General features: G+C 33.8%; 4 protein-coding genes across 4 annotated transcripts; all 4 read left to right on the forward strand.

Annotated features, from left to right (window-relative positions):
- Positions 1–2,780: 2,780 nt before the first annotated feature.
- On the forward strand, positions 2,781–4,052 carry LOC129987660 (uncharacterized). Its single transcript, XM_056095616.1, has one exon. The coding sequence runs from the start codon at positions 2,781–2,783 to the stop codon at positions 4,050–4,052; it is 1,272 nt and encodes a 423-aa protein (XP_055951591.1).
- A 15,176-nt stretch (positions 4,053–19,228) lies between these two features.
- On the forward strand, positions 19,229–20,329 carry LOC129987661 (uncharacterized). Its single transcript, XM_056095617.1, has one exon. It carries the CDS (start codon positions 19,229–19,231, stop codon positions 20,327–20,329), a length of 1,101 nt encoding a protein of 366 aa, XP_055951592.1.
- Positions 20,330–21,837: 1,508 nt separating this feature from the next.
- On the forward strand, positions 21,838–22,956 carry LOC129987662 (uncharacterized). The gene has a single exon (XM_056095618.1). The coding sequence runs from the start codon at positions 21,838–21,840 to the stop codon at positions 22,954–22,956; it is 1,119 nt and encodes a 372-aa protein (XP_055951593.1).
- Positions 22,957–52,064: 29,108 nt separating this feature from the next.
- Positions 52,065–59,040, forward strand: LOC129989000 (DNA polymerase epsilon catalytic subunit A-like). Its single transcript, XM_056097302.1, has one exon. It carries the CDS (start codon positions 52,179–52,181, stop codon positions 58,908–58,910), a length of 6,732 nt encoding a protein of 2,243 aa, XP_055953277.1. The 5' UTR covers positions 52,065–52,178; the 3' UTR covers positions 58,911–59,040.
- The last annotated feature ends 9,601 nt before the right edge of the window (positions 59,041–68,641 follow it).

Raw genomic sequence — 68,641 nt, forward strand, 5'->3', positions numbered from 1 at the left:
GATTCGGGACTCCATGAGACTACAATTCAAACGATTAATTACTTTTCTTTCCCACCATGGGATACTCCAAATTTCTCATTCTTGAACCCGTTTACGGGATTTGACAAATCCACAACAGCACCTATTATCTTTCAGAAGCACTTTCAAGATCATCGCAGCCAGTATTATTCGTACACAGAAGTATTCACTGATGGGTCAAAATCTAATAGTCATGTCGGTAGTGGTGTTGTTTTACCTACTCAGACATATAGCTACAGTTTGCCCACATCATTCTCTGTTTTGACCCCCTCAGGGGCTCACCTACTATAGGTGAGTACGGGTGTCCCAATCCCGAGGTACCCAGGGATCTATACTCCCTTTAGGTTTACTCTCCTCTGCGCCTTCTGCTGTCACCTTTCTTTTTTCTTTCCCTCGACGGCAAGCGAGGGAGCTCTCCATGAGAAGCTGTTGCCGCTCTGTTTGCTTCTAGCTTCTCATGGACAGCCAAAACCCCACGTGTTTGCCGTGCGTGGCGACCCATTTGAAAGACGGGTGGTGCACTGTGGTCCCCTGTGCATCAATCGGCTGGTAGCTAGCCACCTGAGTGGTTGGTTTGCTAGGGATCAAGTGAAGGGGTCACTCCTTGGGCTTGGCGTTAAGGGTGGTCACTGTCCCCGGGGGTGACTCCCAACGTATAGGTTCCGGCTAGCATTATGGCAAGTGCCGAGGTTGGGAATTCCCAGAGCCGGTAACTGCCATCCCTTTTGGGCTCCGTGGTGGGCGATGCCGTCGGGCCCGAATCATCTTCAATATCATATGGGGAAATCTAAACTTACGCATCACATTGAAAATACTATAAAAATTCAACCATTTGATAAATTTTTTGTTATACAGAGAGTTTCAAATGAAAAAGAAACATTTAATTCGGTATCGCCGTTTCTTGTTCAAAAGGCCATTGTTAGCACTATTGGCGAAGTTACTTCCATACGAAAGCTGCGTTCTGGAGATTTACTTGTTGAGGTAAATTCTCGCAAACAAGCTCAACAAATTTCAAAACTAAAGGCGTTAGCAACAATACAAATCAATGTTACTACTCATCGAACTTTGAATTCCTCTAAAGGTGTGATAACCTGCAGAGAATTACTAAATGATACCTTGGAAAAAATTACTGATGAGCTTAAACCTGAAGGAGTGACTCATGTGCGTCGCATCAATATTCGACGAGATGGACAGCTCCTTCCAACCAAGCATTTAATTTTGACGTTTAATTCTCCCAAGTTACCTGAGACTATAAAGGAAGGCTATATGAAATTGCCAGTAAAGCCTTTTATACCGAATCCTTTGAGGTGCTTTAATTGCCAGCGTTTTGGCCACTCAAAAGCTAATTGCCGCGGGACACTTACCTGCGCCCGTTGTGCAGTAGCCGGCCACGAGAGCTCTGAATGCACATCTAATGAAAAATGTGTGAATTTCAGGGGTGAGCATACTTCTTATTCTCGCTCTTGTCCTAAATGGAAACTTGAAAAAGAAATTGTCACTACTAAAGTGAAAAACAATATAACATTTCCTGAAGCTAAACGCCTGGTGCAAGCTCAAACACCCACAGAAGGGAAAAGCTATGCATCTGTGATTAAAAAATCTGTTTCGGTATCAGGAACACAAACTAAACGTGTTGTTATTGTAACAACTGATACTGATTCAGATCGAATCCCTGATACTCCAATAGCAGAACAACGGCCAAACAAGGTAAACAAGAAAAAAATGTCTAAATCTCAAAGATCCCTTGCATTAAAACATTCGAAACAGGGATCTTCTCTTAAAGATTTGAAATCAAAAAGATCAATTGCTCTTGAACTGGGAAAAGCTGGTCTCGCTACCAAGGATTTACCATCTTTGTTTGGTAATCCATCGACAAGTACAGAGCTATTAAAAATCCATCCTTCAGAGGATGAAGAAGATATCCAAATGAGTTGCGATCAGCAAGCAACTCCACATACTGTCATTAATAAAGTTCCCCCCTAAAGCCCCCCTCAGGGGCTCACCTACTATAGGTGAGTACGGGTGTCCCAATCCCGAGGTTCCCAGGGATCTTTACTCCCTTTCAGTTCTCTCTCCACTACGCCTTCTGCTGTCTGCTTTGTCCTTCTATCCCTCGACGGCAAGCGAGGGAGCTCTCCATGAGAAGCTGTCGCCGCTCTGTTTGCTTCCTGCTTCTCATGGACAGCAAATACCCCCACGTGTTGGCCGTGCGTGGCGACCCATTAGACGGGTGGTACATTTCGGTCTCCGGCCCCTCAGGGGCTCACCTACTATAGGTGAGTACGGGTGTCCCAATCCCGAGGTACCCAGGGATCTTTACTCATTTTATGTTTACACTCCCCTACGCCTATTGCTTTCTGCTTGATCCTTCCATCCCTCGACGGCAAGCGAGGGGGCTCTCCATGAGAAGCTGTCGCCGCTCTGTTTGCTTCTTGCTTCTCATGGACAGTCAAAGTCCCACGTGTTGGCCGTGCGTGGCGACCCATTTGAAAGACGGGTGGTGTACTGTGGTCCCCTGTGCATCAATCGGCTGGTAGCTAGTCACCTGAGTGGCTAGTCTGCTAGGGATCAAGCGAAGGGGTTACTCCTTGGGCTTGGCGTTAAGGGTGGTCACTGTCCCCGGGGGTAGCTCCCAGCGTATAGGTACCGATTAGCACTAGGGTAAGTACCGAGGTTGGAAATATCCAGAGCCGCTGGCTGCCTTCCCTTGTTGGGCTCCGTGGTGGGCGGTGCCGTCGGACCCGAATCACTTATCATATCGTATGGGGCCTAAAAACTTAAATCAACAAACGACACGAAAAAATACAGAAAAATATTACGATCATTTTTTTGTTATCAAAAGACTTTCTGAAGATAAGGAGACATTTCACACGGTCTCTCCGTTCCTTGTAGAAAAAGCCGTTTCTGGAACACTTGGGGAAGTTTCTGCCATACGCAAACTTCGTTCGGGAGATTTGTTGGTGGAAGTTAATTCTCGAAAACAATCTAATCAAATTCTCAAACTGAAAGCATTGGCTACAATTCCCATTTCTGTAAGCGCGCATACATCTCTTAATTCTTCTAAAGGTGTTATTACATGTGGGGAGTTATTTCATACATCAATTGAAGAAATTACAAATGACCTAAAACCTGAAGGAGTGATACATGTACGCCGTATCTCAATTCGGCGGGATGGACAACTCCTCCCTACAAAGCACCTCGTTCTTACGTTCCAAATGCCTACTTTGCCAGAAGTAGTTAAAATAGGATATATGAGATTGAAAGTGCGTCCTTTTATACCTAACCCTCTGAGATGCTTTCAATGCCAACGTTTTGGGCACTCTAAGATCGCCTGCCGCGGGACACTTACTTGCGCCCGTTGTGCAGAGAAAGGACATGATAGCCAGCAGTGCACCTCATCTGAAAAGTGCGTCAACTGTGATGGCGAACATACTTCCTTTTCCAGATCATGTCCACGTTGGAGGTTGGAAAAAGAAATTATAACTTTGAAAACAAAAGAACAAATTTCTTATCCAGAAGCGAAAAGAAGAATCGAGGCACAGACACCTTCCCCTGGGGTCAGCTATGCATCAGCTGTTAAAAAATCATATTGTAAAAACTGTTCATGTAAAAATTGTGTGCAGATTGTTGCTGAAAAAGTTCCTCCCGCAAAAACATCCGAATCTGATACAGAACCTTCCACAAACAGTGCTCCTGAATCTCACGATCTACCGAAACGTAAACCAAAACCAAAGCCTCCACGTGCTCTTAAATTAAAGCTTTCGAAACACGGCCTTTCACAAGAAATGATTTCGGAAAAATTTAAATCAAAATTGAAAAAATCCAATATTCGAAATTCGGTTGCTCTGGGACTTGCAACTACGGGGACGGTCCAAAAGGATTTACCTACTATTTTTGGAGGATTGTCCAAAAGTCCCGATTCAATTGCTCTCCATCCATCCGACGAAGAGGAGGATGACCTTGAAATGAGTTGCGAAATAACGCCAACTCAAACTAACGCCCTTTATAATTCCCACGTTAAAAAACTTTCTTAATGGGTACCTTTCTCTCGTGGAATTGTCGTGGCATTCGGACAAAGCTAACTGACATCAAAGCTCTCATTAATAAATCAAATCCTGTTTGCGTAGCTCTTCAAGAGACATTTTTGAAACCAAATATTCACTTCAAATTAAGAGGTTATAATTGTGCAAGGAAGGATAACGAAACTGGTGCATCATTCTCTGGTGGAGTGTGCATTTTAACCTCCAACTTTTATCCCAGTACTATCCTTAATCTACGCACTAACTTGCAAGCTGTGGCTGTGCAGATTCATGTCAAATCCTTAGTCACGGTCTGTTGCCTTTACTTGCCTCCAAATGAGGTTATTTCGCAGGACGATTTGAATACTTTGGTTGATCAGCTTCCAACTCCTTTCATTTTGCTTGGTGATTTTAACGGGCATAGTACTTTGTGGGGTTCGGATAGCACTAACTCCCGTGGGCGACAGATAGAACAATTCATTTCTGATAACTGTCTCTGTCTGCTCAATAACAACGAAAAGACATACTTCCATGAACCCACTCGTACTTTCCATTCCCTTGACCTCGCTATTTCCTCTCCGGCAATTTTTCCATTATTGAATTTGGCAGTTGAAAGCGATTTACATAATAGTGATCATTTTCCTCTTGTCATCTCTCATGATGATAATAGTAATTTGGTGCAAAGCCCACCAACATACATTTTCCAAAAAGCAGATTGGGCTACATTTACTAAGCTTGCATTGATTACAGAAGAAATGATTTCATCTGCCGATATTAGTGAGGCTGTCCAAAATGTCACTGATTGCATTATTAAGGCCGCTGATGCTTCAATTCCAAAGCGTACCCCTCTTCCACGCAAATTTCGCAAACTATGGTGGAATGATGAATGTCGTATTGCTTATAAGGAACAAAGAAAATGTTGGGGTATTTTCCGCAGGTATCCTACCACGGAAAATCTTGTTGCATTTAAAAGAGCAAGAGCAAATGCTCGCCGAATTCGGCGCCGCAGTCAAAAAGAATCTTGGCAAAGTTTTATATCCACCATCACTTCCAATACATCTAGTGCACAGTTGTGGAAGAAAGTTAAAGCGGCAAACGGAATTTATAAAGAATTCGCTTTCCCCATCTTAAATACAGAAACGGCTTCATATTCCTCGCCACTTGATATTGTAAATGTTATTGGAGAAACTTTCGCTGATGTTTCAAGCTCTGTTCCTAATAATCCGACTTTTCGTGCGATTAAGAGACAAGCTGAACAAGTGCCTTTGAAGTTTAGAACCCGCAGGGTCCTCTCTTATAACTATAACTTTAAGATAGTGGAATTAAGGAACGCTCTTTCTCATTCTCGAGATACTAGCCCAGGTGTCGACGGGATTACCTACAGTATGCTTCAACATTTAGACGAAACCTCTCTTTTGCACCTCCTGCACTTGTTTAACAGAATCTGGAGTGAGCAAACTTTTCCTGAACAATGGTATGAAGCCATTGTGATACCTATCCTTAAACCTGGAAAGGTTCCTACCAATCCCTCAAACTATAGGCCAATTGCTTTAACTAGTTGTCTCTGTAAAACGCTCGAACGCATGGTAAATGCCCGTTTACTCTATGAACTGGAGAAAAATGGGTATATCTCACCTTTCCAAAGTGGTTTCCGTCGAGGACGTTCTACCAATGACAACTTGGTTATGCTTGAATCTCAAATTCGAAATGCATTCGTCCGGAGAAACCATCTAGTTTCTATATTCTTCGATATAGAAAAGGCGTACGATCGTACGTGGCGGTATGGCATCCTCCGTACTTTAGGAGATTTTGGTTTTAAAGGTAACTTGCCAGTTTTTATTCAAAATTTTTTAAAATTTCGGACATTTCGAGTCCGTATTGGTAATACATTTTCTCATCATTTTATTCAAAGTGAGGGTGTTCCTCAAGGAAGTGTTTTGAGTGTCACCCTTTTTATTCTCCATATAAGCCAAATTATTCATGTTTTACCATCATCCGTTTGTGGAACACTATATGTGGATGATCTACAAGTCTCCTGCCAGGGGTCTAATATGATTTTAATAGAGCGACAACTTCAGAGGGCTGTTAACAAACTCATTTCATGGTGTGATGAGAATGGACACACGCTTTCCCCTGAAAAGAGCCGCTGTGTACACTTTTGTCGGAAACGGAGTCTCCATCCTGATCCTGTAATACAAATTCGAGGTGTTGATATTCCAGTCGTTGAGGAAGTACGTTTCTTAGGGGTCATATTTGACCGGAAACTCACTTTCCTTTCGCATGTTCTTCATCTGCGAAAGAGGTGTGAAAAATCCCTCAACATCCTAAAAGTTCTCTCGACTACAAGATGGGGGGCAGATCGAACATCTTTACTTCGTATCTATCAGTCTGTTATTCTGTCGAGAATAGATTATGGATGCGAAATATATGGTACAGCTCGTTCTGGTGTTCTCCGAAATTTAGACACAGTACACAACAGTGCTTTACGTATCTGTTCTGGAGCTTTTCGTACATCACCAGTTCATAGTTTGAATGTGATCTGTCATCAACTTCCACTTTATCTGAGACGGAAAAAATTATCTGAACTATATTTTTTCCGTATTGAATCTTCTATAAATCACCCTATTCGTAGAATTAATTTACCCATTGGCCTGGGACGATTATATAATGCACGTCCTTCTAATATCCTACCCTTTCGTGAAAGGGTAAAAAGAGCTTTTGCTGATGTAAATATTTTAAATCTGCAGATTCCTGATACTACTGCTCTTGCTTTGCCACCCTGGGATGTCCCAGAAATATCATATCTTAACCCTTTTCTCACCTATGACAAGTCTACCACTTCATCTATTGTCTTTCAACAACTTTTTTTATATCACCGCAATGAATACTCTACGCACATTCCTGTTTTTACGGATGGCTCAAAGACAGCTTATCATGTGGGTTGTGCTGTCGTCATTGCTGAGGACACAAGCAGTTTTCAATTGAGTACTTTGTGTTCGGTTTTAACTGCTGAACTAATGGCAATTATGATTGCTCTTGAAAAAATTTCTAATCTTAGTGACTATAAATTCTGCATTTATTCTGATAGTATGAGTGCTCTGGAGGCCCTCAGCCATCCTCATACTAAAACACATCCAATAGCTATAGATATCCTACATCTTTGGAGAAATTTGCAAACTCGGAATTACCAAATTTTATTTTGTTGGTTGCCAGGCCACGCTGGCATTTTTGGCAATGAATCTGCCGATGCTGCAGCAAAGGCAGCATCCACTTCTCTACAACGAGCTATTCCATACAGAGATTTAAAAAAATATATTTCTCAACGTATTTTTTATTTATGGAAAGAATCATGGGATTTGCAGATTTCTAATAAGCTGCATTCTATTCAGCCTGACATCACTTTGTGGCCGGTAGTTCCAGTACGCGAGTTGGACGTCAAATTGACTCGGCTTCGCATTGGCCATACTCGCCTCACACATAAACATCTTCTATTTGGTGAGCGATGTCCAGTCTGTAATGCGTGTGATGTTATTTTAACTGTCACTCATATTTTATCAGAATGTACAATTTTTAATTCTCATCGATTACATTTATTCGGTACATCATCTTCAAACATTCGTGACTTGGTGGGAGAACATCCCCATCCAAATATTTTTACTTTCTTGAAAGAAATTGGTTTTTTCCATTTTATTTAACTAGGAAAATTTTATCTCCACATTTCTTGGTTTTGCAAATTTTAGTTTAACTTTTTATAACTCCACTGAATATTTTTTATATTTGACCATATGTTTGGCGCAGCTTAGCCAGATTTGGCTCTTGTGCCACAAAATCCAAAATAACAACAACAACAACATCCCCCCTAAAGCCGTTTAATGGTTTCTTTCCTCTCTTGGAATTGTCGCGGCATCAGGTCGAAACTTGCAGATCTTAAAGCTCTTATCAATGTGACACACCCTATTTGTATTGCACTTCAAGAAACTTTCTTGAAACCAAATGCTTATTTAAAATTGCGAGGATATAACTCAGTAAGGAAAGATAGTGATATTGGAGCTGCAAATTCAGGTGGAGTTTGTATACTGACATCTAATCTCTACCCTAGTTGCACCCTTCCTCTTCACACATCCTTGCAGGCTGTAGCAGTGCAGGTTCATGTTCGAACCTTGATGACTGTCTGCTGCATTTATCTACCACCAAATGATGTTATTCCTCAAAAGGATCTTGATATGTTGATAGAACAGTTACCGGCACCTTTCATATTATTAGGTGATTTCAATGGGCACAGTAATTTGTGGGGTTCTTAGAGTACAAACTCGCGTGGAAGACAGATTGAACAACTCATTTCTGATAACTGTCTCTGTCTACTAAACAATGACGAGAAGACGTACTTTCACGGGCCCACACTTACGTTTCATTCCCTTGATCTGGCTATTTGTTCTCCAGCACTCCTTCCCTTTTTGAATTTTGAAATTGCAAGTGATCTTTACAACAGTGATCATTTCCCCTTGATTGTATCCCATTCAGAAAGTAACAATTTGATGAATTCTCCACAAACGTACGCTTTTCAACGTGCTGACTGGGTTGAATTCACTAGGAATGCAGTGTTAACTGAATCTATGATCATTTCTAGCAGCATTACTGATGCTGTACAAAATGTAATTAACTGTATTATAGGAGCAGCTGATGCAACCATACCTAAACGATGTCCTATTCCACGAAAATTTTGCAAGCCATGGTGGAATGAGGCTTGTCGCGACGCTTATAAAAAACAAAGAAAGTTGTGGGGAATTTTCCGCAGGTACCCAACTACGGAAAATTTAATAGCATTTAAGAAAGCAAGGGCAAACGCTCGTCGTATCCGGCGTTACAGCCAGAGAGAATCCTGGATAAAATATGTATCTTCAATAACATCCACTATATCTAGTGCGCAGTTATGGAAAAAGGTCAAAGCCGCTAATGGTATTTATAAAGAATTCGATTTTCCTGTTTTGAATACAGAAATGTCTACATTCTCTTCGCCTTTTGACATAGCTAATGCCATTGGTGAAACTTTTGCAGGCGTTTCTAGCAACGGTTCTTATAATCCAGTCTTTCTTTCAAAAAAGAAACAAGCTGAGAAATTCATTTTGCAGTTCAGGACCCGAAAGAATCTGCCATATAACTGCGAATTCCGGATGAATGAATTAAAAAGTGCTCTTTCCAAAACTCGAGATACTAGTCCAGGTCCTGATGGAATTACGTACAGTATGCTTCGACATCTGGATGAAACATCTCTTACACACCTACTTTATCTATATAATAGAATTTGGAGTGGTAATTTATTTCCAACCCAGTGGCGAGAAGCTACTGTAGTTCCCATCTTCAAAGCAGGGAAAGATCCCAGAGACCCATTAAATTACAGACCAATCGCTTTGACAAGTTGAATTTGCAAAACCCTTGAGCGCATGATTAATGCGCGTCTTCTTCATGAATTGGAGAAAAATGGATGCATCCCGCCATTCCAAAGTGGGTTTCGTCGTGGACGATCTACTCTTGATAATATTGTGTATCTTGAGTCGCAAATACGTAACGCGTTTGTAAACAGAAACCACCTTGTTTCTGTATTTTTAGATATACAGAAAGCATATGATCGTACTTGGCGATACGGAATCCTTCGGGTTTTATTTGACTGCGGCTTTAGGGGTAACCTACCGAATTTTATACAGAATTTTTTAAACACTCGTGTTTTTCGTGTTCGTATTGGTAATACTTTTTCCGATGCTTTTATTCAAAATGAGGGTGTCCCACAGGGAAGTGTTTTAAGTGTCACCCTTTTTATTCTCCATTTGAGTCAAATCCTTCATGTTTTACCATCATCCGTTTATGGAACGTTATACGTGGATGATCTGTAGATCTCCTGTCAGGGATCTAATATGGCTTTAATAGAACGGCAACTTCAGAGAGCTATCAACAAACTTACTGCTTGGTGCGACAGAAATGGGCATACGATCTCCCCTGAAAAGAGCCATTGTGTACATTTTTGTCGAAAACGGGGACTCCATCCTGATCCTGTAATACATATACGGGATGTTAATATTCCAGTAGTTCAAGAGGTAAATTTTTTGGGGATTATTTTTGATCGAAAACTCACCTTCCTTCCTCATGTTCTTCATTTGAGAGAGAGGTGTGAGAAATCCCTCAATATTTTGAAAGTCCTCTCAACAACATCATGGGGAGCAGACAGGACATCTTTACTTCGCATTTATCAATCTGTTATACTCTCCCGTATTGATTATGGATGCGAAGTGTATGGAACTGCTCGCTCTAATGTTTTACGACATTTGAACACGATACATCATTCTGCCTTACGGATCTGTTCTGGTGCTTTCCGCACATCACCGGTGCATAGTTTGTATGTAGTTTGTAACCAAATGCCATTGAATTTGCGCCAAAAACAGTTAAGCGCTCAATATTTTTTTCGTCTTCAGAGTTATTCAAATCATCCTATAAGCCATATAACTATGCCTATTGGACTGTCAAGATTATATACGGCTCGTCCTTCTAACATCCTTCCTTTCTATGAAAGGACTAAAAGAATGCTTGCTGATTTTCAAATTTCGGATGTACAAATCTGTAAGTTAGATTCTATATCATTTCCACCATGGGATATCCCAGACATCTCCCTCCATAATCCTTTTTCACAATATGATAAAGCGAATACAGCTCCAGTTGTTTTCCAAAAGCTGTATTTAAATCATCGTGATAAATTTTCTGCATACATTCCCATCTTTACAGATGGTTCAAAAACAACTGGTCATGTTGGCTGCTCGGTTGTCCTTTTTCAAGAAACATTTAGTTGCCGTTTGCGAAACTCGTGTTCAGTTTTCACAGCTGAGCTGACGGCGATTTTACTCGCACTTGAGAAAGTTTCAAGTTTACATGATCGTAAATTTTGTTTTTACTCGGACAGTATGAGCGCTCTTATTTCTCTCAACCAACCTCAAAATTCTAAGCATCCTTTGGTTTGGGATATACTTCATCTTTTACGAGCACTGAATTCCAGGAATATTCAGATTTTATTTTGTTGGATTCCTGGTCACGTCGGTATAATTGGAAACGAAATTGCTGATAATGCGGCAAAAGCAGCATCCACTTTATTGCGGCGGCCAATTCCTTATTGTGATATAAAGAAGAGTTATATGTCGTACATACGCATGCAATGGCAAACATTTTGGGATTCTCAAATCTCAAATAAATTGCATAATATAAAACCCAACATTAAACCATGGCCAATTGTTCCGGTGCGTGATCTCGATGTCAAATTGACTCGACTCCGCATCGGCCACACCCGATTCACTCATAAACATCTTTTGTTGGGTGAAAGATGTCCTTTATGCACATCATGCAATGTTGATTATACGGTCATCCATATTTTAACCGAATGCTACTCTTTTAATCACCATCGATTACATTTTTTTGGTGCATCGTCACCACATATTTGTGACTTGGTGGGAGAACGTCCCCATTGTAACATTTTTAAATATTTGAAGACCATTGGTTTTTACCCTCACATTTGAAATTTTTTAGCTTTTATATTTGTTCCGATTCTTTTATACTGGACTTTATGCTTTTAAGAACATTTTTCAATTATGATATTTAAAATTTTACCTTTTATTCACAGCTCTAACCACATGTTTTGGCGCAGCATGGCCATATGTGGCCCTTGTGCCATAAAACTGGAATTAACAACAACAACAACAACAACATCTGCGGCCATGTTTCCTTGCTTCTACTGCCAAAATCCCCTCAGGGGCTCACCCACTATAGGTGAGCACGGGTGTCCCAATCCCGAGGTTCCCAGGGATCTATACTCCCTTTATGTTTACTCTCCACTGCCCCTTCTGCTGTCACCTTTTTTTTCTTCCCTCGAGGGTAGGCGAGGGAGCTCTCCATGAGAAGCTGTCGCCGCTCTGTTTGCTTCCTGCTTCTCATGGACAGCAAATACCCCCACGTGTTGGCCGTGCGTGGCGACCCATTAGACGGGTGGTACATTTCGGTCTCCGGCCCCTCAGGGGCTCACCTACTATAGGTGAGTACGGGTGTCCCAATCCCGAGGTACCCAGGGATCTTTACTCATTTTATGTTTACACTCCCCTACGCCTATTGCTTTCTGCTTGATCCTTCCATCCCTCGACGGCAAGCGAGGGGGCTCTCCATGAGAAGCTGTCGCCGCTCTGTTTGCTTCTTGCTTCTCATGGACAGTCAAAGTCCCACGTGTTGGCCGTGCGTGGCAACCCATTTGAAAGACGGGTGGTGTACTGTGGTCCCCTGTGCATCAATCGGCTGGTAGCTAGTCACCTGAGTGGCTAGTCTGCTAGGGATCAAGCGAAGGGGTTACTCCTTGGGCTTGGCGTTAAGGGTGGTCACTGTCCCCGGGGGTAACTCCGAGCGTATAGGTTCCGGCTAGCACCAAGGTAAGCGCCGAGGCTGGGAAGGGACAGAGCCGGTGGCTGCCTTCCCTTGTTGGGCTCCGTGGTGGGCGGTGCCGTCGGGCCCGAAACCTTCTCTATGTCGCATGGCTTCTACTATTTCTAACCATTGTAATGCTTTTTCTAAATTTTTTATTATAAGTGCTGAGAAAAGTTCATTGAAATTTGTTTCACCAATTGTTATTCACAAATGTATAACTAGTCTCATTGGAGAAGTTAGTAATATAAAAAAATTATTTAATGGTAACCTTCTTATAGAAGTGAAAAATAAACAGCAATCAGTAAACATTGAAAAGCTAAAAATGATAGGGGAATCCCAAGTCACTGTTGCAGCCCATCGATCTTTAAATCATTCTAGAGGCGTTATATCGGAACGAGAATTCCAGACAGACCTTGAGGAAGACATCCTAAATTGCCTCAAAGAACAAAATGTAATAGCTGTTCGTAGAATCACGATTAAAAAAAACAATCAAATCCAGCCTACAAAGCACCTTATCTTAACATTCAACACTCCTGTTTTACCAAAATCTGTGAAAATAGCCTATATAAACTGTTCTGTTAAACCATACATACCGAATCCCATCCGATGTTTCAAATGTCAGAAATTTGGACACACCATAACTGCATGCAGGGGAGACAAAGAAATTTGTGCTCGATGCTCCCTTCCTGATCATAATAGTAACAATTGCACTTCGACAACACCAAAATGTTTCAATTGTAGCGGTGACCATCCGGCATACTTCCGATCATGCCCACGTTACAAAGAAGAAAAAGAAATTCAAACAGTTAAAATCACAAAAAACATACCTTTTCCAGAAGCTCGAAAAATAGTAACAGACAGAACACCTAAACCAGGTCTCTCGTATTCTGCTGCATTAAACTCAACAACTGAACGAAATTCGCAGCCAATACCTAAACCGACTGTTAATAATCCTGTAACACCTTCAAATACCAACCCAGATACTGTAACAATAAAAAGAAGTGATTGGCTCGCACTTCTTGAGATAAAAAGATCATATGAAGAAAATTCCTCCCAGCCTCCTAAAAACGTTAAGTGAAAAAAGATTTTGAATAAAGTGAAAGCTCGTCAACATCTTGAAAAAGAAAATAAAAAACATCAAATCGAGGAAAAGGAAGAACAACTGACAATTCATCCATCAGACGATTCTATAAGTAGCATGGATGAGGACAAAGTTAATTCTGATTCTACTCACATGACATCCGAACATTTTAAATCAAAATTTTTTAAAAAACCCAAATAATGGCTATTCATTTAATCTCTTGGAACTGTAATGGATGCCGCACCCATTCTGATGACATCAAATCTATTTTGAATAAATATCAACCAGTTTGCTTAGGGATCCAAGAAACACACCTCAACTCTATGACTGACGTGAGAATAAAAAATTATAAAATAAATAGAAAAGATTATTTACAAAATACTCGTGCTTCTGGAGGTGTCGCCACTTTCATACCCAGCTGTTTTCCATCCAAGAATATCGATATTACCTCTCCACTGCAGGCTGTAGCTGTACAAATTCAGATCAAATCTGTAATTGCCGTCTGTTTTGTGTACCTTCCACCTAATGACACCATTCACCAGAAAGATCTTGATGATCTTATCAAACAGTTACCAGCTCCCTTTATTATTCTTGGAGATTTTAATGGGCATAATACGCTTTGGGGTAGCACAGATACAAATGCAAGAGGTCGACAGATCGAAAAACTCATTGATGATCATTCTCTTTGTCTTTTAAATGATTCAAATGTTACTTATTTTCATCAGGCAAATAAAACTTTTCACACCATTGATCTAGCCATTTGCTCACCTTTACTTGTTTCCCATTGGGATTTCTCAGTTTCAGACGATCTATTCAATAGTGACCATTTTCCCATTATTTTAAAATATTCAAAATCTGATGTTAGCCTTCCCAGGAGACCTGAGCGTTTTATCTTTGACAAAGCCAACTGGCAACTTTTTAGATCACATTCCGAAATTACAGAAGACATAGTAAAACAGCCAAATATTGATAATGCAGTAGATTCAATAACAAAATGCTTGATAAAAGCTGCTGAAATAGCAATTCCGAAATCCTCTGGAAATTTGCCAAGGTTTTACAAACACTGGTGGAATGAAAAATGCGCTGCTGCTAAAAAAGCACAAAGAAAGGCTTGGGATAAATTCAGAAGATATCCTACCACCCCAAATTTTATTGCCTTTAAAAAATCTAAATCCTTTTTTAGAAGAATTAGACGAGAAAGTCAGTTTAACTCCTTCCAAAAATATGTTAGCTCCATCCACGGACATTTGTCTTCCAAGCGCATGTGGGAAAAAGTTAGGAAAATTTTAGGGAACAATAAATCATATCAGAAACTTTCATTCTTACACAGCAATGGAAATTCCATCACTGATACAAAAGATATAGCGAATACATTGGGTACAGCTTTTGCTAATGTAGCCAGTGAAGAATCATATTCTCAAAGTTTTATTACCTATAAAAAACAACAAGAAAAAAGAAAAATTGATTTTAATACCTTAGCGTCATATGCTTATAATGCTGATTTTCAGCTTCATGAACTTAAGCGAGCATTGCAGAACTCACATCCTACAGCACCTGGACCTGACGGCATTCAGCATGACATGATAAAAAATTTGAGTTCCAATTCGTTAAATTCGCTTCTAATTTTATTCAATAGAATATGGAATGAGCATGTTTTCCCAACGTCCTGGAATCGAGCAACGATTATTCCCATTCTAAAACCTGGTAAAAATCCAGAGCTTCCATCAAGCTACAGGCCTATAGCCCTTACCAGTTGCCTCTGTAAGACTCTGGAAAGAATGATCAATGCTAGATTAATCTATGTTCTAGAAGAGAAGAAACTGCTCTCTAAATATCAGAGTGGATTCAGACATGGTCGCAGTACTTTAGATAACATACTAATCCTGGAAACGGCCATCAGGGAGGCGTTCATTACCAAAAAACATCTAGTATCTATTTTTTTCGACATGGAGAAAGCATATGATCGTACTTGGCGGCATGGCATTTTAAAAGATTTACATAATATGGGTTTTCGTGGAAAATTGCCAATATTTATTCAAAAATTTCTTCAGAAAAGAATTTTTAACGTTCGTATTAATGATGTTTTATCTGATGATTTTATTCAAAATGAAGGGGTACCGCAAGGGAGTATTTTAAGTGTTGTTTTATTTATTATTAAAATTAATGGAATTATGGAAAAACTTCCACCATATGTTCATGGGTCATTATTTGTCGACGATTTTCAAATCCATTGCTCAAGTACTCACATGCCCTTTATCGAACGACAATTGCAAGCTGCTGTCAAATCTATAACGGAATGGTCTGATAAAAATGGTTTCGTCCTTTCTACTCAAAAAACCGAATGCACTCATTTTTGTCGAGTTCGTGGATTGCACCCCGACCCAGAAATTCAGTTAAATGGCACAGCTATTCCCGTTGTGCCGGTCGTTAAATTTTTAGGCCTCTTATTTGATTCTAAACTAACATTCCGTTCTCATATTCTTCATCTAAAGAAAAAATGCGCTCAGTCTTTAAATATTCTCAAAGTTTTGTCAAATACAACGTGGGGATGCAATACTTCAACTCTATTAAAAATTTACAAAAGTGTCATTTTATCAAAATTAGACTATGGTAGCGTGATTTACAACTCAGCAGCAAAGTCTATTCTGCAACAGCTTGACGCAATACATCATCAGGGGCTCCGACTTGTATCAGGGGCTTTTAGAACTTCTCCTGTTCAAAGCTTATATGTAATAACTAAAGAACCAGGTTTACAATTACGACGCCAGAGATTTTCTCTCAAATACTTTTTTAAAATAAATCAGAATCCGTCACACCCTTTATATGACAGAATCGTGAATCCGATTTATGGACAATTATACGAGAAAAAGATTTCATTTATTCCATCATTTGGTTTTAGAATCCGCCCTCTTTTAGATAGTTTTAACCTAAAGAACATTGACATTTTAACTAAAGAAGACGAAATTCCTCCTTGGACATGCAAAAGCATTCTAACTGTCGATGATTTTAATAAGCTACCAAAATCTACAACTGCACCATCTGTTTACATACAAATTTTTTGTGATCATAGGCAGTCGTTTGAAAAATACGGCACTGTTTTTACAGATGGTTCCAAAATCGGTGACCACGTTGGCTCAGCTGTAATATTTGACCACATTGTACTTTCCAGAAAGCTAAACAAACATTGTTCTGTTTTTACCTCGGAGATTTTTGCCATCTACACTGCTTTAAGAGCGATAAGACTATTATCAAAGAAAGACTGGATCATATATACCGATTCAAAAAGTTCAATTGATGCAATTTTGAACTCATCCAGACAAAGCCATCCTTTGGTGCTCAGTACAGTAAAACTATATTTTAAATTGCTGGATCGTAATTTTAATATTCTATTTTGTTGGATTCCCGGACACGTTGGTATCCTTGGGAATGATCAAGCTGATGTTGCCGCAAAAACAGCTAATTCAAATGAAGAAACCTTTGTCCCATTTCAAGACTTAGATCAAATTCTAAAGCAATGTTCACTTCGTATATGGCAGAGTACTTGGGACTCGCAACTTGATAATAAATTGCATTCCATCCAACCATTTATTTCTGGGTTTAAGAATGACTCTCTCAGCCGTAGAATGAGTGTTGTGTTAACAAGGCTTCGCATAGGTCATACTCATTTTACTCACAAACATTTACTTTATTCAGTTACAGCTCCAATTTGTACAAAATGTAATGCTATAATTTCAGTTCGGCATATCATATGTGAATGCCCTAAATACCGCTTTCTAAGAGCAAAATATTTCGGCAGTGATTATCCAAATTTGAAAGATATAATTGGCGAACCTTTCCATATTAATGTATTTTCATTTCTACTTGACATTAATTTCATGCATAATATCTAAAATTCTATTTTCACCTTGTTATTTTAACTTTACATCCCCTTACTGAAATGAGTTTATTTTTTTGTATTTTAAGTTAATTCGAGTTTGGCACAGCTTGGCCAGTATTGGCCCTTGCGCCATAAAAAAACAATCAAATCAAATCGGTCTCCGGTGTATCAATTGGCCGGTATCCCAGGTATTTAACTGGGCTGCTCAAGGGGATCAAGCGAAGGGGTCACTCCTTGGGCTTGGCGTTAAGGGTGGTCACTGTCCCCGGGGGTGACTCCTAGCGTATAGGTTCCGGCTAGCATTATGGCAAGTGCCGAGGCTGGAGATGGCCAGAGCCGGTGGCTGCCATCCCTTGTTGGGCTCCGTGGTGGGCGATGCCGTCGGGCCCGAATTCTTATCTATATCGCATGGGTACTAATATTCTTCAACAAAGTAATGCTTTTATAAAATTTTTTGTTGTTAATTCGGAAAAAACATCTTTAAAATTTGTTTCACCAATTTTAATTCATAAATCTATACTTGGCGTTGTCGGAGAAGTTCAAAATATAAAAAAGTTAAATAATGGAAGCCTACTTATTGAAGTAAAAAACAACCAGCAGTCTCAAAATATTACAAAGTTAAAAAAGATAGGGGACATAGAAGTCACTGTTTCTGCCCACCGTTTCCTTAACTATTCCAGAGGTGTTGTATCTGAAAAAGAATTCCAGAGAGATCTTGAAGAGGACCTGTTAGAAAATCTAAAAGATCAAAAAGTAATAGCAGTTCGCAGGATTACAATTAAAAAAAATAATCAAAATCTGCCTACTAAACATTTAATTCTAACATTCAATACTCCAGTTCTACCTAAATCAGTAAAAATAGCTTATATCAATTGTCCAGTTAAACCATACATTCCAGAACCACTCCGCTGCCTTAAATGCCAAAAATTTGGTCATTCTATTACAGCTTGCAGGGGAGATAAAGAAATTTGCGCTCGATGCTCCCTCCCGGACCACAATAGTAAAAACTGTACATCCACCACACCAAAATGTTATAACTGTCAAGGCGATCACCCATCTTACTTCCGTTCTTGCCCACGCTACAACCCCTCAGGGGCTCACCTACTATAGGTGAGTACGGGTGTCCCAATCCCGAGGTTCCCAGGGATCTTTACTCCCTTTCAGTTCGCTCTCCTCTCCGCCTTCTGCTGTCTGCTATGTCTTTCCTTCCCTCGACGGCAAGCGAGGGAGCTCTCCATGAGAAGCTGTCGCCGCTCTGTTTGGCTGTCCATGAGAAGCAAGAAGCAATGTCCCACGTGTTGGCCGTGCGTGGCGACCCATTTGAAAGACGGGTGGTGCACTGTGGTCCCTGGTGTATCAATCGGCTGGTACCTAGTCACCTGAGTGGCTAGTCTGCTAGGGATCAAGCAAAGGGGTTACTCCTTGGGCTTGGCGTTAAGGGTGGTCACTGTCCCCGGGGGTAACTCCGAGCGTATAGGTTCCGGCTAGCACCAAGGTAAGTGCCGAGGCTGGGAATGGCCAGAGCCGGTGGCTGCCTTCCCTTGTTGGGCTCCGTGGTGGGCGGTGCCGTCGGGCCCGAATCATTCACCATATCGCATGGCTCCTCCCAAAAAGGGTCCCTTCAGTGGGCGTCATAAAGCACCAGTTTCTGTAAATTCTTACCATTTTGATAGTTTTTTTGTTGTAAAGCGGATCTCTAATGCTAACGAATCATTCGATAATGTATCACCATTTCTTGTTCAGAAGGCTGTAACTGGAACAGTTGGCGATGTAACATCAATAAAAAAAATGCGCTCTGGGGACTTGCTTGTTGAGGTTAATTCTCGGAAGCAAGCCCAGCAGATACAAAAAATTAAAAATTTAGCTACAATACCCGTTACTGTTAATCCACATCAATCTTTGAACACCTCTAAAGGTGTGATTACCTGTGGGGAATTGCTAAATGTTCCCTTGGAGGTAATTATTGCAGAAATGAAACCGCAGGGTGTCACGAATGTTCGCCGCATCACTCTTCGGCGTGATGGAGAACTTCTGGAGACAAAACATCACATTTTAACTTTCAATACACCTAAACTGCCAGAATTTGCTTATGCCGGCTACATCAGACTACCAGTCCGTCCATATATACCAAACCCTCTGAGATGTTTCCATTGCCAGCGCTTTGGACATTCTAAAATGAATTGCCGCGGGTCATTAACATGTGCCCGTTGTGCAGGTAAAGGGCATGACAGCCAGCAATGTTCCGCACAGGAAAAGTGTGTGAACTGCAGTGGCAATCACCCTTCTTATTCTCGATCATGCCCGCGCTGGATACTAGAGAAACAAATCACTACTGTTAAGTTCAAAGAAGATATTACGTATCCCGAAGCCAGGCGTAAGGTTCAAGCGCAAACGCCTACTCCTGGTAAGAGTTATGCTTCTGTACTTCAAAACACCTATTGTTCAAACTGCTCCTGTGCAAATTGTGTGAAAAACTCTAAAAAATACAAACCACCTGAAAAACTTACAGATTCCGATTCTGAAAAATCAATTAATGATACTTCTGAAAAATCAATTAATGATACTTCTGACACTCCTAAGGTTGTAAAAACAAAGTCTAAACGCAAAAAACAAAGCTCACTAACATTAAAACTTGCAAAACGCGGTCTTTCGCAAAAAGATTTACCTCTGAAATTAAAAAAATCAACCTCCAAAAATTCCGTCGCTTTGGGAATGGCGATGCAGGGTAATGTCCACAAGGATTTAACAACGATCTTTGGGGATAAGTTGCATAGCCCTGATATAAAATTACATCCCTCTGAGGATGAAGATGAACTCGATATGAGTTGCGATGATCCGGCAACTCAGACTAATGCCTCTGTTCTTTCTCCAGCCAAGCATCTCTCTTAATGGGTACCTTCGTTTCTTGGAATTGTCGCGGCATCCGGTCCAAATTGCAGGATATCAAGTCCATTATTAACAATTTTCATCCTGTCTGTTTCGGTGTTCAGGAGACCTTCTTAACACCCAACATTCCACTAAAATTACGCGGATATAACTGTGTTCGGAAAGATGCAGGCACTGAATCTCATGGTTCTGGAGGTGTCTGCATCTTTACTTCAAACCTTTATCCGAGCACTCCTCTTATGTTGCATACATCTCTTCAGGCTGTGGCTGTGCAGGTCCATATACGATCTTTGGTCACAGTCTGCTGTATTTATCTTCCGCCACATGATATAATACGTCAACAAGACCTTGACACATTAGTGGACCAACTTCCTTCGCCTTTTATTATAATCGGCGATTTCAACGGACATAGTACTTTGTGGGGCTCGGTTAGTACAAATTCTCGTGGGCAGCAGATTGAACAGTTTATTGCTAACAACTGTCTCTGTCTGCTCAATAATGACGAGCAAACGTACTTCCATGCCCCCACACGTAGCTTCCACTGTCTTGACCTGGCCATATGCTCTCCTGAACTGCTACCGATGTTGAATTTGACAGTTGGAGAGGATCTGCACAATAGCGATCACTTTCCCCTAATACTCTCCCACACTGATAGCGGTAGTGCGGCTATTTGTCCCCCGCGTTTTCTATTCCAGCGGGAAGACTGGAATACATTTTCACAACTACCGGTTATCAATGAGGCTATGACCCCTCAGGGGCTCACCTTCTTTAGGTGAGTACGGGTGTCCCAATCCCGAGGTTCCCAGGGATCTATACTCCCTTCATGCTTACTCTCCTCTACGTCTTCTGCTTTTAGCTTGGTCCTTCCGTCCCTCGACGGCAAGCGAGGGAGCTCTCCATGAGAAGCTGTCGCCGCTCTGTTTGCTTCTTGCTTCTCGTGGACAGCCAAAAACCCCACGTGTTGGCCGTGCGTGGCAACCCATTAGAAGGGTGGTGCACTGTGGTCCCCAGTGCATCAATTCGGCTGGTAACCTAACAATTTGGTTAGTTTGCTAGGGATCAAGCGAAAGGGCCATTCTCTGGGGCTTGGCGTTAAGGGTGGTCAACGTTCCTGGAGGTGGCTCTGAGCGTATAAGTCTGGACTAGCACCATGGTAAGTGCCGAGGCTGGGGTGCTCAGAGCCGGTAACTGCCATCCCTTGTAGGGCTCGGTGGTGGGCGGTGCCGTCGGGACCCGAACCTCATGACCTTTTGTGCATGGGTAAAAAAAACAAAGCTCCCTTCAGTGGGCATCAAATGCAAAACGATTTATCATGTTCAAAACATTTCGATAAGTTTTTTATTTTGAAAAGAGTATCTTCTACCAACGATACGTTTCATTCCGTTTCACCTTTTTTAGTTGAGAAAAGTATATCGGCACATCTTGGAACAGTATCAACTGTTCGGAAATTACGTTCGGGGGATTTGCTCATTGAGGTTCTCTCTCAAAAACAAGCTCACCAGATTATGAAAATGACAAACATTGCATCCTTTCCAGTGACCGTCAGTGCACATTCGACTTTAAACTTTTCCAAAGGAGTAATATCTTGCGGAGAACTTTTTCATACTCCAGTTGCTCAAATAACCAAGGATTTGGAAAGTCAAGGGGTTACTCATGTCCGTCGTATAACAATACGAAAAGATGGACAACTCCTTGAAACCAAGCATTTGATACTAACATTTCATTCGTCTAAAATACCTGAATACATTAAAGCTGGTTACATGAAATTGGCAGTCCGGCCTTATATCCCGAATCCCTTGAGATGTTTCAAGTGCCAACGTTTTGGTCACTCCAAAGCTTCTTGCCGCGGATCTCTAACTTGCGCCCGTTGTGCAGAAACAGGCCATGAAAACTCTGACTGTAACGCACTGGAAAAATGCTTCAATTGCAAAGGTTCGCACACGTCCTTTTCTCGCTCCTGTCCATCGTGGATATTGGAAAAAGAAGTGATTGCTGAAAAGGTGAAGAAAGGCATTTCATATCCAGAAGCAAAGCGAATGGTGAAAGCTCGTAGACCTGTTGATGGATCCAGCTATTCTAATGCTGCCAAGAAAACACTAGAAACAATAGGCACTCAGATAATGCCTATAATCACACATGTTGATAATAATCCGTTTCAACCATCTTATGCACCCTCTGAAATTTGTCCCAAATCTGAATCATTTATAAAAGACTTTTCACCCAGTATTCCTATGGAAGACACTACTCAAGATATCCCACAGTGTGAAGTTGCTGACACTTCACAAAACTTAGCTAGTTTCAAAACCATTATTAACAGGAAAAAATATAAGAAAAACTCCAAGCCTAAAGATAATAAAACCATGACCACAAATATATCCAATCGTAACACCGACAGTGATATAGAATCAGATAATGCAATTGAATATAACCCTAATGAAACAATTGATGAAACTCCACCTGCTCCAGAATCTTCTATCGTTTCCACCACAGTTGATAAAACTGTGTTTAAACAAAGTCCCCAAGACTGTCAAGTTAAATGGGTTGATCTTAAAAATATCCACTGTGAATCTTTCAGTACCCCCATTCATAACAAATACTTTAAGAAACATCGGATCAAAAGATTACAATGATTTTTTTTCTATTTTCACTTGGTTTTGTAATTTATTGTACTTGTTTTAATGCTATGAGTGTTGCACCTTTCGAATTAGTATTTTAATCTTTTAACATTTTTGAAAAAATTTACTTTCTGGAATGTGAGTTGCAATTTTAAAACCACTGCTAATATTCATTACTAGATGTCTTTCATTTTATCACGAGAATTTAATTTTAAATTGTATGACTGAATTGTACTTGGCATTTATTAATACCATTTGTTTGGCGCAGTATGGCCATATTTGGCTCTTGCGCCATTAAATCTCACAATACCATACCAATGAGGCTATGGTCAGTGATACAGATATTTCAAAAGCAATACAAAATGTGATTGATACGATAATAAATGCCGCAAACGCCACCATTCCGAAAACATCCCCACGTTTAAGAAAATTTCGTAGACCGTGGTGGAATAAAGCCTGTCGCGACAGCCATAAGAAACAGAAAAAATCATGGAATCTATTTAGAAGGTACCCGACGACTGAGAACTTGGTCGCTTTTAAGAAAGCCAAAGCGCTTGCTCGTCGCATTCGCCGCCGCAGTCAGAGAGAATCATGGACTAAATTTGTTTCATCCATCACGTCCTCTACTACCAATAAACTTTTATGGAAAAAGGTAAAGGCTGCAAATGGGATCTATAATGAAACTTCTATTCCAGTTTTAAAAACTGGTAATATGATGTATTCGGACCCATTAGACGTTGCTAACATTCTTGGCCAAGCGTTTGCACAAGTTTCCGCAACTGATTCTTACAGCCCTGATTTTCTGGCAATTAAGAATCGCGCGGAACGGTTGCCTTTGCGCTTTAAAACCCGAGATGTCATTCTATATAATTGTGAATTCAGGATTTTTGAATTGGAAACGGCGCTGTCTCAAGTCCATGATACCAGTCCTGGGCCAGATGGAATCACATATAACATGCTTCGCCATTTGAATACCATTTCCCTTTCCAATCTGTTAATGCTTTTTAACAGAATATGGACTGAGCAGAAATACCCTTCACAATGGCGAGAAGCTATTGTGATTCCTATCTTAAAACCTGGCAAAGAACCATCTGTCCCTCTGAACTACAGGCCGATTGCTCTTACAAATTGCCTTTGTAAGACCTTCGAGCGCATGGTCAATGCTCGACTAATTTTCGAATTAGAGAAACATGGTTGCATCTCCCCATTGCAGAGTGGTTTCCGTAGAGGTCGCTCAACTCTTGACAACCTCGTATTACTGGAAACCGAAATTCGCAATGCATTTGTCAGGAGAAACCACCTTGTCTCTATATTCTTTGATATAGAAAAAGCGTATGACCGAGCATGGCGCTATGGTATACTTTCTACCATTTTTAACTTTGGATTTAGAGGAAATTTGCCCATATTTTTACAAAAATTTTTGACACAACGTACCTACCCCTCAGGGGCTCACCTACTATAGGTGAGTACGGGTGTCCCAATCCCGAGGTACCCAGGGATCTTTACTCCCTTTCAGTTCGCTCTCCTCTCCGCCTTCTGCTGTCTGCTATGTATTTCCTTCCCTCGACGGCAAGCGAGGGAGCTCTCCATGAGAAGCTGTCGCCGCTCTGTTTGCTTCTTGCTTCTCATGGACAGCCAATGTCCCACGTGTTGGCCGTGCGTGGCGACCCATTTGAAAGACGGGTGGTGCACTGTGGTCCCCTGTGCATCAATCGGCTGGTAGTTAGTCACCTGAGTGGCTAGTCTGCTAGGGATCAAGCGAAGGGGTTACTCCTTGGGCTTGGCGTTAAGGGTGGTCACTGTCCCCGGGGGTAACTCCGAGCGTATAGGTTCCGGCTAGCACCAAGGTAAGCGCCGAGGCTGGGAATGGCCAGAGCCGGTGGCTGCCTTCCCTTGTTGGGCTCCGTGGTGGGCGGTGCCGTCGGGCCTGAATTTTCTTTAATATCGTATGGGCTCCTCGCGGAAATCTCCCTTCAGTGGGCATAAAACTAACTACAAATGCATTACCAATCTTCATCAATTCGACTCATTTTTTATTATAAAGCGGATATCGGAAAAAAAGGAAACCTTTAATTCTGTCTCCCCATTTCTTGTACAGAGAGCTATCTCGGCAACTGTCGGCGAAGTGTCCTCTATCAGAAAGATGCGTTCAGGTGATTTGCTGGTGGAAGTTTGCACGAAAAAGCAAGCCCAGCAAATCATTAAAATGAAAGCTTTGACAACGTTCCCTGTAACAGTCACTCCTCACAATTCATTGAATTATACTAAGGGTGTGATCACATGCGGAGAACTGTTCAATGTTCCTATCGAAGAAATAACTCACGAACTCAAACCCCAAGGTGTAACGCACGTACGCCAAATTACCATTCGACGGGATGAGCAAATTTTACCAACGAAACACTTTATTTTAACTTTCCATGCTACAAAATTACCTGAATGCATATATGCGGGGTATATAAGACTGCCAGTTCGGCAATATATACCTAATCCTTTAAGATGCTTTCAGTGTCAGCGTTTTGGACATTCCAAAATTAACTGTCGTGGAACACTCACTTGCGCACGCTGTGCTGAGAAAGGCCACGACAGCTAGCAGTGCAAGGCGCAAGAAAAGTGCGTAAATTGCAGTGGTTGTCATGCCTCATACTCAAAGTCATGTGAACGCTGGACTCTAGAAAAGCAAATTACAAGTCTTAAATTTAAAGAGAGCATATCTTATCCTGAAGCCAGACGGAAAATTTTGGCATCAACACCGAAACCTGGTGTGAGCTATGCATCCGTTGTGCAAAAGAATTTTTGTAAGAACTGTAGTTGCCCAAACTGCACAAAAACAGTCATTAAAGCAAAAACCCAGGAAAAGATTTCTGATTCTGACACTGAGGTATCTTTGACTAGTACTCCTGAAGAGAGTAAAGCTGTCGTAAATAAACCAAAACCAAAATCAAATAAAGCTCTGAAGCTAAGGCTCTCCAAACGTGGCCTGGTCCCTAAGGATTTTTCTACAAAACTCAAAAAAACATCTTTACGCAGTTCTGTAGCTCTTGGACTTGCGAACAAAGGTGTTGCTCATAAAGACTTAACGACCATTTTTGGTGGCGCACCGAAAAATCCTGAAATCATCTCACTCCACCCATCTGAGGAGGATGAATTTGAAATGAGTTGCGATGCTGCGCAACCTCCAAACATTGTTCCCAGAACTTCTCTTATTAAAAGGCTTCCTTAATGGGTACTTTCCTCTCTTGGAATTGTCGCGGCATTAGATCCAAAATTTCTGACATCAAGTCTATTTTAAACAATTTTCATCCCATCTGCTTCGGTGTTCAAGAAACTTGCTTGACACCCAACATACCTATCAAAATTCGAGGCTATAACTGTATTCGGAAAGATACAGACACAGTATCTCGAACTTCTGATGGTGTCTGTATGTTTACTTCAAATTTATATCCGAGCACATCTCTCAAATTAGATACTTCTCTGCAGGCTGTGGCTGTGCAAGTTCACGTACGAACATTGGTCACAGTCTGCTCAATTTACTTACCGCCTCATGATGTTATTCGTCAACATGATCTTGATGACCTAGTGGACCAGCTTCCTTCGCCTTTCATTTTATTTGGTGACTTCAACGGACATAGCACGTTGTGGGGTTCTGATTGTACAAACTCGCGTGGGCGGCAGATCGAACAATTTATTTCCAATAACTGTCTCTGCCTGCTCAATAATGAGGAAAAAAACATATTTCCATGAACCTACACATAGCTTTCATAGTCTAGATCTAGCCATATGTTCTCCTGAACTTCTGCCTTTGATAAACTTTCAAGTTTGTGATGAATTATATAATAGTGACCACTTCCCTATTATTGTTTCCCATATTGACAGAGGAGATTCTGTTCTCCGTACTCCACATTTTCTATTCAATCGGGCAGATTGGGATGCATTCTCACAATTGGCAGTTATCACTGAGGACATGGTTAGTGGTGTAGACATTTCCGAAGCTTTACAACATGTCACCGATGTTATAATGAACGCCGCTAATAGAAGTATCCCAAAAAGTTCACCACGTCTACGACGATTTCGTAAACCGTGGTGGAATGACGCATGTCGCGACAGTTATAAAAAACAGAAAAAGTGTTGGAACACTTTCAGGAGGTATCCAACGACAGAAAACCTTCTCGCCTTTAAACGTGCCAAAGCCTATGCTCGACGCATTCGTCGCCGTAGTCAGAGGGAATCTTGGAAGTCCTTTGTTTCCTCTATCACACCCTGTATTTCCAGTAAGATTATGTGGAAAAAAGTCAATGCCGCAAATGGGATTTATCGGGAATCGTACTTTCCTGTATTAAAAATTGGAAATGTAACGTATTCTGCCCCATTAGACATAGCCAATACTCTCGGCAAAGCTTTTGAACAAGTTTCCGCAATTGAATCTTACAACCCTGATTTTCTGACAATTAAGAATCGTGCGGAACGTTTGCCCTTGCGGTTCCAAGACAAGAATACTTTCCCATATAACTCTGAATTTCAGATGTTTGAGCAAGAAACGGCCTTGTCTCAAGTCCATGATACCAGTCCAGGGCCAGATGGAATCACATATAACATGCTTCGCCATTTGAATACCATTTCCCTTTCCAATCTGTTGATATTATTTAACAGAATATGGAATGAGCAGAAATACCCTTCACAATGGCGAGAAGCTATTGTGATTCCTATCTTAAAACCTGGCAAAGAACCATCTGTCCCACTGAACTACAGGCCGATTGCTCTTACAAATTGCCTTTGTAAGACCTTCGAGCGCATGGTCAATGCTCGACTAATTTTCGAATTAGAGAAACATGGTTGCATCTCCCCATTGCAGAGTGGTTTCCGTCGAGGGCGTTCTACTTTTGATAACCTCATTCTTTTGGAAACCCAAATACGCAACGCATTTGTAAGGAGAAATCACCTAGTCTCTATTTTCTTTGATATCGAAAAGGCATACGATCATGCATGGCGCTATGGCATACTTTCTACTCTTCATAAATATGGTTTTAGAGGACATTTGCCTATATTTTTATCTAAATTTTTATCCTATCGTACGTTTCGAGTTCGTGTTGCAAATTTCTATTCTGATGCTTTTATCCAAGCTGAGGGTGTTCCTCAGGGAAGTGTCCTTAGTGTCACGCTTTTTATAGTTCATCTAAGCCAAATTTTGAATCATTTGCCACAATCTGTTCATGGAAGCCTATATGTTGATGACTTGCAGATATCATGTCAAGGAAGCAATATGAGTCTCATTGAGCGACAGCTACAAAATGCTGTTAATAAACTGGTAGTTTGGTGCAATAATAACGGGCATACAATTTCTCCGGATAAGAGTAGATGCGTACACTTTTGCCGGAAGAGAACTATGCATTTAGATCCTGTTATTCACATACAAAATATACCTATTCCAGTTGTGGATGAAATACGGTTTTTGGGAGTGATTTTCGATCGCAGACTCACTTTCCTTCCGCATGTTCTTCAACTGCGAAAGAAGTGCGAGAAGGCCTTAAATATTTTGAAGGTACTCTCTAGAACATCTTGGGGGGTCGATCGAATCTCCTTACTCCGTATATATGAAGCAATCATACTTTCCCGCATAGATTATGGGTGTATGGTATATGGTTCTGCTCGAGATTCCATTTTGCGGCGACTGGATACTGTGCACCACTCTGCTTTGCGAATCTGCTCAGGAGCATTTCGCACTTCTCCAGTTGAAAGCCTTTACGTTATTGGTCACCAATTACCCCTTAACTTAAGACGTAAAAAATTGTCCGTTTTCTATCATTTTCGAACTATATCTCAACCAGGACATCCCGTATCTGAAATTATACTTCCAGTTGGCCTGCGCAGATTATATGATGCACGTCCATATCATATCCCCCCGTTCTGTGAGCGAGCCAAAAGTCTTATGCATGGCTCGAACCTTGATAATATCATTATTAAATCAGCTGATATTCTATGCTTTCCGCCCTGGGACACTCCACAATTTTCCTATTTAAATCCCTTTCTTGGATTTGATAAATTATCAACAGCTCCGATTATTTTCCAACAGCTTTATCTCTACCATCGCAATCGGTTCTCTTCATTTATACCAATTTTCACGGATGGATCAAAATCAGATGACCATGTTGGTTGTGGAATCGTATTTCCATATGATACACTCAGCTACCGTCTTCATAATTGTTGCTCAGTATTTACGGCTGAGTTGATGGGTATTTTCTGTGCTGTACAGAAAATTTTACTCTCTCCTCATAGAAAATTCATTATTTATACAGATAGCATGAGTGCGTTGGAAGCACTATCTCATTATCATAATCGGATGCACCCGATAGTTATACAAATTCTATTCACTTTGCATCTCTTGCAAAAGAAGGATTTTACAGTCAATTTTTGCTGGATCCCTAGTCACATTGGCATTTCTGGAAACGAAATGGCAGATTCAGCGGCCAAATCAGCAACGAACCTTTTGTCTCAGGGACTTCCTTATTGTGATATCAAAAAGTTCTTCGCGAAACACATTTTCGCTACTTGGCAATTAACGTGGGACCTGCGGATACAAAATAAACTGCATTCCATCAAACCAACTATTGGATTGTGGTCTGTTCTCCCAACACGCGAGACTGATGTGAAATTAACTCGTCTCCGTATAGGTCATACGCGTTATACACACCGACATCTCATTTTTGGTGAGGCGGCGCCAAATTGCCCAACATGCCATAAGGATTTTACTGTAAATCATATTTTAATTGAATGTCCCGCTTTTAATCAAAATCGTGTTAATTTTTTTAAAACATCGTCATTAACCTTGCAGGACTTGGTGGGCGGGAGATACCACCCGAACATTTTTAAGTTTTTAAAATCTATTAACTTTTATATTTGCATTTGATATTGTGAACAATAGTTTTATCTTTTTGGTCATTAGTTTCATATTATTCATCTAGCATTCATTCAAACAAATCTATCTTATAGTATTGCATTATTATACTATACATGCTTTTATTTCTATCTGCTTTTATATTTTAACTAATGTATAAAAAAACCATGTATTAATGTTTTACTTCTACTTTTATTTTTTTCCATTTGCTTGGCGCAGCATGGCCAAATATGGCCCTTGCGCCACTAAATACCATAAACAACAACAACAACAGCAGCAGGAATCATCTTGTTTCCATCTTCTTCGATATTGAAAAGGCTTACGATCGTACGTGGCGTTACGGTATTCTTCAAACACTTTTAAATTTGGATTTTAGAGGAACCTCCCTGTTTTTATTCAAAATTTTTTGACTACTCGGATATTTCGTGTACATGTCGGTAATTTTTATTCCGATCCTTTTATCCAAGCTGAGGGTGTTCCACAAGGAAGTGTCCTCAGTGTTACGCTTTTTATAACTCACTTTAGCGAAATTCTACAGCAACTTCCACCATCTGTTCAAGGGACACTATATGTTGACGATTTGCAGATTTCTGCTCAAGGCTGTAATATGCACTTGATTGAAAGGCAACTGCAGAATGCAGTGAACAAACTAGTTTCCTGGTGTGAAAGAAATGGACACACTCTTTCTCCAGAAAAGAGTCGTTGCGTACATTTCTGCCGGAAACGAAACATGCACCCAGATCCTTTAATTAACATTCAAGGAAACGCCATTCCTGTTGAGGATGACGTGCGATTCTTGGGAGTGATTTTTGACAAAAGACTCACTTTCCTTCCGCATATTCTATATCTGCGAAAGAAGTGTGAGAAATCTCTTAATATCCTAAAAGTGCTGTCAAATACTTCATGGGGAGCCGATCGCCCATCCCTTCTCCGAATATACCAAGCCGTTATTTTATCCCGTATAGATTACGGTTGCATGATATATGGTTCTGCACGCCCTTCAGTTTTGCGCAGGCTTGATACGGTGCATCATTCTGCCCTGAGAATTTGCTCTGGTGCTTTCCGCACATCACCTGTAGAAAGCTTATATGTCATCTGCAATCAAATGCCTCTAGATCTGCGACGTCGGAAATTAATTGCACAATATTATTTCCGAGTGCAGTCGATTCCGAAACACCCTGTTAGGCAGTTGTCTCTACCAGTTGGTCTTCGTAGACTATATGATGCACGCCCCTCTCACATTCTTCCCTATTGTGAGAGAGTAAAAATTCTGCTGAATGATTCGGGACTCCATGAGACTACAATTCAAACGATTAATTACTTTTCTTTCCCACCATGGGATACTCCAAATTTCTCATTCTTGAACCCGTTTACGGGATTTGACAAATCCACAACAGCACCTATTATCTTTCAGAAGCTCTTTCAAGATCATCGCAGCCAGTATTATTCGTACACAGAAGTATTCACTGATGGGTCAAAATCTAATAGTCATGTCGGTAGTGGTGTTGTTTTACCTACTCAGACATATAGCTACAGTTTGCCCACATCATTCTCTGTTTTGACTGCTGAATTGGTTGCAATAACATATGCCCTTGAAGTGATTTCAATTTCTTGTACACGCACCTTTTGCATCTACACTGACAGCAAGAGTGCTTTGGAATCTCTTTCCAATTTCAGTTATTTAATGCATCCGGTTGCTTTGGAAATCCTGGTTTTTCTTCAATCCCTTGAAAACAAAGGGTTCGAAATTCTATTCTGCTGGGTTCCGAGCCATGTCGGAATACCTGGAAATGAAATGGCAGATGCTGCAGCAAAATCCTCAAGCACTTTTCATGAGCGAGCGCTTCCGCATGGCGATGCAAAGACATGTTTTGCTCGGCACGTTCACATGTTGTGGCAACGATCTTGGGATCAGCAGATTTCCAATAAGCTGCATTCTCTCCAACCAATGATTCGCTTATGGCCTATCATTCCAGTGCGTGGGCTTGATGTAAAATTAATTCGGCTCCGCATTGGTCATACACGATTGCAGCCATAAACACCTTTTATTTGGTGAACCATGTCCAAAATGCACGACATGCCATACAGTTTTAAGTGTGCGTCATGTTTTAATCGATTGTCCTGCTTTTAATAATCAACGGTTACGATTTTTTAATACAGTGTCTATAGACATTCTTGAACTACTGGGTGAGAAACCTCACTCTAACATTTTTAAATTTCTGCAGACCATTGGTTTGATGCATTTTATTTAAGTTTTGTCCAATTAGGAATCTTTTTCGTGTGTAAGCAATTTATGAACTTTTACTTTTTTCATGGATGTTTTTTAAATACCGTTTTAATGCATCGGCTTGCGATTGGAATTTTTAACCTTGCCTAGTTTTTTTAATCGGAATAACCTCTTTAAATATCTTTGAAATGCTTCTTACCATTTGATTGGCGCAGCATGGCCAGATATGGCTTTTGCGCCATAAAACCTAAACAACCAACCAACCAATTGCCATGTAGTTAATTCTTCCGTAATAGGTGTTGACCTACGAAAGTTTATTTAAACATTCGAATTTTATATTAATCAAAATTTTAATGATATCTTTCACTTTTATCGGAACAAAACGTGCTTTTACATCACTCTAAAATAAGAGAAAGGGCTTTTTAATGATATTAATTTTATTTCAAGATATTGTTTTCTAATTTTAATAAGTTTTTGTAAATATTAAAAACATGCTTTACACTGATGCTCATTATTCTTTCAACTACTGAATTCATTACTTATACATTATGCCATAGCATTAAATTTGTGCGTGTCTGTTATCTCGGGTATAAATTAAGTGGACATTTTATAATAAAATAAATATATCTGAATAAGGTCCTTTCTATAAAGTGTCAGAATAGAGGTTGGCATCTCCTTTCATTTTTCTATTCCCAGAGATGTTTTGTCTCCTCTAATTTCTGATTAAACAAATCACCTTCATTTGTAGGATTCATTCATCCCTTTCATTTGATTCATTTATGAGTTGATAAACTGCTAGCATGGAATTCATTGTAGCATAACATTAATATTAAACTTATTAATATAATTTTTTATTATAAGTTAACTAGCAGGGATATCATCTCTTCGGTTTTGTCGCTCACTTCCATAAACTGACGTAGTTGGTGCGTTTTTTTCATCGTAAGATAACGAAATGCGCAGTTTAGACTTTAATTGATTATTTTTTTCCAAAATTTGATATTGATAAGATATTTGGTTTACATAGTAGATTTTACTCATCTAGTTCGAAGATTTCTAATCAGTAATTCGCATATTCACTTTGGTGCAGAATAGCCAAATATGAATCTTGCGCCAAAAAAAAAAAAAACACCAAACAAACAAACATATCCACTTTTTATACGTTTAATCATTGCTACAGAGAAAACTAAAAATTTGAACTAAAACTCTTCAGTCTTTGGTCAGTGCTACAATCTCTTGGATATGAGGTGAAAAGTTTGCTTTTGAGTTACTTTATTTTAGATGCATTTTTTGTTACTTTTTTTTTCTGCGTTATTGAAACTTTCACTACTTTTCACAACTAGCAATTTTGTATCTTTCGGAAGGTGTAGCCTTTGTGTAATAGCGTAGACATTCTTTTAATTTACATCTAGGTTTACGAATTTACACTTTTTCTAGATACATTTTGAAGTTTATAATTAGAACGGCAGGATACTGTTAACTGAGTCATTTTGAATAGATTAGTATCAACGATGAACATGTTGCAGCTAGGAGGATTTTTTCGCACGAGTTCCTAAACTTGTCATTGAATCAAAAGGAGAGAGGGAACCTGATGATATTCTGAAGTTTCCATTTCCTTAACTATTGAAATAAAATATTGTTCAAATAATTAACTCGTCATAATGAACAATTTTTGTATCAATAATTGACTCGTCATAATGTATAAATTTTGTGGCAATTCTTTTGATATTTTCAACTTAAAAGCCAAAAATGAATGACCTGTCTTGTCAAAAGCATTGCATATCAAAGCATTGCGATATACGTTTAATTTTTCATTTTTTTATACTTTTCGATAAATGTGGTGGCCTCTTGGTTGAGAGTGAAGAGCTGCAACTCCAAATTCGATAAAATGGAAAATCTTTTAGTATAAAAACTAATTGCTTCTAACTTTCAATCTTGTATCTCTGTGACTGAGAATTTTCCATGCTTTAAGCCACCACATCTTCCACAAAAAGATTCTTTGAGATTTTGAAATTGTATTTTCAGAAAATATCGGAAGGAAAGGATTTGTTACATGACAGTTTTTTATACTTAAATTGATTCGTTTCATGTTATAATATTGTAATGTATATTTTTTATATTTATGGGAGAGTTATCACGGAGATACATAAAAATATCGCTTAATTATTAGCGAATGAAATCTCTATTAAAAACGTTTTAAGTGTTTCTTTACCAAGTTCGTTAGCTCTCAGTGAAACGATCCGTCCTTTAGAACACACACACACATTTTTTTTTTTTTTGTAAAAAAAAAAAAAAAAAAAAAAAAGCAAGACAGGAAAGGAAAAGTCAAGACAGTTACGATATAGATTCCAATAAAATGAACAATAATAATAGCTGTAGCTTAACTGTAAAAACAGCTTAAAGTGCCCCATAAATGATTAGTTTCGGAAATTCTGCCGCCTTTAATGTGGAAATCAATAATCATGTCTTTACTTTTTTTTATTTTATCTTTCATTCATTCATTCATTTATTTATTTTGTATCTGCAATAAAATGTTCCCAATTCTCTAAAACGAAACGAATGATGTCTCCAATGATAAATTGATATATAAAACATAATTTATAAATATTTACTTAATGGATAATTCAAAATTTTTGCTTCTAAGAATTTTCGAGCAATTGCTTTTTGAAATCTTCGCAATGCTTCTTACCATTTGATTGGCGCAGCATAACCAAAATTGGTTTTTGCGCCATAAAACCTCAAACACTCACTCACTCACTCACTCTAAGAATTTTCATTTGGGGTATTTAAACTAAAGTAGGAAGAGTGAAAAATCAATATGCAATAAAAGCTGCCTATTGAACATTAGAATCCTCTTAATGATCATAAACTTTTCGACGAGTTTCAATTATATTTTTATGTAAAAATGTATAATTAAATATGAAATATGTTTACTTAATATACATTTTATTCTACTTTGGAAAGAAGAATACTTAGATTTAGAAGCTTTCACAAAATGCCTACAAGCGATGGAAATCGATATCTTGTTAACGCGGCACGATTTTACGATCTCGATGATTTAAGCAAAAATCGATTGTACAATGCTTGTTTTCTGTTGTAATGTTTCTCTCCTATTATGTTGGAGCTCGTTTCAAGAGAGACATTACTTGGTAACACCCACGAGTTAGATCGAATCGATAATGATATGGAGAGACGAAAAACTCGGAATTCATGCTTTGTTTTGTCTTGGATTTTTCCACTGAACTCATTCTTCCAGTGGGGTTTTTGGAGAAACTCTTCTTTCAGCCACACCTCTTCTAAAACAGTCAAAAAGAAAGTTTCTATCAAAATAAAATATTTTTTTCAGCCGATATCATTTCTCTTTTTAATATGTGGTATAGATGTTAACAAGCCTCGTCGAAGATGTTGGAGCATATTATTTTTGATATTTTTCCACGTCATGTGTTTGGGTATCATAATATTTAAAATTATTTGCCTAGCCTTCAAATTTCATTGGAGTATTTTCGTTACTATTTCTGTGAAGGTAACTTCTTTAGTACTCTGGTGGTTTGTTCGCATTAGGACACGAGACATTCTAGAAATGATGAAGCAACTGGAATACATCCAAGCAGAGCTCAAGTATCATGATTTCCAAAAAGCTCTGAAGACCTCTAAAGCAGCTGCTGTTTTCACATTGCTTGTCTTATGCCTACAACCGTTAGTACTCTCATTACGATATTTAAAGAACCAAGGGGAGGGTCTTACCTGCTCTCTGTCACATGTATCTTCTGAGATAACCGCTCAAAGTATTCTGGTTATTCTACTGCACGAATATGCAAGCATTTACGTAAATACCAGCATCACCTACGCGGTGGCTCTGTTTTACAGCTTGTACTGTTACTTATTCTCTCTGTGCTTGAAAAAAAGGAGGCGTTCTGTGTTTCAGACATTCCGTCTGTATCGGTATGTTCTCAAGTACTTCAAGGTCATAGAGAAGGTGATGTCTGCTCTGATATTCATCATCATTGCACATTTTCTTGTGAGTCTCTTCAAGGATATGATGGTTCTTATTAATGTTGTCCAGAAAGGAAGGGGAATGATGCTGTTCTCGTACGGCTTCGACTTTTTGGTGTGTGGAGCTATGATCACTGCCGTCATTTTGTCAGCAGAAAGGGTGCAACTGAGAGCCAATTCTATGCGCCGATATCTTACAGAATATGTACCGAACGACTTGAAGATATCCTGTGCCAGAATGATGGAAGATGGGGATCGGCTGAAACTGACAGGATGGGGCACTTTTACCATTAGAAAACCATTACTACTTACTCTCGTTACTTGGCTTATATCCTATGGGATCATCATATTCCAGTTTTCTTCAAAATGAAATTTGTTTTGAAGAAACATGTGTGCAAAGGTCGCTTTTTTCATCTTTTAGTGAGATTTCATTTGTTTATACTCTCCTACATCTTCAGTATTTTCTAAATTAAGAGTATTTCAACGAAGAGTGTTTTTTTTCTTTTGCTTTTCTGATGATATTACGAGAATTGCATGGATGAACGTCTGCTCCAGCCTGAAATTTCAGCTGATGAATAAGTTATCCAAAAAAATTTTGTAAACAAAGTTTTCCCAATTATTGCCAGAAGAAAGAAAGAAACCCTTACTTATAACTTTCACTGCTTTGCTCATATTTTATGCTGTCATCATACTCCAGTTTTCTTCAAATTGAAATTTGTTTTGAAAAATATGGGTTAGAAGATGTATTTTCCCTAACTAGTCTAGAAACTAATGAGATTATATTTTTTATACTGTCCTACATCTTCAGTATTTTCTAGGCTAAGAGCATTTTAAAAGCGTTTTTTTTTTTTTTTAATGATATTGTGAGAATTATATAGATGAAAGTCAGTGAAACACGAAATTTCAACAGATAAATAAGAAATAAGTATCCAAAAACTTTTGCAAATATCGCATTTTTCTGAAATAACGAAATATGAATTTTTTGAAATATGTAATTTAGAAGAATTTGTGCTTTGATAAATTATACAATTGAGTCAGGATTCGAATACCTTTGGAAGTCTGCTTCTTTATTTCAAATGTGTTCAACTGTGTTAAAATAAATCCTAAAAGCTTCAATAGTAAGAAAATTATAAAATGCAGCTTCATTTAAACATTTGACTCTTTAAAATATAAACCTCATTTTGATCTTTTAATGGCCACCATCCTTAAAATACTAAATTTTTGTAAAATTTTACTTTTAATCTTGCTTAATAAGACTTTCATAATGTGAATGCATTCCACCAAATTTAACTCACATGAATAAGACATCTGCTGTGCTCGAATGTTATCTCTTTTACATTTAGAAGTCCAATGAAGCATTACTAAAATTAGATTTCAAATTAAATATTAAAAAACTTTTATTAAACAATTAAACAGTTTAGGTTTAAGAAAAATATTTTTAAATATTGTTTACGATGGTGTTTATTTATTTTTCAAAATTTTATTTGTTGTTTTCATCCTTCCATAATGATGCTGACAGTATATTAAACAAAGACATTTCATCCGGTTTCAAAATAACTCTTTATTAAAATGTATATAAGTAACAGAAGTTATTGACGCATGAAAAGATGTGCAAATGTTATATTGAGAATTGAGCTTTTAATTTAAGTGAATTGGTTTCAATATCTCAAGTAAACAAATTTTCAAAATTCAAAATTGAAAAATAAATAAAAAAGGTATAAATATTACAATTTTATGATTGCATTTCAATAATTCATATTGTTTTTCTCACTATTGTTGCAGTTTCGTTTCTTATATATAAATAAATATTCCTTGAAAAATTAGTCAGGGTGTTGATTTGTCGGATAATTAATCAATTGTAAAAATAAATTATACTATATTTATCTCCAAAGGTTTTTTTAATGTTAATATGGAAAAAAATGTAACAGTAATATCGTGAATCGTGAACTATTCTTGAACAATAAGTTCGAGTGCACAGCCTATAAATCCAATTTCGAATCTTTTTTCGAGTGTCAGCAATTTATGAACTTTTGCTTTTTTCATGAATGTTTTTTAAATACATTTTACATTTTTTTGTATTCATATCAAATCTAAAACGAACCGATTCAGCATTCGAAATTTCGATGCATTGTCGAAAGGTAATAATGGAATGGAATGATAAAAAAATTGATGATGAAATTTCTTCACTAACTTTAAAGTCAAAATGTATGTCGTAATATTTTTAATAGCAGATACACTTATAAGGATCACAATTCATATTATATTGAATAAAAAACAGCAAAAGATTGAAAATATAATTTTTTAAAAATTATGTGCTTGCTCTATTTTTCAATTTCTATTACATATCACGAAACATAATGCACCTTCAAAATATTCATAAAATAATGTTCATTTTAAATATCATCTACATACATTAAGAATATTTGTGAATAATAATACTAAAATACAAATGACGTCTTTGATACAGTTGAGATTTCATATAAACAGAAAATGGACAAAGAAACTCTACATTTAGGCGATACAGACAGAAATTAAAGCCAGCCCTGAAATAGCACATTGAAATAAAATGCATTTACTGAAATCTTAAATGCTCATAGAGCTTTATTTATTTAGGAATTCAACTGGTTAACAAATTATAGAACATTTTGCATTTGGAAAATCTAAAATAAAATATACAAAGAAATCATTTAATTCCTTAAAAATAAAACCCCAAACATTAATAATAATAAGACTGCTAAATATATTCCTCGTTGTCCATAGATAGCATATAGAAACTTATTAATGCAATAAATCTTACTTTGTAATCAGCGTACAGGAAGTGAGGCGCACCCCAGGATATTTTATTTCATCCAAGAGTAGGCATTTTAGCGTTTTTTGGATGGTTATTGCATGGCATATGAGTCAATTTACCAAAAGTATATTAACATTAAAATAATATTATGCTAAAATATCGTTATTATTTACTGCATGATATGTGTCGATATTTATACTAATAAACGTATACAATATTTTAGTTAACTGAAAATTCAACAAGGAGTGAATAAATACAATAAATAATTACTAAATTGCTAAAATTAAATTATTAATTAATTAAATTGAGAAGAAGTAATTAAAAATTGCTTGCATTTTTGAATATCCTGTTATTAAAATCCCGAAATAAAATAAAAATTATTTCACGACTACTATAGCCTTTTTTTGCAAACTTGGTTTACGAAAAAGTAAAATATCGAAGAATATGAGTATAGAGAAAAAAAAGCCTACGATCCATAAAAAAAGAATCCGTGTTCTAAAATATTTCAATTTTATCATCTGTGATAAAAAGGGAATAAATACTTTTTATTTTTAAATTTGAGTTACCATAAATTTCCACTTTCCGAAACTAATAACTCCGCATTATCAGCGATTTTTAAATAGGCAACACAATCAGTACTTAAAATTCAAAAGATATTTCCTGTAAGAAATTTAACTAATTCAGTGATGAATTATCTGTAGTATTTTTATCTCTTCTTTTCAGACACTTGCTTCAAGATAATTAACATTAAAAAATTTATCTGTTTATATCTACTTTATACATGTCTTTCGGTAACTAACTCTTAATTAACTGTTCATCATGTGTTAATTGAATGTCCTGTTTTTAATTCTTATCGTGCACGTTTTTTTACTTCAGCTTCTTTGACATTACAAGACCTGGTGGGTGAAAGATACCACCCAAATATTTTTAATTTTTTAAAAGCTATTAGTTTTTTCACTTGTATTTAGCATTTTTCTCTCCTTTTGTGCTATAAAAGATTAAATGAATTACTTCTGTTTTGCTTTCTAATGAATCATAGTTTCGACTCTATTTGTATTTGTTTCATCCTTTTGCATGTGTTTTTATCTTTACACCGCTGATCTTGTTTTTTAATAAATGAATCTTTTATAAACTTTTTTATAATTCTACCATTAGATTGGCGCAGCATGGCCAAGCATGGCTCTTGCGCCATAAAACTCAATCAAACTCACAACTCAACTCTTAATTAACAGAGTCATAATGGTGCAATAAAACTTTTATTATACTTTAACCTTCGAAACACAGGTAACATCAAGTTTATTATTTTTAATATGAATCATAAACTGAACAGATAAAAATTACGAGCCTCTGAACGGTTATGTTACATTTTCATCTTCTGAGAGCCATGAAACGAAATGATTATAGCCATTTCATGCTTTACACTTTCTTTCAGATGCGAATTTCTAAATAACTCATGAATATATTATACAGTATCTCATTCTAAACAGGTTACTTTTGTGTATAAATGTATGCATGTACGCCCAAAATTAAATCTGTTCCATGAAGCGAGTCACGCGAGCCAAAGGTCACGCAGAACTATTCTAAAATTCATGTTGAATCCGTGTTTGTTCTTAGTTGCTGCTCATTTGATGACACTAGTACCATGGCGACCAGGGTGTTAAATCACAGATATTGTCTAGTCTTTTGCCAAATATTCAAAAAGAATGCACACTGCCTCCGAAGAAGCATGAAAACTCGACTAAGAATTTTCAGATATTTTTAAAAATCTATTTTAAATCTTTTTAGATGGCATCATTAGATGTAAAACACTTATTTTTAATTTTTATTTTATTGTTAAACTTCTGTTCTTTGGTAAGTGCTTTTCACTATTTTTTTTTTGAAATTTCAATTATACTCGTTATAAATTTATATATTATTATTTATAAATTATTTATATCTAAACTTATTGAAATTCTAATATTTGTTTTTAAATTCTTATTGAAATTCTATATATCTCAAATAATCAAATTGATAATTATTGAATAATAAGGAATATAAATTGAATGAAATAATTCTTGAAAAGTTTCTATTTAAAAATAAAATTTAGTATTTATAATAAAAATAGAATTTAGTTTTTATAATATAGAGTTAAAAATGTGAATATTATCCAAAAATTGAATTCGTATTTTATAATTTATGTAATACTAGTCTCCTTAGGTTTAATCAGCCTTCAAGTGCTCACTTTTTTTCCTTTTTTTTTTTTTTTTTTTGTTTGTTTGTTTTGATCCAATGACTTCTGATTTTAAAAAAAATACTTTTAATTACACAAGTAGAAGCATGTTTTACAAAAACTTTTGTTTTACTTTCTACCTTTTAATCCATAATTTATTTTACAATACAATATTAAGGCATTTGATGATAAATGTCCAAATTCGCTACTAGGAATTATTTTTAATAGAAAACCAAAATTAAACAATTAATTGATAGCCAACAAATATTAAAATACTGAAATATGTTTCCGAGATATAAAACAGTACAAAATTTTAGAAATCTGCAGCATAAAGAAATGAATAAAAATAGATTGTGAATTCTCATTAGTGTGAAAACATGAAAAAAGTCAAGTTAAGTAAAAGTTGTATAAAATTATTTAATGCCCTTTTTTTATCATCCTTAATTATACGAAAATTTCAAGAAAAATATAGAGTCATTTTCAGAGCTGCTTCTGAAAATATAAACTCATTTAATAGATATTACTGCAGTAAATGTTGTAAAAACGAGAAATTCATGAACATTTCTGGCGATAATTTTATATTTCTCTACATTCATTAGCACAAAAAACTCGACAATATTTTTATGATCACTTTATTGTATGTCATTTACAATACTGAAAAACATAAAGTTATTGTTACATAAAATCCATTTGATGGTGCCGTGAGGAGATTCTAGATAGATTTTATTCTATTAAAAAAATAGATTTTATTTGATATTATTAGATTTTATTCTATTAAAAAAACAGATAGTAAAATACTATTGAAACGAGTACAAGACAGAATTTTCAGAGATAAATAACTCATAAGCAAAAACAAATCGCTATTGAAAACCAGTTCAGAGTGCAGCAAGCCAGCTCGCTTTGCGATCAACACTCCGAGACAACTTGACTTGCTTCAACTTCTAGCTTTGTGAAATTTTCTGGCAGTACATCGAAAAATCTTGAAGAATCTCCATAACTCGGTCCATAATAGAGATATCGTCATAATTCTTGTTTTTTCAAGTACCTTCATTTATACCACCATGGCTGGGAGTCATTGTCTTACTATCCATTCATCGTCCAATAAAGTATGTGGGATTTTCTTAATATGAGATAAATGGCGAAATATATAAATATTATAGTTACTTAACACTACCATACAATATCTTGTGCTAGTAGATATAAAAAAAAGTCTCAACAATCAACATCTTTCTTTTAAAAAGTCAATTTCCAAAAATACGAAATTTGCTGATGCTATTAATCTCTGTTGGCATTCATCTGATAATTCTGCAAACTTATAACTCTGCTCTTTTCTCTTTACTTTTGTTATTTTTCTAGCTCTTACTTATTTTTTTAACTGAATATTGACTTTCACATTTACAAATGAAATATTACTGAAAATTTAGAAAATGCGGAGAAAAATTATTGCATTTCTGATTTTAAAATACATCTGCTATAATCATAATAAAGTGTACATGTTTGTATTGTTCCGTAGCAATTCTGTGAGTGAGTTATCGTATTTTTAAGTAATCCATATGAAATTCACTAGTTTTAAAGTATATACTAACTATAAAAAAATAAATTATAATGCATTAATCAATTATATTGATATTTGCTCAAATTTTGTTTTAAAACTTTATTTGAAACATAAAGCAAATATCCATTTCATCTTTTTGTGATATAATTTCTTTTTTAACATTCCAGTTTGGAAACTTCCTCATTTTACAAAATAAAAAATTGAAACTTTTCATTTGAAAAGTTCTTCATTCAGCTCTTCGTTATATCATAAAAGTAATAAATGAAAAGTTTTGAGATTTTGGAAATTTGTACGAGCAAAAATGGATTAATCATTTTTTTAAGAAAAATTTTTTAAATGAAAAAGTCAGCGTATTGATAAGGAAGAATATTGTACCTTTGGCCGATTTAACATACTAATTTTTTATTGGCTTCATATGTAAATTCACAATTCCATAGCGAATTCTCATCTTAATTTTGTTTAGCATTTATTGCATATTTAAAGAAAAAACAAAAATTTTCAATTTTAACAATTTTAGTTCCTGATTTTAAATCTTCACAGTGGTCAAAATTATACTAGTGTTGAACCTTTGACCGTCAAGTATTGCACCATTGACCTTCACTCATTATTAATAAAAAAATATACGAAAAAATAAATTTTATTCAAATAAAATGATAAGATAGTTATTTTTAATTAAATCTTATACTTTTTTTACATAAAACTAAGTTATTTACAGGAGGTCGAATTTTTTAAAAGGTTCCGTTTTTAAAAAATGTATTAATTATGTTATCACTTAATTTATGAAAAAAATCTTTACTAGATTTATAATTTGAAAGGGGAAAAAAGTGCATTGCTACTTTACAATTTCATTTTTCTCTCAAAATTCTTTTTTAGTAAAGCAGCAGCATCAGAATAACAATAATAATCTGAAGTTAAACCATTTAGAAATTGAGATTTGTGACATATCGTATATCAAATTATTGATTGAAGTATACTTAAAACTCAGAAATATTTTAATCGTTCTTCTTTCAAGAGTTATTTTCAAATCAACAGAAATATGAAAAATCAACAGAAAATTTACTTTGTCCTCCCGAAACATATTAATCCACACATTATTTCAATGTTTTTTTGTTTTTTTTTTCAAATTGCATTAAGAATGGACCTTAGAATCAAGGATGAAATAAAAGCTGACGTGCACAAATTACCATTTCCCACACAATCTGATTAAATTATTTTGAATGGAAATAATCCACAGTTTCCTTTAAATATAAAATATTGACTTTTTGATGTTGTTTTTGATCAATATTATGGTTGGCAATGTGGTAAAGAAAAAATGCTTCGCTTATTAAAATTTAGAGGATTTCAGAATTTAACGGGAAAAATTATAATATTCATATTAAAAATATTTATTTATTCTTTTTGCAATAAGCTGATTTTCTTTAGATTATTTTTAATTTAAATGTAATAATATAAATTACCAATTTTACATAAAATTTCTTCTGCTTTTTTTCCCTCCTTCTACAAAGTGTTCTAGAAGTATGTAAAAAAAGAACTGAAATCATTAGACATGAAAATATAATCTCATAGGCACCTCTTATCTTTGTGTATTTTACACTTTTAACAAGGTAATTCCATTGAAAGTAATTCCCATAAATCTCAGTGCATCATAATTTAAAAAAAAAAAAAAAAAAAAACTGTCTTCTACAGGATTTTTTTTCCGATTCAAACATAATTTTATAGTGGAATTCATAAAAATGGCACTACTTATGGTTTATCTTTTCCATTAAGAATGTAAAAATCGAGATGAACCAGTAAGATACTCTTATATAATTTACATAGGACATAAAATTACCCTAATTTAATACATAAATTAAATAATATAAGCATTTCCTAGATTTGGTTCTTATATAGTAGTAAGAAAACTTTAAAAAATCCGATGAGTTAAATTCGTTAATATTGTCTATACTATTTGTTGTTCCTATGCGGATTACTAAAAATTGAAAGCTATTCAAACAAAAATAATAAATCAGTCAGTAATTTAATTTAATTTAACTTAACAACAAAAAAGAGTATCATCGAAAATATTCCTACCCCTCAAATATCCGATTTAGTCAGTGTCAATAAATGATTAATAAAAAAAGTAATAAGGAAAAAAAAGTTTTTTTTTATACTAAAAAAAAGTTAAAAATATTTTTTATATCTTAAGCACAAAATAAATTAAATCATTCCTGACGGCTATCATAAAAAGCACAAAATATCGAGTTATTTATTTATTCATTTTTTACTGGCAAATGTTTTATCTGATCGGCTGAACGTTTCCCAACGAGTTCAATCCTTCTGAGTTCCAACAGAATTAACTGACGAAACAGAATATCAATGATTGATAACCAATTACTGTCAAAAGACTTGGAATCCTACAGCGAACATAAGTTGAAAACCAGAAATCGCCTCAGACCAGTGATACGAGTAAAGGCGCTGTTGTTGCAATAAAATTTACGCGTTCTGTCATTTTTGATTTCGCTTATAAGTTTAAACAGAGATGTGAATTTTCAAGCATATGAATTATTTCAATTACTTCATACTGTTTATAAAAAAATCCAAAATAAATCTGAAATGGAAAAAAAAATGAGATTTCTTTTATACAACAATGAAAGGAAAAAAAAGTTGAATTAGGATTTTGCAAATTAATTTATAAAAATTTTGATAGATTAAAAACAAAACAATGGCTTTGAAATTCTTTTATGGTAAGTTAGATTAATAAAACATTTGGAAATTATTTTTTGCAAAATGGAATGCTTTGAAATGTTATATTCTAAACTTATACCTGATAAAAAAAATGCCTTAAAAATATTTCATAGCGAAAATAAAATTTATAATGTAATGATTTAAAATAAGACAATTTCATACCGATTAAAAAAAACTGTATACCTAAAACCTAATTACTGAGTCAATATCAAATTTTCTGAATATTTTTTATTGAGAATTGCGCTTTTAAAAAAAGAGAGAAGGGGGGAAAAAGTCGCCCAAAAATTGACTAATACATTCTCAACATCAAAATTAGTAATAATGGACATTGCTACTTTTAAAAAAGTAAAAGTAATCAATTTTGTTTAGTCCCAAGTCAATTATTTAATTATTATAGATTCTAGACTTTAACTATTACCAATTCTTTAATTATTACAGATAAGGCTATTTCATTCTGAGAATTTGTTATTTATTGAGAGTATTTGAAAAAAGCTCAGAGATTTAGTGCAAAAATTTCAAAGTTTTCTCAAATATGAAAAAAGTGTATGTATATATATTTTTTTATTTAATATATATATATATACTTTATATATAGATTGAATTTCATTTTTGGAGAATCGATGTCTTCTTAAATGACATAGAAAAAAAATTTTTTTTTAGATTAATTTCCTTCACAACGTCTGTTTTTCTATAAGAATTAAGATTTAAAATGTGAAAGCAGTAGAAAAGTATTTCAAATGAAATTTCGTCCGGATACTTTCCCCTCTTTTTTTCGAAGTGTGTTAAATATGAAACAACGCAACGTTCAAAATGCCTGCTGACTGAAATCAGCGCATGGATAAAAGGTTTACAGAAAATCAGCAGATGTTTTAAACTTGGGAGGTCCAACCTTTATTCGTCCTTTCCCTGAGTTCACTCGACCCTTTACCACCTTTTATGACTTGACTTCCGGGAAAAATTGCTATCTGAAAAAGATGATCATTATCTTTTGTTTAAATAGGCAATTAACTAAACACATGTGGAGATTTACTTGAATATATTTTTTCTACACCACTCTTTCTGATATTTACAGTTTTTTTTTTTTTTTTTTCCAGTTTCTAGCATTTTTTTAAGTTTTTGTTTTAAATAAAAAAATTGTAACCAGAATAATTTTATTTTATTGTTCACCAAATCTTAAATTGATAATTTTTTAAGAATCTCTTTTGAAAACCGCTGGCGTATACATTTGATTCACTAACCTTGATTGTGATTATTGTAGATTTAAATTTAAAATGTTCTTAAAATATTACTTAGTTGACTTAATGTTAAAAAAAATTAAAAAAACTAAAATGCAAGATCCCTGGATACGATTTTATGCAAAAAAGAATGTTAATAAAGCATTCTTAAAAAATGTATTTAAATGACATTTGGATGGACACTTATTAATGATATTAAATTTGTCACTTATTATATAATGCTATTGCACTATTCTAGAATTTCCGATTGAATGCTTCTTCAAATATCTTCAAATGCTTTAAATCACACCAGAAAGATTACTTAAAGCAAATGTCTACACATTAAAACTGGAAATGCGCAGACACAAGAAAGCGGAAATGAAGGTTTACTACCAAATTTTCAGCAAAAAATACACATTTTTATTTAAAATTATCAAGTGGACTAATATACAAAATGATAAATGGTACCTGAGACATAGTCATCATTTGTTCCATTTAAATAATTTGCTTTAAAATACGAAATAAACTCATTATTATTTTGTTTTCATAATATTGCTCTCTCAGTGCAAACTCTATCATTCCACTAGAACTCCACCGGGGAAGCTAGTCCATCTCGATTTTTAATTAATAGCGGATTTAGGTATTTCGATATCATAAGCAATGCACAGAATGAGATAGCTTTTTTTGATAGATTGGGCAGTTTAATTTCATACTTTAACGCAATTTATTTTGTTTAGATTAATCTATTTTATCGCATAAACTTAAAAGAAATGTATTTGTTTTTATTGATTTATTATGACTCCAGATTTCGCGGTTCTGCACAGCAGTATTGAGACAAACTTTCGGCGTCAATAAATATTCTATTAAATAAGTGAACATAATGAAACATATAAGAAACTGACCATCACTGATACATATAAAGTGTTACTTATTCTAGCATTTTATGATTTTTAGAATTTGTATTTTTTACAAACTTATCAATTATGCAACTAGAAAAATGTAGTTCTTTAATTTGACCTGTTTGTGGCCTTTTCTCATCCTAGTGGCTCCAGGCATCTGCCTCGCTTGAGAGCGCTTGAGAAATCAGAGAAATTTTTATTGAATAATTCTTTGAGAAATTGCATAAATTATATATATATATATATATATATATATATATATATATATATATATATATATATATATATATATATATATATATATATATATAACAGTTAGTAATGCAAGGAAGACTTTATTGCTGAATGATTCTTCAGCATTATATTATATTTTTTTAAATATTTGATTTCAGCAAAAAAGTTTTGTTTTCTTTGAAGTTTAATTACTTCCACTTTAATTAGAACTTCAGATTTAACGGGAACTGACAAAAGATTAGGGAGATACGTAATGCAGTAAATAAAGCAACACAAGGATTTTGTGATGGCATGAGCAGTATAATATTAATTTTTGGTGCTTAAAAATATTTTGCTGCAGAGGCTATTAAGAAACCAAGTTACACAAAATATTTAACAGAAAGTATTAGTGAATATTAATTCCGTCGAATCAGCTGGTCGCCAAAGAAGGCTAGTCTAGTAATTTATATTAAACGACATCTTTTAAAATTATTGCATATTTTTTAACTGTTTGGCAAGCTTTGGTTTCATATTTTAGCATTTTTAAAATTCCAGTGTAACCAAGTGACTCTCATATAACTTCTTTTCCTTTTTTTTTATGCCGTTTGTGTTTCTTGAATAACATTTTATTTCACTTGATAAGTTTGACATTAATACATAATTTATCACATAATATCAAATTCATGGTTTTTAATATGTACCAAGTCACATTTTTGAAAAGTAAAATTTAAGCTCTTAAAAACCATCAATAACCTAGAAACTAAATATTTCATTTACGGCCAATTGTATGTTATCAGTCTCAAGCAATCATTTTAAATGTTTGCTCCAAATTTGAAGTTAAAATTATCATTTACCTGGAATCTTTCCATCAGTAATTAATTGTGGTTTGGGGCTCTTAAAACCTCATAAAGAATTAAATATAAAAACTGTACGACGTAAATGTAAATGTGTTTTACTTTGTCTTGTATATAGAAAAAGTAAGTGCAAGGGAAGAAAATAAATATGAGTACAGCGGAAAGTGTGTTATAATTTGAATTTTAATGCCGTTGTACATCACAAAAGATTCTTACTGAATTATTTTTATTGCAAAATCAAATTAATCTCTTCTTTATTTTTATGAACCCCCAAAAATATAAACATTCATTTAATGGCAATGTAGTAGTAATTTTAACCTATAGAAAAATGGTGCAAAAAGTTCAAACTCTAAGTCCTTCTATGGTAAACTTACAGAATAGTACAGTAAAATGAAACAATTAATGAAAAAAAAAATGAAAAATTTTAATACTGTAAAAATTTTATTTTTCTGGTTGTTACGAAAAGTAAGCATAGTATTTGCAAAATGTCAATGAATACTATAAAGAAATGTGGTATAATAAAAATTAATAAAAATGCAGAGTAATTTATAAAGATTTTAATTTATTATAAAATATTCTAATAATACTATTTTTTTGGTACTATGAAATCAAATAAGTCCTACTTATTCTTAAAAAGGCATACACACATAAAAAAAACATATACAAATATTTTAATAGCAGAACAAGAAATATATATATATATATATATATATATATATATATATATATATATATATATATATATATATATATTTGTTTCAGGAGTTAAATCTTTCTCCCTAATTTCGAGAAATAATTTTACAATGTAATAAAATTGTTTTCATAAGTTTAAATATTTTTTAAAAACTGAAAGAATCAGACACATTGGACATTTAATTTGCAACAACGAGACCTTTATCAAAGCAAAAATTAATAAACATTTGTTTTATTTTTTACATATGCAGTGTTATATGAAATTCGATTTTATGCAGTGTTATATAAAACACGATTACCAATTCCCACATAGATTTGTTGCGTTTTGAAACTACAAGGCAATTTCAATTTTTTTCACACAAAGAGAAAAAAAAAAAAAAAAAAGATATATTCTTACGAAGCGAAAATTCGACGTGATAAGCAACCGATGTCTGACACTGCTTTCGGATGGCTGGAAATTAATAAGCATTCCTACTGGGGTGGGAAATCTGCAGAAGGGGAAGGCAGTATCTTTGCTTAATTTGTGACATTTAAAAATAGTAAACAATGTAGCAAATGTTAAACAAAGGCGGGAAATGGAGAAATTCTATTTTAAAAGAATCGCATTCCAGAGCAATGCGTCAGTATATTACGTCATCTATCCTTAAAAATTTGATTTAAAAAAGACATTTTAGATAAAAAAATTTTATAAATATTTTTAAAAATACAAAAAGCGTATAAAAAGGAATATAAAATTAGTTATGCTTAGAATAATCCATTCATCTAATGATTGTTTCTAAATGAATAGAAGAAATGAATGGTTTCTTTTACAATGATCAATGAAATCACATCTATAAAAGTATGAGAAATATTTACACGATAACATTTTTTAAATTTATTTTCAAAATATATTTAACAAAAAAGAATATAAGACCCCTTTTGTTGTATAATGCGTAGAAAATAATCAACTTAAAAAAATTCTTTTCACTTTATTAATATTAAATTTATCATTCTCAGGTTAATGTACTATGAAACCTCATGATAAACACTAAAAAATGCTTCGTTATCAAAAACAGCAGAAACGAGGTATAATTATCAAAAACTGCAACTACAAATTCAAATAAAATGAATCTCCTCATTATTGATATTTTTACTTTGAAATACTAGAAAATGTATTGAAAAATAATACAAAAAGTAATCCATAATGCTTAAAAATTAATATACGATCGATAATTCTTAAGTGAATGTACCAAAAAGATATCGAAGGAGTCAGTCGATTTCAATTTTATGTACGGTATTAAAGTAAAATATTGAAGTCTGTAATAGGCAAATATGTTGGAAGTGGACAAAGAATAAAAAGAGTCGTGGACTTCCTTCAACCTAAAATCGCAAAGGAACAACTCCCCGCATTGACATTCCGCGGCCCGAGGCGCCACCTTTGAAAGAAAAGATCGCATATCGGATGATCCCGACCTTCCCGGGGGAGGGAAGGAAATCCCAGAAACACAAAACATTCTTCTCTTATGTCCTCAGGGAATGCCCATCCTCTGAACTGACGTCATAAAGAGAGAAGCAGAAATCTGCGAATGGGTTGAAAAGTGAGCGGACCGGTTATTCTTCGATTACCGTATCATTGAATCGCATATCACTGAAATTGATAATTCACAAGAACGTGTCCATAAGAGTGAATGACAATGATAATGCTCTATCTCATAAAGATTATTTCTACTTGCCTGTGACATGACTTGATGGTATTCATTTTATTCATTCTGCAGGCGCCATCTATTGGCAGAATATAAAACTAAAGTGAAAATTTTAAAGAAATTACATTTTTTAGAATTCAGCTTTTTCAGAAAATGCTTTACTCCAATAAATAAATTAAATAAATAGATTTGAAAAGAATCAAAATTAAAAAGTAAGCTGAAATAGATAGATTAAGTCAATCATTCGTTATTTAAATAAACAAATTAATTATTAATTACAATTAATAAATTTTATATTTAATACTAATTAATAATTTTTAATTAACAATATGATTGAAATAACAGATATGTGGAACAAATATTTAAAAACAACAATAGTAAAATTATTTGTGATTCAAAAAATCTAATATTATGCATTTCTATTGTTATTAGAAGAAACAAGGATACTCAAAAGTAGCTTTTAAAAAATGTGCTTTAAATGACCTATTATTTGAGCTTCGAAAGATCTAGGGTTTAAATAAATAAATAAATTGAAAATTTTGAATAGATTGATCAGATGCTAAGATAAATAAATAAAAAAATAAATTGTATCAGATGCTAAATTTCAATTATTTTTATCGAACATACAAAAAAATAAACAAATAAAAAATAAAACAACATAAAATAGCTCTATAATATAATTCTATGGATTATATTATAGAGCTATTTTATGTTGTGTTTTTTTTTTGTATGTTCGATAAAATAATTTGAAATTTAGCATCTGATACAATTTATTTTTTTATTCTATAACATAATTTATTCTATAATTCTATGTATTATATTATAGAGATATCATCTACAGGATTGAGCAATCATCTACAGTTTCTTCAGCGAGTTTTCTTTTCACTTTGAATTTGAAAGCTATATCTAGTCGTTCGGGTCTTTTGTAAAATTGTCTGAAATAAATTTTATCAAGTACTTTATTTCAATTTCTTTGAAATGTCAAGAATATAAATAAGTATAAATAAAAGGCAATAATTTCATTCAAAATAATCTCTGAAAAAATATTAAAATACACTACTTTTAATTCCCATTCCTCTCTTTAAAAAAAAAAAAAGATGTTCACTGTAACCTTATAATTGCGCGGTTATTTTGCTTGCGCGAAAAAGTGTTTTGGTTTTTGAGTTTCGACGATATCCGATCGTAAAATCAAAATATGATTGTAGATAACTTGAAATAATTTTAGTGTTGAAGGCAACAGCGTTAAGATATCATTATTGATTTTTTTACATATATTGACCACTATTTTTATTTCATAATGGTGTTAATGAACTCTGGACGATATAAAGCAGACCCTTTGCGATCGTCCGAATCGTCTTCCAGACAAGAAGACACTAGTGAAAGGCGATTGCAACAATCCTTATTTAACGATGAAATCGATGCCAAATTTGGTTTTGTTCGATACAAGGAACCTGTTGAAAGAAAAGCATGGCTTTTCAATATGCATACTACAGAAATTTTGGATGAAGACAGACGTCTAATTAGTGCTGTTGATTATTATTTCCTGGAAGATGATGGTGGGAGATTTAAAGCAACCTTACCGTTCAAGCCTTATTTTTATGTGTGTACAGTAGATGGAACAGAACATGAAGTTGCAACTCACTTGACTAGAAAGTATACTGGCCTTATCAGTAAAGTTGAAATCGTTCAGAAAGAAAACTTAGACCTTCCAAATCATTTATCTGGACTTAAAGGTAAATTTGTAAAGCTTCTTTTTACTACAGTGACTGATTTAATTAAAGTGAGAAAGGAAATCATGCCATATGTGAAGAAAAATAAGGACAAATCAAATAATTCCATTTCTTTCAATGAAGTTTTGGGTAAAAGCGCAGAAAATTCCGTTTCCAAAAAACATTTTGAACAGTTTGACAATATTATAGACATTAGAGAATATGATGTGCCTTATCATGTCAGAGTTTCAATTGACTTAAAAATTTTTGTTGGTCATTGGTATTTTGTTAAAGGAAGAGGAAATATGCCACCTGAAATCAAGTTATGTGATGAACTTTTACAACCAGCTGATGTAACTGTTCTTGCATATGATATTGAAACCACAAAGCTCCCTTTGAAATTCCCTGATGTCAGTACTGATCAAATTATGATGATATCATATATGATCGATGGCCAGGGTTTTTTGATTACAAATCGAGAAATTGTATCTACAGATGTAGATGATTTTGAATATACGCCCAAGCCTGAATTTGAAGGCAACTTTACTGTATTTAATGAGGAAAATGAAGAAAAACTCATCCAAAGATTTTTTGATCATATTTTAGAAGTGAAACCGTTAGTCTTTGTTACTTATAACGGGGATAATTTTGATTTTAAGTTTGTAGAAGCTAGAGCAGCAGTTTATGATTTGAATATGCTAAAAGAAATAGGTTTCTCTTGTAATAGAGATGGATTTTATTTATCAAGGCCATGTGCACATCTCGATTGTTTACACTGGGTAAAACGTGATAGTTATTTGCCTGTTGGGAGTCATAATTTAAAAGCTGTAGCAAAAGCAAAATTAAGATATGATCCTGTAGAACTTGACCCTGAAGATATGTGCCGCATGGCTTCGGAACAGCCTCAAGTATTAGCTAGTTATTCTGTTTCCGATGCTGTTGCAACATACTATTTATATATGAAATATGTGCATCCATTTATTTTTGCCTTGTGTACAATTATTCCTATGGAGCCAGATGAAGTATTAAGGAAAGGGTCAGGTACTTTATGTGAATCATTACTTATGGTTCAAGCATTTCATGCAAATATTATCTTTCCCAATAAGCAAGAAACTGTTTTAAATAAGTTAACCGAAGATGGCCATGTTTTGGACCAAGAAACTTATGTTGGTGGACATGTAGAATCTCTAGAAGCTGGAGTTTTCCGTGCAAATTTACCATGTAGATTCCGACTTGTTCCAGAGGCCTTTCAGAAACTCATGGGTGATGTGGAAAGAACATTACGTCATGCCATTGAAGTTGAAGAAGGTATTCCTATATCAGAAGTTCTCAATTTAAAGGAAGTTATTGATGAAATTGTTGAGAAGTTGAGGAAGCTTCGCGATTGCCCATCCAGATTAGAAAATCCTATTATTTACCATTTGGATGTTGGTGCCATGTATCCAAATATTATTTTAACAAACAGATTGCAACCTTCTGCAATGGTTGATGAAGCTACTTGTGCTGCTTGTGACTTTAATAAACCTGGAGCCCGGTGCCGAAGAGTGATGCCTTGGACTTGGAGAGGGGAGATCATGCCTGCATCAAGGGGTGAATTTCAACGCATCCAGCAGCAACTTGAAACAGAAATGTTTCCATCTTCAACTCCAGGTGGTAAGCCAGTTCCATTTCATGAACTTAGTAAAGAAGATCAGTGTGCAATTGAGAAAAAGAGGTTGACTGAATATTGCAGGAAAGCTTACAAAAAGACTCATGTAACCAAGATAGAAGTTCGCAACTCCACTGTATGCCAGCGTGAAAATTCATTTTATGTAGATACTGTACGTGCCTTTCGTGATCGTCGCTATGAATTCAAAGGTTTGTTGAAGGTAGCTAAAAAGAAAGTGGCAGAAGCAGTTGCTAAAGGAGATGCTTCTGCAATTAAATCATCCAAAACTCTAGAAGTTCTGTATGATTCCTTGCAGCTTGCCCATAAATGTATTTTGAACTCATTTTATGGGTATGTAATGAGAAAAGGAGCTCGTTGGTATAGTATGGAAATGGCAGGTATTGTGTGCCATACAGGTGCTGGCATTATTACAAAAGCTAGGGAACTTGTTGAACAGATTGGAAGACCTTTAGAACTCGATACTGATGGTATTTGGTGTATTTTGCCATCTTCTTTTCCTGAGAATTTCACCATTAAAACTTCCAACTCTAAAAAACCAAAGTTGCATATTTCTTATCCTGGTGCTATGTTAAATGTTATTGTCCAAGATCACAATACAAATGATCAATATCATGAGTTAGTTGATGTTGAAAACCATGTATATGAAATTCGAAGTGAAAATTCTATCTTTTTTGAAGTGGATGGCCCATATTTAGCTATGGTTCTACCAGCATCTAAAGAAGAGGGTAAAAAATTAAAGAAACGATATGCTGTTTTTAACTTTGATGGATCACTTGCTGAGCTGAAAGGTTTTGAAGTGAAGAGAAGAGGAGAGTTACAGTTAATTAAAATATTCCAGTCTTCTGTTTTTGAAGCATTTTTGAAAGGAAACACCCTTACAGAATGCTATGCAGCTGTTGCAAAAGTTGCTGATTATTGGTTAGATGTTCTTTACACAAAAGCTGTCAATATGCCTGATAAGGAATTATTTGATTTAATTTCTGAAAACCGAAGTATGTCTCGAAAGCTTGAAGATTATGAAGGGCAGAAGTCAACTTCTATCAGTACTGCCAAAAGATTAGCTGAGTTTCTTGGAGATCAAATGGTTAAAGATGCGGGATTGAGTTGTCGCTTTATTATCTCTAAGAAACCTGAAGGTTCACCAGTAACTGAAAGAGCTATTCCACTTGCTATTTTTCAAGCTGAACCGAGTGTTAAAAAGCACTATTTAAGAAAGTGGTTAAAATCACCAGGATTGATTGATTTTGATATTCGTTCAATATTGGACTGGGAATATTATATAGAGCGATTTAGCAATACAATCCAGAAAATAATTACTATACCAGCAGCTTTGCAACAGGTTCCAAATCCTGTGCCTCGGGTTGCTCATCCAGATTGGTTACACAAACGTCTGTTAGAAAAAAATGATAGTTTAAAGCAAAAGAAAATAACAGAGATTTTTTTCCATAAAGAAAAAAATACAGAAGAACCTGAAAATATTATTGACATTGAGGATCAGTTATCACCATCAAGTAGTTCTGTAGGTGTGCCTATATGCACCAAGCGAAAAGCAACATCAAGTGTAAAAAATAATCGCTTGAACAAAAAGAAGAGAACTAATTTGAGTGAAGCAGAACTTTCCATGACTTGGCAGGAATATCTAGGTCCACCCCCAAGCCTTGGAAAAACTCGAGAAGAAATTATAAATTGGCTGAAATATCAAAAGAAAAAATGGGCTTTTCAAATAGAACAGAGAAAGTCTAAAGCAATAGAAAGTGGTACTAATTTGCCACCTATTTCCAAAGTCACGTCTGGTGCTAGTAAAACCTTCACTGGTATAGGCCAGTTTTTAAGAAAAGCCAAAAGAACAATTTTGGATAGCCCTTGGCAGATTATACAGATAGCTGAAACAGGGAAATTAGGGATATATAAACTGTGGGTGTTGATAGAAAATGATTTGCATAGTATTAAATTAAATATCCCTAGAATATTTTATGTAAATCAACATATCCCTAAACAGGGTGAGAGTCCTTTGTGGAAGAAAGTTAATCGTATTTTACCTCGATCTCATCAAGTGTATAATTTATATGAGTACATGATTGATGAAGAAATTTATCAACAGCATTCTAATGATATTTTGGCAGAATTGTCTTTACCACATGTTGAAGGAGTATATGAAACTCAAGTATCTCTTCTGTTTCGTGCCTTGATTGAATTAGGATGTGTATGTGCTGTGAGCCGTAAATTTGTGAGACAATATGCATCATCAGATTCTGATATTTATAATCTAACACATTTGGAGTTTAGAACTCTAGCTCAGCATAATTATCTTGAGCCTGGATCTTTGAAGTTACTGTATTTATATCATCATACTTGCGGACAAAAGTCAATGTTTGGTTTCTTTTTCCCTCCTTCAAAGAAGGCAGTGGTTTATGTGCTAGATACTGTTAGAACAAATCAAATGCCAAACTTATCTAATGTTTTCACTAATGAACGGAATGCAAAACTAGAGAGTGGTGTTGATCCTGCACTTTTACCTGAAGGTGATTACACATTTGAAATTCATCTAGAAAAAGATATTAAGTTAGTATATCGTGGCTTACAAAAGTATTTAATGACGTACAAAGACGAAAAGCGTGGACCAACTGCTGTGGTAATTCAGTCGCCCATATCTTCACAAGATATATGCACTCTAATGCCTGGATTTACTGAGTTCCCTTTGATTTCTATTTACATTCATGATAGTGATATGTTATATCAAGTTATGGATTGGCAAAGAGTTGGTTCTAAAACTATGATGAAGCATTTCATGAATGTTGAATCTGCCATATCTGTACTCTTAGAGCAATGTAGGTATTTTCATATACCTATTGGTAACTTGCCGCAAGATGCCTCACTTTTTGGTAGCGATGTCTTTTTTGCTCGCCATTTACAAAAGCAAAATTTCATTCTTTGGTGCTCACCTACAGAGAGACCAGATTTAGGTGGCAAAGAGGCTGATGATAACAGATTGCTTGCAGAATCTGAAAATGTCTTAGCTGAGGTGAATAAGACAGATGCATATCCCAGTGTCTGTGTAGAACTTCTTATTGAGGGTATGGCTGTTACTACTGTGTTACAGGCACAAAATCTTATAGAGCTTGAAGGAACTAGTGCCAGTATTGCTTTTGATTCAGGATCTGTTTCCTCATTAGCAGATATGATGAACGGACAAGGAATTACTTCAAACCTCGGAGTATATGATGAAAGTGCTTTGTGTGCTGGTGCATTTCGTATATTACGAACCATGGTTGCAAGCTGGGTTCGAGAAGTTATTCAATACAAAAATGTTTTTGCTGATAACCAAATAGTTAATTTTTATAGATGGTTGCGAAGTCCTCAGTCTTTGCTTTATGAACCTGCCATCAAACAAATTCTTAATAATTTAATGAAAAAGATGTTTACTCAAGTAATTTATGAGTATCAAAAATTAGGATCTATTGTCGTGTATGCCTCTTACAATCGTATAATCTTATGTACAAAACGGAAATCTATTGAGGATGCATTAGCTTATACTCAATATGTAAATGAATGCATTCAAGGAAAGGAAATTTTTCATGGTCTTCAGTTTGAATTGACTGATTGCTGGGAATATTTGTTATGGTTAGATACAGCTAACTTTGCTGGCATCAAGGTCAATCATGAGAAAAAATCCAACACTTCAGGTCAAGAAGAAAAGGACTCTGAAGAATTGAATGATGATGCTGAAGATGAAAACGAAAAACGATCTCTTACCCTGTGCTTCCATATTGCCAAATTTCTACCAAAAGTGGCAGCAATTGATGATAATTTCTACAATGTTGTAGCTGACTATATTCAGGAAGCGTACAGCTATTACAAAGAAAATTCAGATTCAATTGTGAATCCTCCTAATCCAAGTCAAATGCCTGTTCCTGATGAAAATTCAGATGAAACTCCAACAGCATTATCAAAATATATCAGAAGTAATCTTGCACATAAGCTTTATATATTAGTAGAAAAAATAAAGAAAAAGTTACCTTCTGAAATAGGACCTAATGGAGAAAATGTCTTCCCGGTTTTACCAGGTTCTTATCTTAAAATGTCAAGTCCAGCTTTGGAATTTACTAAAGCTGTTTGCAAGGTATTATCATTGGATAGCTCTCTAGGTGATGTTGTTTTGAAAGTTCGCCGTGATCTTCTTAGAATAGTTGGTGTGAAGGAATTTAGTGATGAAGCAGAATGGAGAGATCCTTGCTTGTCTTTTCTTCTAACAGAAGTTATATGTAAAAGCTGCAGTACTTGTAGTAATATTGATTTATGTCGTGAACAATATGTGATCAATGAAACAACTGGAATTCCTGTGTGGTTGTGTAGTGTTTGCAAAGTACCTTATGATACAAAGGAAATTGAATCTATGATGATTGAATGTATTCATCGAAAGTCAATGGCACATGTTCTTCAAGATTTGCAGTGTGTTAAATGCAAAATGATTAAGGACAGAAATATGATTCGATATTGCTCTTGTGCTGGACAATTCACCACTCTTTTGCCTATAGATGATTTGACTATGACTTTGAGAACATTTCAGAATATTGCAGATCATTTTCAAATGAAAAAGTTAAAAGACATTGTTTTGTGGGTATTAAAAATGAATCCACAGATAAAGTTGTGAAATGTAATATTATTTTATAATGAATTTATACAAAACCAGTTTCAATAGCTGAAAGCAACTTAAAATTGTGTTCTTTTTTTTAATGAATAAAAAGAATATTCATTTTTTAAATGTATCTTTCAAATGGTTTTCTTTTTCTAAAAGATATAAATCGCAAAATTTGATTCCTTTTGAAGGGCATATTTTTTTTATAACAGATGTAAGAAGTGGAACTTGATTTTCAGTTTTATCAAAATGTTTAATATATTTTTAGATTATCTTTAAAAAACATTTGTAAAAATTTGTGCATATTTTTGATTTTTAATAAAGAATATTTTATTGTACAAATGACTTATTGTTTCTTAGATTATTGTAGTCCCGAAATTTCTTTCAGACACCAGAATATATATAAAAAAAAAAAAAAAAATAATAAGACAACTTGAAAGGTTTTTAGTATAAATCCAGTATTTCATATTAGGTTATTGTCTTATTTATACATTATGGCTTATTTTTAAAAATAAACTTCTAGACTAAAATGCTATTTGAATTTCCAAAAAATATTTAATAAGAAATTTGTATTTCCATTCAGTTATAAAAAAAAATATTTTAGTAAATGTTTTATAAACAATTATTTTCCTCAAATGTCCTTTTTTTATTTATGGAAATATTACTTATAGTAAAAGTTCATTTAAGTACATTTTGAGCTTTCAGTAAAGTAGACTTTGCACTTTTTTTAAAAATTACATTCTTGATTTATAAGAATATATTTATTTTTATAATTGCTTACTGTTGCCATTCTCATCGGTTTATTATTTTATAGAAGTTTAGCTATAGAAATTGCATTCTAGCAAGTATATATTTTTTTTCTGTTTTTGTATCTGACCACTGCTTAGTTGGTAAAACTTTCTGTATTAATTAACAACAAAAAAAATGTTTGGTACTTTTATACTAAATATTTTTTTCTTTTTATCTTTCTTATTCAGTTTCATGGAATCAAAGGTTAGTAAAAATATTTATCTTTTTTCTCTGTTTATTAATTGTCATTATAATAATAAGGGGTTACAGTTATTCCAGGCCCTAAGCTTGGACAGTATCATAAAATCACAATAATTTACTTTAAAGCAAAATTTAAGTAAATTCAGGCAAAAGATTAGGGCAAATAATTTATTTATTGCCATTTATCCAAGGTATTCTGCCGATTGTCTGTTTTATCAATTTTTATTTCATTGCTTGATTATTTTTTGTAACTATTTCAGAACTTTATGCATTAATATTTATGGTGCTGATTTATGACAGACATATTTATAATGGGAAAAGACTGTGTTGAATGGCTAATCATGGGATATACTGATGTTTTACAAGGTTTCTTCGATTACTATGAGTGCTGGTTAATTCTTTTAAAGACATATATAAAGAGCAGAAAAAAATAAATTCTAATATAAATTAATAATTCTTAAAGAATAGTTATTTCATTTCGTTTTATCTCTGATTTGTAATAAAATTCTTCCATTTTTAATGTTTTGACATCTGCATGTTGATAATAATAATTTTTTTTACAATATTAGTTTATTTATTCCCCCCTAAAATTAAAGAAAAAAAATTTAATTCATTGTCTGACATTTTAAAACTTAATTTTACTAAATAATGTGATATATATATATATAGTAATGAGTATTTATAAGAAAATTGTTTAATTTTATATAATTTTAGTATATGCATTTATTTATTTACTTATTTCTAAGAAATAGGTCTAGATCTGCATTGATACCTTTCATATCTTGATGTATAGTAAAACAGTTTACTCTCTTTCAAGTAAAATTAGTATTTTTACTGATTAAAGAGTTTAACAATTAAAATTAATAAATATTTAATATTTAGAATTTTTTGTATTTCAAGTTGTTTATTTTAAAAGTTTGTAAAATTTCTTTTTGTTTGATTTTTTTATGGTATTTGTTTAATGTCCAAATATCGTTTAGAAATCATTAATAGTAAGCAGAGGACTAAAAAATTTTAGAATTGAGGCTATATGAAAATATTTAAGAAATACTTGATGATAATTTTCCACATTCCCTTAAACAAATCTTTATTAAAAATATTATTATTGAGTTTTTTTTTTCATAAGCTATGAAAATTAATTTTTGTATGGTGAAACACTATCATTGTCAGATTTGAGAAATATGGCAGTTTCTTAACAAATTTTTTGAATTATAGACATGATTTATTTTTTAAATCTGCAGTAGGAAAGTACTTTTTTAGAAAGCAGCAAAAGGATAGCCAAGAATTTATATATTTTATATAAGTGTTTAATACTGCTATATTTATAATTATGATTAGTTACAAATAAAGCTTAATGAATTCCTTTTTTACGATATTAATTCTTTAGCATTTTAGACTCTTGCTCTTCTCCTGATGAGTTAAAGCTCATGAGAGTTGTCGCTTAAAAAATTTTTTTTTTCAGGAGAGCCTCTATGTTTGGAACTTAATGATCAATCTTCAGAGTTTCGTGTTTCCTCTGGAGGATACTTAATTGACATGCTGACTCAAGATTTATGCAAACAGCAATGTGCTGAACAAAAATTCACTTACATAGGACTGATGAATGGAATTTATTGTCTTTGTGGAAATGATGTGTCTGGTAAAGTTAATGATTTATATGTATATATATTATATTTTATTAAAATTACATTTTTCCCCCTTTAAAATAAAAATGTAGTCAGATTAGAAAACTGAAAACAAATGTCATGTTATTAAACTTATCTTACCTCTTCATTACCTATGCACATCTGACTAACTATGTATTTAACTATGCACATCTGACCATTTTTGCAGTTTTTTCAAACAATTTTTATTTTGCTTTCTGCATTGTTTGGTGGAAATCCTCATGTTTCTTTTCTCACATTTTTAAATTAATTTCTTTGTTTAAATAATATTTAATTGAACTTCTGAAGGCATTATTGTAATGTGCATTATGATCTTTGATATCAATATGTAACTACTAGTTTTAGTTCAATATAATGAATATTAATGGCTGCAGCTGTGTAAAATACTTGTCTATGTAATAAATGATACCATTGTCTTTTAAACAGTAGAGGGAACTTCCAATTCTTACAAAATAAAAGAATGAATTTCAGTTCTAATTTTGTTTTTGGTCATCAGTTTTCTCCTTCATCCCAAAATGGAAGCAAACAGGCAAATTTCTTTTTTACTCTAATGTCCTATTAAAAGCACAAAGGAAATAGATATCTCCTAATAAATGGGCACAACTTTTTTTCTATTATAAAGTTGCCAGATTTTGAAAAAGTTTGAAGTTGACTTCATGATTTGTTAGTAATAATATATTATTCTTTGAGTGATATGAAGTTAGTAAATAATATGTACTCATATGACATTTAAGGAAATATTTTAAGTAAAATAAAAGCAGTGCAGAATTATATAACTTTTTATGATATGCAAATAAAATTTCTAATAAAAGAAAATTTTTCTGAAGCTATTTGAATGATTTTCCATTATTGTTCAAAGTAACTACTCTACTAATCTAGTGAGTTTCTAAGGGTGAGTATCTTGAATTTGATTTTTTATTTAATTAATACTAGAACTACCGGGGATCAGATAGGTATAGATTCTACAAGAGATTGACCAGTTACTTTAACTGCTCTAGTAGTTCTAGTGTTAATAGACACAATAATATGGTATAGTAAGAAAAAGTTTTTAAAAAAAATTTGCCATAGTATTATCTACATTTTTTATTATTTCTTTTCTTGTTTTTCATGCACATTTCCACAAGAATACTAATGACTTTTAGAGAACATTTTATAAAATGACTTTATTCCATGTAAAAATTCCATGAATCATTTATATAAGATATAATAAGCAAAAATATTTTACTGAAGTTAGTGTGTTTTAAGATAGTAAACAAAATTTTTTATCCTTGAAAACAATATTGAATTTCATTAGACATGATGCAATATGTATAACATAATTTTTATAAGGTTATGGAGACATCTTATCACTTACTAAATTAAAGGCCTAATGAGAAAGTATCTTAAATTTTTTAATTCTAAATAAAATATTATAAGCTTACATTGGAAATTTTTAAAAAAATTAATAAGGTATTTAAATAAATTATCCTGATTATATTCAGCCAATATATATTTAAATCATCCTACAAGGAAATAATATGTATCAAATTTCATGTTTTTCAGTTAAAAACTGTTAATTTTTAAAGTAATATTGTAATGTAATTCTATTTCTAAAATTCATTTATATTTCAAGTTCAAAAATCATGATGTATAACAATATGAAAAAATACATCCTAGATGTACAATAAATTTTATTATGATGAAATAAAAACTATAAATTGAACATAGAATAAAGATTGTATTCTAGAATTTTTTTTTTTTTGAATAAAAGACCCATATCTTTCAAATATCTCTTAATGCTGAAATTTTAAACTTCAACTTGAAGAGAAAATAACAAATTTGGTAATATTAAGTGGAACGCTGTATATTTATAATTGTAAGCTAAGTATTTTAGCTTTATGAGTGTTTTCTGATCTTATTTTGTTGACATACAACAAGTAAAATAATATAAGGAACTAAAAGTTGGGAAAAGAAATGCTGCAATTACTTTTTAAAAAAATGTTATGTCTGTTGAAAAATGTTATTATTACTTTTTAAATTGCCATCCCAGGGTTTATTTATTTATTTTCTTTATTGACAAGACAACTTGTTATATAAGATAGATGTGAATTGAAAATCAAATCAATATGATAATGTTTATTACCTGGTATACAATATATAGATTGTGCAATGTACTATGCATGATAAAAAAATTAATTCTACTGGGCAGTCTATGGAATTAAGTGCTACTGAATTTGGAATGTAGTAATTTCTTAAATAGTAAGTGCTTATTAAGGAAAGATTTATTAAAATTTTAATAGATTTTAAAAAATTAATTATCACTCAAAGTTTCAATTTTTGTCATCAATAATTTTCAAGCTTTTTATTGTACAGAAATCATTCAACATAATTTTAAAACTAAAAAAAATAAACAAAAATTTTCAAAAAATGTTATTTAGTGAAACGATTAATTATCACAATATTTCTCATTTTGTTTTAGTTATTGGATTTATATTCATGTGTATTATTATAGTATTAAATATATTTTTATATAAATTTTATTGCTACTATATGATAAAGAATAGATTTTTAAAATCTGAAATAAAATAATTTATTATGCTGTAATGTTTCAGATCAGCAATTCAAGTGCCCTTACTTTTATTTTTTTATATTGCCCAAATATTTAAGCAAACTTTCATATGCACATATATAAAATATTTCCAATAATAAGGGTTTCATTTGTACAATTAAGTAATGTTTTGTTCAACAGTTTATAATAGAAATAAAAAGACAGTTTTTTGGATATTAAATAACTGAAAAATTTCTGCACATTATTGTTTAAAGATTTGAACATTATATAGATCATATATATTTTAGTCATTTTAAGCATTTAAATTTGCATTCTTACACAATAGGGTTTATAAGAATATTTTTTAATAATTTTGAATTTAATATCCTTATTGTACAACTACTTTATTTTTGAAGTCAAACTGGCAGTTAATGAAATTTTTTGCAGAGTTTGAAGTACTTGATTCTTCTGTCTGTGATGTCTACTGTTCTGGAAATTCCGAAGAAATCTGTGGGTCTAATGACACAAATGTAATATATACTATGGAAGCTGCTCATATTGGAACAGTTGATAACATCTCACTTATTATTAATGATGAAGTCTTCTACACAGGTAAAATTTATATATATATATATACTTTTGTTACAAAATGCCTCACATTTGCTTAGCTATGATGGTCATGCTGAGATATAAAATCGTCAAGGTCAATGAATATTTAATATAATATATAGCAATTGTAAAAAGATAAAATAATAGATAATGTAATAAATAATTGATAATGTTTAAATAATAGATAATGTATTAATTAATTAATTCACAGTGCTTGAAAGTCCTTAAAAACCCTTTGAATTTTATTTTGCTGTATTCTGGACTTAAAAACAGGGGACTTTTTTTTTTTTTTGAAAAATAATCAAATTATGCATCTATTATTTTTTGGAAAAAGGATTATTTTGTGACTTTGTTTTGCCTAATGATTGTGGATGTGTTTCTGAAATAAGCATCCAGTAATAGTTTGTGTGAATTTAGTATCTAATATTAGATATCCAGTGAAACAGTAAGGATACTTGCATCATGACTTACTAAGTATTGCTTTATTAAGTACAAAATGAGCATAAAAGATTTATATAATGTTCTTCACTTATTTGGAAGAAGTAAGCAAAAAAGCAAACCTGCATTTAAATTTTAATGTGGAATTATTTAATTTAAATTTATCATTTTCATTTTTATGTCTTAAATATGTAATTTTTATTGTCCTTGAATTTTCTTTAAAAATTCTTGAAAGTCCTTGGAAATGTTTTGATTCCCCCCCCCCATTTAATAAATAAAAGAAATAGCACAGCAGTTCAAGGCGTTTGAATTTTGTCATAGGTCAATGAAGTGAGGTTTTAAAATGAGTGATATTAGTCTTGGGGAGATAAATATTACATTATTATGAAACTTTTTTATATAATATAACAGCACTTTAGGTTAATTTTACATTTTCTAAATGTTTATTTTTGTGAAGGAAGTTGAGAAATCATTCTGAAAAAAGGCATTAATCTATTGACTGGTGTTTATTTATGAAATGAGTAATTGAAAAAGTGACAAATAATAAATATAATGTACCCTTTCTAAGAAGTACTTATTTTATAAAGCAGGGTATTCACAAGTAATATACAGTTTTATAGTTAAAGATATTTTCTTTTTTTCATCCATTTTGTTTTGTGTGAACTTAATTGAGTTTTTAAATATATTATCCATTTTTAAAGCTCTTGGTTTTTTTTTTAAACTGTGCTAAAATAATGTGTTTTTCTTTTTAAATAGAATTTTTTCATTAAATTAGTTTGTCTTTGTTCTCACATTTGAATAATATGCTATTGAAATTGTATTGAATGTTGCAACAAAAAGAATAAAATGATAAATTTGAGATATGACTTTATGAAAAATATATTTTGATATATATATTTAATTCTATTTGTGTTATTTACCATAGATTTTTAGACACATATTCATATTGCTGGTATTATAATAATATTGTAATTGCTTTATTACATTAGAAATTCAATTTATCTTTTAGATAAAAAAATACAGATTCATATGCAATTCTAATACATTTATATTTTTTATGTTTATTATATTTATATTATTGTTAAATTTAGCATCATTTTTAACTACATTTAAATAAACTACATTTGTTTTTAGTTTTATATTTTTTTGTTTATACAACTGTGAATTTCTTTGACAATGGTCACCCTATATAATTTGCAACTATTCTTTTGTAACTATCAAAGTTATATGATTGATTCAAATATTAATGCAGTTTATCTCAAAATGTATATGTAGATTATCTTTTCACTTAAATGTTCTTTTTTTTTCTTTCTATGATAATGATAATCCCCTAGATTTTATCTTAGATATAAGATAAATTGTTACAACTTTCAGCATAATTTTTCTTATCCTTTCCACAAATATTCACCTGCTTCATTTTAAATTTTGTCTATGAGTTGAATGATGATTTGATATGTGTAATATTTTTCGAGAATTGATCAGCTGACTAGGATGCTATACTTTGCATTATTCAGTTTTATTTTTGAGCTAGATGATCCACCTATAATTGGTTTTGTATGTATTCATTTATTAAAATGAAATATGTTCATTTACCAAAATAAAATTGTGTACATTCACCAAATTTTTAACATAAGTTTTTTTTTTATTTATAATATATTTTATTGAATGTTTGAAGTAAATAATTTAAATAAGTAGTCATCTGAGAGTAATTATGTTTTCTATTTCTCCCATCAATTAAATTATTCATTAATGACATTTTTATGGAATTACTGATCGTTTGATTTTATATTTAGATAAAGCTGTGGAAATAGAAGCTGTAGTTCAAGCAAATACTGAATTCTTTGTGATGATTCAATTTGGTGATGGGTCAAGCTATAAATTCTTAGAGGAGCCATTTTCTATCAAAAAATATTATAGAGTTCCTGGAGAGTATAAAATTCTTGTTTCTGTTCATGATATTACAGGGATTAATCAGGTACATTCTATTTTTGAAATACTTAATCTATATGCTTATAATACTTATTTTACTCATTGTAGTAGTATGTGAATGACTGCTATTATCTTGTTACTTAATTTCATATTCTTTTTAAATTTCAGCTATCAGAATAATTTATCGGTTTAATCTATTTAATATTTTTATTACAATATTATATGTAAAATAATGTTCACAATAATATAGCCTCTATTTACTTCTACAAGAAGATAAGGATTAAGAAACACAAGTTGTTTTCAATTCAAATATAACTGTATCATCAGAAAGTTGATGATCTGGGGGATACAACCATATACAAGGGGACCATTACTTTATTACTTTTAATTTTTTTCATAGAGACATTATGTAAATGGGAGTTAAAATTTTCATGTATTAAATTAAATGCAGTCTGTTCTTGGATGAGCTTATCAACAACTTATAACATTTCATGGCATTGAAATATATTGTAAATGAAAATTTTATCTTGTATAAAATCAAATGAAATATTACAGAGAAAACCAGTGTAAACAGTCTGACAATATTAAGTTCATGTTAGGTTTCAAAAATTCTACTTTATATTTCTTCAGACATTCCTTTTATATATTTCTTATCCATTTTTATTTTGAATGCAAATCTAATTGCAAAGAATTCTGAACTGCATTATTATTTTTAAGTCAGGGAACCTTCCTTTAACTGCAGTAACTATAATGATTTTTTTAACTATTATTTCTTCCTAATTTTTAATCACATCATTATTTTTTTTTAAATTTTTATTCTGAAATTCTGAAGACAAGATAATAATTTACTTTAAGTGAAAATATTGTGAGATATTTTTACTTTACTTAAAATAAAGTTGATTTTGAAAATAAAATATATTTAAAAGTGATATAAAATTAACTCTGAAATGCCTTTTAGAATTACAGAAAATAATTGGAAGGTTTTTCAATGGCATATTACTACATTAGTGCTCATAAAAGGATTTCTTTTTGAATTTTATTTTTCCTCTTTATATTACTAACTATTTTCCATTTCGTAAGTTTTATCTAAACTCCTGCAAATAATCAAATTCTTTCCTAGTTAATTACTGTGATTAAAACAATAATTACTAGCATACAATAATTTGGTTAAATGGTAATCAATCTAACTTTTAGTTACTATCTAATATTGATTTGGCTATAATGCTTTATATATTGTTTCTTCTCTTTCATGTGAGTAGTGTGCAGTTTAAAATAAACAAGAAAGATTGCATTTAGATAAGAATGATTATAATAATAGTTATATTTAATCATAATCATATATTAAGAATGTATTATATTTAATCACTATTAAATGTGTTATATAAAAACATAAAAGTTAATGTGAGCTATTATAGACATTATTAACATGGATCCAGTTATAGAATTGGGAGCCAACTCCAAACTATAAATTTTGAAATATATGAAATTATATATATATGAAATTTTGAAATATATATGTTTTAACAAAGCATTGCAGGATGTTTTGTAAAGCTGCATATTTAAAAACTAATCATTACATTATGAGAATT

Source organism: Argiope bruennichi, chromosome 10 (genome assembly GCF_947563725.1).
Source record: "Argiope bruennichi chromosome 10, qqArgBrue1.1, whole genome shotgun sequence".
In the NCBI taxonomy this organism is placed as follows: domain Eukaryota; kingdom Metazoa; phylum Arthropoda; class Arachnida; order Araneae; family Araneidae; genus Argiope; species Argiope bruennichi.

What these genes read in the sequence shown, in the direction of transcription:
- LOC129989000 (XM_056097302.1), top strand. Translation starts at nt 52,179, where the DNA reads ATGGTGTTAATGAACTCTGGACGATATAAAGCAGACCCTTTGCGATCG.
- LOC129987660 (XM_056095616.1), top strand. Translation starts at nt 2,781, where the DNA reads ATGGGGCCTAAAAACTTAAATCAACAAACGACACGAAAAAATACAGAA.
- LOC129987661 (XM_056095617.1), top strand. Translation starts at nt 19,229, where the DNA reads ATGCGCTCTGGGGACTTGCTTGTTGAGGTTAATTCTCGGAAGCAAGCC.
- LOC129987662 (XM_056095618.1), top strand. Translation starts at nt 21,838, where the DNA reads ATGACAAACATTGCATCCTTTCCAGTGACCGTCAGTGCACATTCGACT.